General features: G+C 49.8%; 1 protein-coding gene across 1 annotated transcript; it reads left to right on the forward strand.

Moving 5' to 3' along the window:
- Positions 1-2,375: 2,375 nt before the first annotated feature.
- On the forward strand, positions 2,376-49,206 carry LOC122923008 (ribosome-binding protein 1-like; the record flags this gene model as incomplete). Its single annotated transcript, XM_044273797.1, has 2 exons — positions 2,376-2,696; positions 48,120-49,206. Coding segments are annotated over exons 1-2 (1,408 nt in total), but the record flags the coding sequence as incomplete, so codon positions are not given.
- Between the last annotated feature and the right edge of the window lie 22,883 nt (positions 49,207-72,089).

Raw genomic sequence — 72,089 nt, forward strand, 5'->3', positions numbered from 1 at the left:
TCTAAGCCACACCAGTACCAGGGCGTCCAGCTCTCCTATTAAGAGAAGCGTCCAGCCCTGTCTCAGCCACACCAGTACCAAGGCCTCCAGCTCTCCCATTATGAGAAGCGTCCAGCCATGTCTCAGCCACACCACAGTATCAAGGCGTCCAGCTCCCCCATCATGAGAAGTGTCCAGCCATGTCTCAGCCACACCAGTACCAAGGCCTCCAGCTCTCCCATTATGAGAAGCGTCCAGCCATGTCTCAGCCACACCACAGTACCAAGGCGTCCAGCTCTCCTATTATGAGAAGCGTCCAGCCGTGTCTAAGCCACACCAGTACCAAGGCCTCCAGCCCTCCCATCATGAGAAGTGTCCAGCCATGTCTCAGCCACACCACAGTACCAAGGCCTCCAGCTCTCCTATTATGAGAAGCATCCAGCCATGTCTCAGCCACATCACAGTACCAAGGCCTCCAGCTCTCCCATCATGAGAAGCGTCCAGCCATGTCTCAGCCACATCACAGTACCAAGGCCTCCAGCTCTCCCATTATGAGAAGCGTCCAGCCATGTCTCAGCCACACCACAGTACCAAGGCGTCCAGCTCTCCCATTATGAGAAGCGTCCAGCCATGTCTCAGCCACACCAGTACCAAGGCCTCCAGCTCCCCCATCATGAGAAGTGTCCAGCCATGTCTCAGCCACACCACAGTCCAAAGGCCTCCAGCTCCCCCATCATGAGAAGTGTCCAGCCATGTCTCAGCCACACCACAGTACCAAGGCCTCCAGCTCCCCCATCATGAGAAGTGTCCAGCCATGTCTCAGCCACACCAGTACCAAGGCGTCAAGCTCTCCCATCATGAGAAGCGTCCAGCCATGTCTCAGCCACACCAGTACCAAGGCCCCCAGCTCTCTCATTATGAGAAGTGTCCAGCCATGTCTCAGCCACACCAGTATCAAGGCGTCAAGCTCCCCCATCATGAGAAGCATCCAGCCATGTCTCAGCCACACCAGTACCAAGGCCTCCAGCTCTCCCATCATGAGAAGTGTCCAGCCATGTCTCAGCCACACCACAGTACCAAGGCCTCCAGCTCTCCCATCATGAGAAGTGTCCAGCCATGTCTCAGCCACACCAGTACCAAGGCGTCAAGCTCCCCCATCATGAGAAGCGTCCAGCCATGTCTCAGCCACACCAGTACCAAGGCCTCCAGCTCTCCCATCATGAGAAGTGTCCAGCCGTGTCTCAGCCCCACCACAGTACCAAGGCCTCCAGCTCTCCCATCATGAGAAGTGTCCAGCCATGTCTCAGCCACACCACAGTACCAAGGCCTCCAGCTCTCCCATCATGAGAAGTGTCCAGCCATGTCTCAGCCACACCAGTACCAAGGCGTCAAGCTCCCCCATCATGAGAAGCGTCCAGCCATGTCTCAGCCACACCAGTACCAAGGCCTCCAGCTCTCTCATCATGAGAAGCGTCCAGCCATGTCTCAGCCACATCACAGTACCAAGGCCTACAGCTCTCCCATTATGAGAAGCGTCCAGCCATGTCTCAGCCACACCACAGTACCAAGGCGTCCAGCTTTCCCATTATGAGAAGCGTCCAGCCATGTCTCAGCCACACCAGTACCAAGGCCTCCAGCTCCCCCATCATGAGAAGTGTCCAGCCATGTCTCAGCCACACCACAGTCCAAAGGCCTCCAGCTCCCCCATTATGAGAAGTGTCCAGCCATGTCTCAGCCACACCACAGTACCAAGGCCTCCAGCTCCCCCATTATGAGAAGTGTCCAGCCATGTCTCAGCCACACCAGTACCAAGGCGTCAAGCTCCCCCATCATGAGAAGCGTCCAGCCATGTCTCAGCCACACCAGTACCAAGGCCCCCAGCTCTCTCATTATGAGAAGTGTCCAGCCATGTCTCAGCCACACCAGTACCAAGGCGTCAAGCTCCCCCATCATGAGAAGCGTCCAGCCATGTCTCAGCCACACCAGTACCAAGGCCTCCAGCTCTCCCATCATGAGAAGTGTCCAGCCATGTCTCAGCCACACCACAGTACCAAGGCCTCCAGCTCTCCCATCATGAGAAGTGTCCAGCCATGTCTCAGCCACACCAGTACCAAGGCGTCAAGCTCCCCCATCATGAGAAGCGTCCAGCCATGTCTCAGCCACACCAGTACCAAGGCCTCCAGCTCGCCCATCATGAGAAGTGTCCAGCCATGTCTCAGCCACACCACAGTACCAAGGCCTCCAGCTCTCCCATCATGAGAAGTGTCCAGCCGTGTCTCAGCCACACCACAGTACCAAGGCCTCCAGCTCTCCCATCATGAGAAGTGTCCAGCCATGTCTCAGCCACACCACAGTACCAAGGCCTCCAGCTCTCCCATCATGAGAAGTGTCCAGCCATGTCTCAGCCACACCAGTACCAAGGCGTCAAGCTCCCCCATCATGAGAAGCATCCAGCCATGTCTCAGCCACACCAGTACCAAGGCCTCCAGCTCTCCCATCATGAGAAGTGTCCAGCCATGTCTCAGCCACACCACAGTATCAAGGCGTCCAGCTCTCCCATCATGAGAAGTGTCCAGCCATGTCTCAGCCACACCAGTACCAAGGCGTCAAGCTCCCCCATCATGAGAAGCATCCAGCCATGTCTCAGCCACACCAGTACCAAGGCCTCCAGCTCTCCCATCATAAGAAGTGTCCAGCCATGTCTCAGCCACACCACAGTATCCAGGCGTCCAGCTCTCCCATCATGAGAAGTGTCCAGCCATGTCTCAGCCACACCACAGTACCAAGGCCTCCAGCTCCCCCATCATGAGAAGTGTCCAGCCATGTCTCAGCCACACCAGTACCAAGGCCTCCAGCTCTCCCATTTTGCTTGCTAGACTTCTGGCATTTGCGAAAAGACATTTTAAGTTGTCATTAAATTTTACACTTTTAGGAAATGCTTTTTTAATTTTTTCCTCCTTCAGCGTTGGTTTGTAACTGACAGATCTCCTTATCCACTTTTTTAATCCTCCCCCATGAATATATTCTGACCCGCTCTATCCTGTCTACCTCCATATTTATAGCATTAGAAATCAGATATGACCATGGGTGTCCCTGCCGAACAATGAATAAACAATCTAGTTTTGTGGCTGTTTATAGGGACCAACCACTGCTGATAGAACGAGCAAAATCTCACTACATGTGAAACAAGAAAGACAAAGAAGGACTAGAGCCGCTGAACAACTGATTATAAAACATGCTTTATTGCTGTAAGAAAGGGGGGGAAGGGACATAAAAAACACCATCCCGGCATAGAGAAAACAAATAAACATTAATAAGATACATATATAGTCGGAACTTCATCAATCCGATGTATACCCTCTGTATAGATTCTGGAGTGAGACCTAAGCACCAATGGCATGAAAGGAGGAACAGGGGTGGACCAACAAAGGTCCTCATGTAAAGTACAGAGAATACTGTTAGATGAAATGTGTACCGACCTAGTCACAGATAAAACATAGCCTAGTACCGTAACAGACTCCACATTACCAATTCAGTTAACCTCATTTAAATAAATGCGACACTCAAAATAGCATTAATCTTCTTTATTGATTGGTTGGATAAAGTTGGCCACGGTGCTACGTATGTTGCCTAAATATACAGTATATAATTGATTTAATATTAAACAGTCAATTTAATAACCTCCAATATATAAAACTCCACTCAGTCCACTCGAAGAGTGACTATTTCCCCTCACCACCAAATAGCGAAGCTAGATGGCTATCCAACCCCGCAGCCGTTTTGCAAGCCGAGGTTTAATATGTCTAGGCCCAGAGCAGATGATGAGTTTTTTCCGGCATTGTATAAGCCCTCAGTGAACCCTTCTAATTCAGCATGCCTGGAAGACTGCTTATTATGCTGACCCATAAACTCTTCTATATTCTTATTGGCTCGTTTTCTTATTTTCTCCAGAAATGACAATTGTGAGGCCTTCCATTCCCATTTAGGGATCATTTCAGAGAATGCAAGTTACGTCGATGGAAATAGTACTTGAATTTTACAAAGGGTGTCCTTCATATCTTTTAATAATAAATGGGTACTTATTCTGCCCAAATTATCTGAACCTACCGGAAGGATGATCAAATCAGGTTTAGGCCAGACTACCGAGAAAGAACAACACTGGGGATAAATGTCTTTAAGTCTGATACCCGGAATACCTCTCCAGAACATAACCGCTTTATTACCGAAACCCGAATTATCAGATTTAAACCTCATAGATGAACGATCAGATGCTGAAGATATGAGTTGGTTTCCCAGGATCCATACGATCTTTTCATCTGAAAAAGATTAAGATAATAATTCAGGTCTAATATATAAGCGAAACCTATTGGATTTCCACCTGCCAATTATTTTTATCACATTGTCCCTAAGTCCTAATGAGTACACATAAGTGGCCGCCCCTATAAGGAACAAATGAGCGGAGATTTTTTCCTGCTCCAAGTTTTGACAAGACTAAATTAAATAGAAATTTCCTCAGGGGAGTGTTGTCAGCATGTAGGAATAAGGGGCCGTGTATTACCCCTCTAGTTACTAACCATGCCTTCGTAGCTAGGACAGGGCATATTTCAGAAGAGGGATATTTATTTAAGGTGCACCAAGTACCTTTACCAAACTGATCCATTTTCGATCTTTTGATGAATATTTTTATACTATCCTCATGTAGGAGTAAATCCTTAAGCAGCAACGGGGCCTCCGACGCTCTATTCACAGCCGCTATCTCGCTAATACGGAAAGCATCGACGAATGCAAGCAAGAAGGCAGCTTTGAATAAAGAAGTTTCACAGGAGGAGGAACAAATGGCTGGTAAATATAATATAACATTTTTCAAATTAATCAAAGATAGTGGTTTAGTTCTAACGGTATAACTTTTTACTCTTTTTGATCCTTTTATAACTTGCTTAGCTAAGAAGCTATCAGAAAAGGGGGTAATATCGAGGGCTTTTTGGAAAAAGGAAATACCATAAATCATTTTTTGGATATAATCCCCTTTCTTTCCTTCCCTAAGTAAGTGTTGAAGAAAAAGCATCAAGTGTAGAGAATTATTATCAGTCTCCTCAAAACGGTTGGCCAAGCAAAATTGCCGCCAATTAATCCACGCGGCTGAATATGCAGCCCATGTAGTTCTAGCTAAAGAGTTTTGTAGGAGCCTGCTTATAAATCCGATATCGAGTCCCATAGGCGAGCCGGGCACGCTATTCCTTCCTTGTCCGCGCCTCGGATGAGGTCTCTGAATACTGTCATGTTCTGCCGGGACAAAGCATCAGCTTTAGATTATTCCTCCCTTCAATATACCGGGCCTTTAGCCAAATATTGTTTTGTAGACATGTTAAAACAATGAATCTCGGTAACCCAATAACAGAAGTAGACTGGGAGGATAAGCAGTTGATAGCAAATACTACATCTTTGTTATCAGAAAATAGTAAAATGTTTTTGTTTCTAAAGTATTCCTGCCATATGGTCAATGAAACCGAACCGGGAAAAGCTCAAAAACATTGATATTCCTCATGAATGGCTTCTCACGCCCTTCGATAGGCCAAGTTTATGGCCGTGACTCCTTGGGAGCCGCATACAGTTGCCCGCGGTTTGGGTTGTTGTGTCAACCGCAGCTGGAGGCATAATGTTGTTAGCCTCAAGTGCGGTTGCCACGGACAACAGGTATGTGTGCGGTCCCCTTGGAGTTGTGTGCATGTTTGTATGCACTTTTGTATGTCTGTGTGCACTCTGTTATATGTTTGGTGTGCACTGACATCTTCCCTTCACTGTGGCTGTCCCTGGCAACGTTTGGTTGTTTTGTGTACATGTGGTGGCAGTGTCCCGGCCTTTGGGCTGACTCCCAGGACATGGTTGCCACCCATGTCGTTGCCTGCGGCAACAGCCACAGTGTGGTCTTGGGTTTGACACTTCCCCTTTAAGTTGTGTTTTCCCTTCTGTGGTATTGGAAGGGTTAACTTCCTTTCTGTGTGTGTGAGGCACGGGGTGTGTCTGACTGTTGGGTGTGGCCTCTTGGCCCTATATAGCCTCAGTTGTAGGCAGTAGTCAGAGAGGGTGCTTCAGCCATGCTTGCTGGAGACATCCTCCTGGTTACTCACCAACTGCCAGTGGGGGCCATCCTTCTGGTCATAGCAAAAATATAATGTTGTTTGGTGTTTGGAAGATGTGTTTGTCTTTATGCTCTTTTATTGCACCTATGGTCCTGGGTTCCCGTGTGATGTGTGTTGTGTGCTGAGTACAGTTGAGCGGACACCTGGATGTTCGGGTTCGAGAAGTTCGGCCGAACTTCCCGGAAATGTTCGGGTTCGGGATCCGAACCCGATCCGAACTTCGTCCCGAACCCGAACCCCATTGAAGTCAATGGGGACCCAAACTTTTCGGCACTAAAAAGGCTGTAAAACAGCCCAGGAAAGAGCTAGAGGGCTGCAAAAGGCAGCAACATGTAGGTAAATCCCCTGCAAACAAATGTGGATAGGGAAATGAATAAAAATAAAAATAAATAAATAAAAATTAACCAATATCAATTGGAGAGAGGTCCCATAGCAGAGAATCAGGCTTCACGTCAGCCACCAGTGCAACAGTCCATTGTCAGATATTTAGGCCCAGCATCCAGGCAGAGGAGAGAGGTCCCGTAACAGAGAATCTGTCTTCATGTCAGCAGAGAATCAGTCTGCATGTCATAGCAGAGAATCAGGCTTCACTTCAGCCACCACTGCAACAGTCCATTGGCATATATTTAGGCCCAGCACCCAGGCAGAGGAGAGAGGTCCCGTAACACAGAATCTGTCTTCATGTCAGCAGAGAATCAGTGTGCATGTCATAGCAGAGAATGAGGCTTCACGTCACCCACCACTGCAACAGTCCATTGTCATATATTTAGGCCCAGCACCCAGGCAGAGGAGAGAGGTCTCGTAACAGAGAATCTGGCTTCATGTCAGCAGAGAATCAGTCTTCATGTCATAGCAGAGAATCAGGCTTCACGTCAGCCACCACTGCAACAGTCCATTGTCAGATATTTAGGCCCCGGCACCCAGGCAGAGGAGAGAGGTCCCGTAACAGACAATCTGGCTTCATGTCAGCAGAGAATCAGTCTTCATGTCATAGCAGAGAATCAGGCTTCACGTCAGCCACCACTGCAACAGTCCATTGTCAGATATTTAGGCCCAGCACCCAGGCAGAGGAGAGAGGTCCCGTAACAGAGAATCTGGCTTCATGTCAGCAGAGAATCAGTCTGCATGTCATAGCAGAGAATCAGGCTTCATGTCAGCCACCACTGTAACAGTCCATTGTCATATATTTAGGCCCCGGCACCCAGACAGAGGAGAGAGGTCCCGTAACAGAGGATCTGTCTTCATGTCAGCACAGAATCAGTCTGCATGTCATAGCAGAGAATCAGGCTTCATGTCAGCCACCACTGCAACAGTCCATTGTCATATATTTAGGCCCCGGCACCCAGGCAGAGGAGAGATGTCCCGTAACAGAGGATCTGGCTTCATGTCAGCAGAGAATCAGTCTGCATGTCATAGCAGAGAATCAGGCTTCACGTCACCCAACATTGGAACAGTCCATTGTCATATATTTAGGCCCCAGCACGCAGGCAGAGGAGAGAGGTCCCGTAACAGAGAATCTGGCTTCATGTCAGCAGAGAATTAGTCTGCATGTCATAGCAGAGAATCAGGCTTCATGTCAGCCACCACTGCAACAGTCCATTGTCATATATTTAGGCCCCGGCACCCAGGCAGAGGAGAGAGGTCCCGTAACAGAGAATCTGGCTTCATGTCAGCAGAGAATCAGTCTGCATGTCATAGCAGAGAATCAGGCTTCACGTCAGCCACCACTGTAACAGTCCATTGTCATATATTTAGGCCCAGCACCCAGGCAGAGGAGAGAGGTCCCGTAACAGACAATCTGGCTTCATGTCAGCAGAGAATCAGTCTGCATGTCATAGCAGAGAATCTGGCTTCACGTCAGCCACCACTGTAGCAGTCCATTGTCATATATTTAGGCCCCGGCACCCAGACAGAGGCGAGAGGTCCCGTAACAGAGAATCTGGCTTCATGTCAGCAGAGAATCAGTCTGCATGTCATAGCAGAGAATCAGGCTTCACGTCACCCACCAGTGCAACAGTCCATTGTCATATATTTAGGCCCAGCACCCAGGCAGAGGAGAGAGGTCCCGTAACAGACAATCTGGCTTCATGTCAGCAGAGAATCAGTCTGCATGTCATAGCAGAGAATCAGGCTTCACGTCACCCAACATTGGAACAGTCCATTGGCATATATTTAGGCCCCGGCACCCAGACAGAGGAGAGGTTCATTCAACTTTGGGTAGCCTCGCAATATAATGGTAAAATGAAAATAAAAATAGGATTGAATGAGGAAGTGCCCTGGAGTCCAATAATATATGGTTAAGGGGAGGTAGTTAATGTCTAATCTGCACAAGGGACGGACAGGTCCTGTGGGATCCATGCCTGGTTCATTTTTATGAACGTCAGCTTGTCCACATTGGCTGTAGACAGGCGGCTGCGTTTGTCTGTAATGACGCCCCCTTCCGTGCTGAATACACGTTCAGACAAAACGCTGGCCGCCGGGCAGGCCAGCACCTCCAAGGCATAAAAGGCTAGCTCTGGCCACGTGGACAATTTAGAGACCCAGAAGTTGAATGGGGCCGAACCATCAGTCAGTACGTGGAGGGGTGTCCACACGTTGCGTATCAGGTGGTGGTGCAGTTAGCTGTGGCGTGTTGACAAAACTTTTCCACATCTCTGCCATGCTAACCCTGCCCTCAGAGGAGCTGGCCGTGACACAGCTGCGTTGGCGACCTCTTGCTCCTCCTCTGCCTTGGCCTTGGGCTTCCACTTGTTCCCCTGTGACATTTGGGAATGCTCTCAGTAGCGCGTCTACCAACGTGCGCTTGTACTCGCGCATCTTCCTATCACGCTCCAGTGCAGGAAGTAAGGTGGGCACATTGTCTTTGTAGCGTGGATCCAGCAGGGTGGCAACCCAGTAGTCCGCACACGTTAAAATGTGGGCAACTCTGCTGTCGTTGCGCAGGCACTGCAGCATGTAGTCGCTCATGTGTGCCAGGCTGCCCAGGGGTAAGGACAAGCTGTCCTCTGTGGGAGGCGTATCGTCATCGTCCTGCCTTTCCCCCCAGCCACGCACCAGTGATGGGCCCGAGCTGCGTTGGGTGCCACCCCGCTGTGACCATGCTTCATCCTCATCCTCCTCCACCTCCTCCTCATCCTCGTCCTCCTCGTCCTCCAGTAGTGGGCCCTGGCTGGCCACATTTGTACCTGGCCTCTGCTGTTGCAAAAAAACTCCCTCTGAGTCACTTCGAAGACACTGGCCTGAAAGTGCTAAAAATGACCCCTCTTCCTCCTCCTCCTCCTCCTCCTCCTGGGCCACCTCCTCTTCGATCATCGCCCTAAGTGTTTTCTCAAGGAGACATAGAAGTGGTATTGTAACGCTGATAACGGCGTCATCGCCACTGGTCATGTTGGTGGAGTACTCGAAACAGCGCAACGGGCACACAGGTCTCGCATGGAGGCCCAGTCATTGGTGGTGAAGTGGTGCTGTTCTGTAGTGCGACTGACCCGTGCGCGCTGCAGCTGAAACTCCACTATGGCCTGCTGCTGCTCGCACAGTCTGTCCAGCATGTGCAAGGTGGAGTTCCACTTGGTGGGCACGTCGCATATGAGGCGGTGAGCGGGAAGGCCGAAGTTACGCTGTAGCGCAGACAGGCGAGCAGCAGCAGGATGTGAACGCCGGAAGCGCGAACAGACGGCCCGCACTTTATGCAGCAGCTCTGACATCTCGGGGTAGTTGTGAATGAACTTCTGCACCACCAAATTCAGCACATGCGCCAAGCAAGGGATGTGCGTCAAACCGGCTAGTCCCAGAGCTGCAACGAGATTTCGCCCATTATCGCACACCACCAGGCCGGGCTTGAGGCTCACCGGCAGCAACCACTCGTCGGTCTGTTGTTCTATACCCCGCCACAACTCCTGTGCGGTGTGGGGCCTGTCCCCCAAACATATGAGTTTCAGAATGGCCTGCTGACGTTTACCCCGGGCTGTGCTGAAGTTGGTGGTGAAGGTGTGTGGCTGACTGGATAAGCAGGTGGAAGAAGAGGAGGAGGAAGCCGAGAAGGAGGAGGTGGCAACAGGAGGCAAAGAATGTTGCCCTGCGATCCTTGGCGGCGGAAGGACGTGCGCCAAACAGCTCTCCACCTGGGGCCCAGCTGCCACTACATTTACCCAGTGTGCAGTTAGGGAGATATAGCGTCCCTGGCCGTGCTTACTGGTCCACGTATCTGTGGTTAGGTGGACCTTGCCACAGATGGCGTTGCGCAGTGCACACTTGATTTTATCGGATACTTGGTTGTGCAGGGAAGGCTCGGCTCTCTTGGAGAAGTAGTGGCGGCTGGGAACAACATACTGTGGGACAGTGAGCTGTTTGAAGCTGTCTGTGTCCACCAGCCTAAATGACAGCATTTCATAGGCCAGTAGTTTAGAAATGCTGGCATTCAGGGCCAGGGATCGAGGGTGGCTAGGTGGGAATTTACGCTTTCTCTCAAATGTTTGTGAGATGGAGAGCTGAACGCTGCCGTGTGACATGGTTGAGATGCTTGGTGACGGAGGTGGTGGTGTTGGTGGTACATCCTCTGTTTGCTGGGCGGCAGGTGCCAACGTTCCTCCAGAGGCGGAGGAAGAGGCCGAGGCGGCAGCAGCAGAAGAGGCCGAGGCGGCAGCAGCAGAAGAGGCCGAGGCGGCTGCAGCAGAAGAGGCCGAGGCGGCAGCAGCAGAAGAGGCCGAGGCGGCAGCAGCAGAAGAGGCCGAGGCAGCAGCAGCAGAAGAGGCCGAGGCGGCAGCAGCAGAAGAGGCCGAGGCGGCAGCAGCAGAAGAGGCCGAGGCGGCGGCAGCAGCAGAAGAGGCCGAGGCGGCAGCAGCAGAAGAGGCCGAGGCGGCAGCAGCAGAAGAGGCCGAGGCGGCAGCAGCAGAAGAGGCCGAGGCGGCAGCAGCAGAAGAGGCCGAGGCGGCAGCAGCAGAAGAGGCCGAGGCGGCAGCAGCAGAAGAGACCGAGGCGGCAGCAGCAGAAGAGGCCGAGGCGGCAGCAGCAGAAGAGGCCGAGGCGGCAGCAGCAGAAGAGGCCGAGGCGGCAGCAGCAGAAGAGGCCGAGGCGGCAGCAGCAGAAGAGGCCGAGGCGGCAGCAGCAGAAGAGGCCGAGGCGGCAGCAGCAGGAGAGGCCGAGGCGGCAGCAGCAGAAGAGGTAGCAGGGGGAGCCTGAGTGACTTCCTTGGTTTTAAGGTGTTTACTCCACTGCAGTTCATGCTTTGCATGCAGGTGCCTGGTCATGCAGGTTGTGCTCAGGTTCAGAACGTTAATGCCTCGCTTCAGGCTCTGATGGCACAGCGTGCAAACCACTCGGGTCTTGTCGTCAGCACATTGTTTGAAGAAGTGCCATGCCAGGGAACTCCTTGAAGCTGCCTTTGGGGTGCTCGGTCCCAGATGGTGGCGGTCAGTAGCAGGCGGAGTCTCTTGGCGGCGGGTGTTCTGCTTTTGCCCACTGCTCCCTCTTTTGCTACGCTGTTGGCTCGGTCTCACCACTGCCTCTTCCTCCGAACTGTGAAAGTCAGTGGCACGACCTTCATTCCATGTGGGGTCTAGGACCTCATCGTCCCCTGCATCGTCTTCCACCCAGTCTTGATCCCTGACCTCCTGTTCAGTCTGCACACTGCAGAAAGACGCAGCAGTTGGCACCTGTGTTTCGTCATCATCAGAGACATGCTGAGGTAGTATTCCCATGTCCTCATCATCAGGAAACATAAGTGGTTGTGCGTCAGTGCATTCTATGTCTTTCACCGCTGGGGAAGGGCTAGGTGGATGCCCTTGGGAAACCCTGCCAGCGGAGTCTTCAAACAGCATAAGAGACTGCTGCATGACTTGAGGCTGAGACAGTTTCCCTGGTATGCATGGGGGTGATGTGACAGACTGATGGGGTTGGTTTTCAGGCGCCATCTGTGCGCTTTCTGCAGAAGACTGGGTGGGAGATAATGTGAACGTGCTGGATCCACTGTCGGCCACCCAATTGACTAATGCCTGTACCTGCTCAGGCCTTACCATCCTTAGAACGGCATTGGGCCCCACCATATATCGCTGTAAATTCTGGCGGCTACTGGGACCTGAGGTAGTTGGTTCACTAGGACGTGTGGATGTGGCAGAACGGCCACGTCCTCTCCCAGCACCAGAGGGTCCACTAACACCACCACGACCATGTCCACGTCCACGTCCCTTACTAGATGTTTTCCTCATTGTTATCGTTCACCACAACAACAAAAATATTATTTGGCCCAATGTATTGCATTCAAATTCAGCGGGATATAAATTTGAGGCCTAGTATTTAGGCGCTGGGTGACAGGTATGGATTTACTGACAGAATTAGACTTGGAAATGCACAGTAGCGGGTGTGTGAAGTTATTCTGAATGACCCTATGTGCACCTTGAATATTATATACCCTTTTAGGGATAGATTTCAAATAGCTCTGATACAGCAGAAACCACTAAATTAGGAAATTGCTAAATTGGGAATTGTATTTCAACCCAGAACAAAAAATGTGCTTTGACGGACACTAAATAACTTGCCCAGCCAGAACAGTACAGCGGTAACGACAGATTTAGCTGGATATAAACTTGAGGCCTAGTATTTAGGCGCTGGGTGACAGGTATAGGTTTACTGACAGAATTAGACTGGGATATGGCCAAAAAATAACCACACTATTGCTGGTTAAATGCACTTGGTGTGACAGCTTGACCAACCACACTACTGAGGGTTAAATGCACTTGGTGACGGGCGCAGCTTGCCCCTGATGTAGTATATGGCCAAAAAATAAACTGATTATTGCTGGTTAAATGCACTTGGTGTGACAGCTTCACCCTGATGTAGGGTTTAGCCAAAAAACAACCACACCATTGAGGGTTAAATGCACTTGGTGGCAGCTTGTGCTGGCGCACCACAAGACACAAAATGGCCGCCGATCACCCCAGAAAAAAGTGACTGACAAACGGTCTGGGCAGCCTAAAAACAGTGAGCAATTGAGTATCAGCAGCTCAATGATCCACAGCTGCAGATCGATCAATAATCAAGTCCTTTGGAGGAGTTAATCTGCCTAATCTCGCCCTACTGTCGCAGCCGCAACCTCTCCCTACGCTAATCAGAGCAGAGTGACGGGCGGCGCTATGTGACTCCAGCTTAAATAGAGGCTGGGTCACATGGTGCTCTGGCCAATCACAGCCATGCCAATAGTAGGCATGGCTGTGACGGCCTCTTGGGGCAAGTAGTATGACGCTTGTTGATTGGCTGCTTTGCAGCCTTTCAAAAAGCGCCAAGAAAGCGACGAACACCGAACCCGAACCCGGACTTTTACGAAAATGTCCGGGTTCGGGTCCGTGTCACGGATACCCCAAAATTCGGTACGAACCCGAACTATACAGTTCGGGTTCGCTCATCCCTAGTGCTGAGTCCTTTTGTTTGTGGATAGCAGTACTTCCACATGGGTTTTAGGCTTTGTTGTCTGTGGCAGGTGAGTGTTGTGTTTGTGGCAAGTACCTGCCATTGCCATAGGTTGTATTTGTTCTCCCTTCCTTGCAGCTTGGCCAGTGAGACTCCTGTTCCTCCGTATCCAGAAGGAACAGGTTGTCTTACCCTGACTCCTAGTCCAGGGACCGGTCGGAGGGTGAGTTAGGGCTCCGAGGTTCCTGAGCATGGGTCCTCCTACCTTAAAGGTCGGCCCATGCAGCTAGGAGTTAGGGTCAGGTTAGGGACGCGATAGGAGGTGACCTGCTCCCTAATCCTGCTCCCTAATTCCGTCATCGCACGGCTGAGGGTTTTCCCCATCCTCAGCCGTGACAGCCATTCGATATGCCAAGTTTCAGCAAACCAGTGCGTACCAAAACTAGCCCCATAACCCACTAATGCCGCTGCGTCAGTGAACAAACGGAGGGAATCAGAGTCAACAAACTCCTCCTGCCAAACTGTTCGACCATTAATATTTGCTAGAAAGCACAGCCAGGTGCGAATATCCTCTTTCAGTTCAGAGGATAATCGGATGTGATCATTCGCATTTCTTAGTCCAGCCGTGGCGGCATATAATCTTTTCGAAGAAATTCTGCTCATAGGTATCACTCTGGATATAAAATTCAAAGAACCCAAAACAGATTGCAAACATTTTAGGGATGTTTTCTTACATAGTAACAAATTAAATAGCTGAATCCTCGTAGCGGTTAATTTTTCCTCTGGAATTTTGAATTCCATATTTGCGGAATCGATAAAAATTCCAAGGAATTTAATATTTAGAATTGGGTATACCGTTTTTTCTTCGGCTAATGGGATATTAAAATACTTAGATATACCTTTAAATGTGTGGAGAAACCAACCTCGCCACTGGGTGCTGGAGAAGCCTGGTTGCCAGCCTCTTGCCCCAGGATTATGGGCCCTCTTATCAGCCCATGCTAAACTTAAACCCCATGGCGATTTGACTGTGTTTGTGGCATCTGAGCGCGGTCCGGATATATTGAGCGCTCAGATCCAAGCCACCTGGGGATATGTTAAATGTCTATGTTTACTGTAATGGATGGGACATTGTATATTTGAGTAGTGATGTCTGTCCTATTATCCCCACGTGTGTATTGGCGATTTCCATTTGTCCTGAGAGATAATTGAATTACTACTTGGTTGTCTCCAGGACAGAAGACATTGTTTATTCTCCTGCCTGTGATAATTACATCAACTACAGCATTCCCTTGTATGACGTTACAAAATGTATTCAGTAAATTAATACAATCTTCTGTACCTTCCTTGCCTATGAATGAGAAACCATCGAGATAATGAATCGTGTACCCTGAGTTATAATGTGTCTCTACCATCCATTGCAGGAAAGTAGAAAACGCCTCAAAGTAATGACAGGAAAGGGAAAACCCCATCGGGGGGGCTTTATCCTAATCAAATTTACCCTCAAAATGGAAACCTATCGAATTGTAACCATCGGGGTTAATAAGGAGTAACCTGAAGGCGGACTTAATATCCGTTTTGGACATTAGTACGTTTCTGCCTGCCTTACGTAAAAGAGATAATGCCATATCGAAAGAAGCCTAGTGCACTGTAGACATATCTTTGTCTATCATGTCAGACAGACAGATTGTGAATCAAACGATAGGAGTTATTCTCTTTTTCTGTCACTAGGCCAGTTTTTGAAGGATCCGTCGTAAAAGTGGATCCGTCTATTCCGTTTTCTTCCGTTTTTAAATGGAAAGACGGATCCGGTATTCAAATTTAAGAGATAAAAGATGCAATCTGTTAAAGCAAATACTACAACTGGCTATAAAAGAAAACCGAAGTTCCTTCTGCAGATTGCAAAGATGATGCCGGACCATATTCGTTTTGGATTTCAGGCTCTAATTCTGGTTTCACGCTGGAGAAGACGTCTTCGAGCCAGGCGGCGTAGAAAGCGTCGCTATTGGGTGCATCCAATAACCTCTGCAAGAGTAAGAAGGGGAGTTTTATAAACTCTGTTTCCTGAATTGAGGAATTATCCTGAAAAATTCTTTAACTACTTACGGATGACGGTAGAAAGTTTTGATGATCTTTTACAACGTGTGTCACCTCACATTCAAAGACAAGACGCCACTTTCCGTCGCTGTGTTTCCCCAGCAGAACGCCTATTGTTGACCATAAGCTAAAGTACATACTTATTACATATAGTACCAATATTCGGCCTAAATTTTTTAAAGCTGCTGTTTGGTAATGTGAAGCCATCATTTTTTTAACCTAAATTTGCTACGTTTTTCTGGGATCACTGTACAAAGTGCCTAATTTTGGCCCCAATTGATGCTCATCATTATTATTTTTAATTGTACATCTTGTATGTAAAAGTTTTAATCAATATACTCGTCATTAAAGATGTAGAATGAACTGTGATGAATATTATTCACCATGGAGAACAAACATTTATCGTTGAATTTTACTAAAAATTATATCGGCCACAGAAAAAATCTTGACCAAACTAATATATGTAGGGGTGCCATACAATTGCGTCAGATTGATATACCTTGTATATTATGTTGTTTGAAAATCTTTTTTATATCCTATTTTATTTTTATTTTTTAGGTTTCTGGCAAGTGGAGAAAGTTTCAACTCACTCCATTTTCAATTTCGCCTTGGCATATCGACTGTCTCTATAATTGTGAAGGAGACATGCCGTGTATTGTGGGAACAACTGCAGGATGCAGAATTTATACCACATCCAACTCGACAGCATTGGACAGAAATAGCTGAAAGATTTTTGGACGTTTGTCAGTTTCCCAACTGCATCGGTGCGGTAGACGGGAAACATATTCGGATTATCGAGCCCCAAGGAACCGGATCAGAGTTTTTTCAATTACAAAAAATATTTTTCGATAAACCTATCGGCTATCGCAGATGCCCAATATCGTTTTGTTGCCGTCGATGTAGGGGCCTATGGATGCGCCAACGATTCTATGGTATTTAAAAATTCTAATATGGGCCGTAGTCTATATAACAGACAATTCGATTTTCCTCTCCCTCAACCACTGCCAGTTACTAATGGGCCACCAATGCCGTTTGTATTGGTTGGTGATGAGGCGTTCCAAATGTGTGGAAATCTGATTAAACCGTATTCAAGCCGCGGATTAGATTTTAAAAAACGCACATACAACTACCGCTTGACCAGGGTTTGAAGAAGGGTTGAATGCACATTTGGAATTTTGGTCGCAAAATGGAGGATTTTCACTAAGCCAATTCAGATGAAGGTTGAATCGGTGGACGAGGTTGTAAAGTCTGCTGTGGTATTACACAACTCCCTCCTTAAAAAAGAACCACTCAGTTTGGAACAGGTACCGGAGCACAGCGAGATCGCAAGCATTCAAAGATTTCGACATCGATCAACTGTAGCGGTTGCACGGATGAGAGACTCTTTTGCGGATTATTTCTGCTCTGAAGCAGGAAGGGTGGACTGGCAGGACCGATTTGTATAAACATTTTGTGATTCATTTGTTGGCCCGTTTGTTGGTGGTTACAGTGTGTTGTATTTGATTTCAATTGCATTTTGGGTTCAATAAATATTGTTTTTACGTAATTGAGATTTTATTTTAATATATTGATGTGCCCACCCTAGAGGAGCGACACATACTTGTGTCGCTCCACTGGTGCCGGTAGATTTAATCAGGCCTGTTATGGAGACTGGGGAGACATTTGGCAAGGCACAGAATCCTTCAGGGAAGTCTCCTTTATACAATAATATACAGTCTATACAACAATTGTAAATTATCTGCGGAAAACTGTTTTTACCCCTGTGAAAAGTCAGCCCAGTGGTCTAGGAAACCAAACCCTTCTGCTCTACACCAAGACTTAAGCCATGCATTTAACGCCCCAAGCTCCCGCTGACGGCCCTGTGTAGCGCATGGCAAAGGCAGTATTCCAGAGAACACTACCTTGGAGGTCCTTCCCTTCCGCTTGGAGCCTAGTTCTTTAAAATTATTCTTAAGGCCTTACCATTTATTTTGTGATTGGTACTAACATGGACCACAACAGCTGGTCAACCCGTTCCACCACATGCCGAACCCTGGCACCAGGGAGACAGCAAACCATTCGGTTGAGGCGGTCTAGGTGACAAATTATTCTATCCATCTTCCTGATTATAGAATCCCCTATAACCACTAACTGTCAAGGCCTATCCGCACCACCATAACCCCCCCCCCCCCCCCAACTACTAGCTGGGCTGTTCTCCCAGCTGTTATGGACAACAGTATCCACTAGGGCTGCCATTTCTGAAACACCCTTGAATCATTGCCCAACTTGGCAATTTTGCTTGGAAGCACAGAAACAGGATTGGCGTTCAGAAGTGCAGACGTCGCATGCGCCAGGACAGACATCCTCAGGAGCAGCAATACACAGCCTCAGGAGGACACAGATTACAGAGTCATATAGCCACGCGGATCCAGCGTTCAGAAGTGCAGACGTCGCATGCACCAGGACAGACATCCTCAGGAGCAGCAATACACAGCCTCGGGAGGACACAGATTACAGAGTCATATAGCCACGCGGATCCAGCATTCAGAAGTGCAGACGTCGCATGCGCCAGGACAGACATCCTCAGGAGCAGCAATACACAGCCTCAGGAGGACACAGATTACAGTCATATAGCCATGCGGATCCAGCGTTCAGAAGTGCAGACGTTGCATGCGCCAGGACAGACATCCTCAGGAGCAGTAATACACAGCCTCAGGAGGACACAGATTACACAGTCATATAGCCACGCGGATCCAGCGTTCAGAAGTGCAGACGTCGCATACACCAGGACAGACATCCTCAGGAGCAGCAATACACAGCCTCAGGAGGACACAGATTACAGAGTCATATAGCCACGCGGATCCAGCATTCAGAAGTGCAGACGTCGCATACACCAGGACAGACATCCTCAGGAGCAGCAATACACAGCCTCAGGAGGACACAGATTACAGAGTCATATAGCCACGCGGATCCAGCGTTCAGAAGTGCAGACGTCGCATACACCAGGACAGACATCCTCAGGAGCAGCAATACACAGCCTCAGGAGGAAGGAGACAGATTACAGTCATATAGCCACGAGGATCCAGCGTTCAGAAGTGCAGACGTTGCATGCGCCAGGACAAACATCCTCAGGAGCAGCAATACACAGCCTCAGGAGGACACAGATTACAGTCATATAGCCACGCGGATCCAGCGTTCAGAAGTGCAGACGTCGCATGCGCCAGGACAGACATCCTCAGGAGCAGCAATACACAGCCTCGGGAGGACACAGATTACAGAGTCATATAGCCACGCGGATCCAGCGTTCAGAAGTGCAGACGTCGCATGCGCCAGGACAGACATCCTCAGGAGCAGCAATACACAGCCTCAGGAGGACACAGATTACAGAGTCATATAGCCACGCGGATCCAGCGTTCAGAAGTGCAGACGTTGCATGCGCCAGGACAGACATCCTCAGGAGCAGCAATACACAGCCTCGGGAGGACACAGATTACAGTCATATAGCCATGCGGATCCAGCGTTCAGAAGTGCAGACGTTGCATGCGCCAGGACAGACATCCTCAGGAGCAGTAATACACAGCCTCAGGAGGACACAGATTACAGAGTCATATAGCCACGCGGATCCAGCGTTCAGAAGTGCAGACGTCGCATGCGCCAGGACAGACATCCTCAGGAGCAGCAATACACAGCCTCAGGAGGACACAGATTACAGAGTCATATAGCCACGAGGATCCAGTGTTCAGAAGTGCAGACGTTGCATGCGCCAGGACAGACATCCTCAGGAGCAGCAATACACAGCCTCGGGAGGACACAGATTACAGTCATATAGCCATGCGGATCCAGCGTTCAGAAGTGCAGACGTTGCATGCGCCAGGACAGACATCCTCAGGAGCAGTAATACACAGCCTCAGGAGGACACAGATTACAGTCATATAGCCACGCGGATCCAGCGTTCAGAAGTAGACGGCGCATGCACCAGGACAGACATCCTCAGGAGCAGCAATACACAGCCTCCAGAGGACACAGATTACAGAGTCATATAGCCACGCGGATCCAGCGTTCAGAAGTGCAGACGTCGCATGCGCCAGGACAGACATCCTCAGGAGCAGCAATACACAGCCTCGGGAGGACACAGATTACAGAGTCATATAGCCACGCGGATCCAGCGTTCAGAAGTGCAGACGTCGCATGCGCCAGGACAGACATCCTCAGGAGCAGCAATACACAGCCTCAGGAGGACACAGATTACAGAGTCATATAGCCATGAGGATCCAGTGTTCAGAAGTGCAGACGTTGCATGCGCCAGGACAGACATCCTCAGGAGCAGCAATACACAGCCTCGGGAGGACACAGATTACAGTCATATAGCCATGCGGATCCAGCGTTCAGAAGTGCAGACGTCGCATACACCAGGACAGACATCCTCAGGAGCAGCAATACACAGCCTCAGGAGGACACAGATTACAGAGTCATATAGCCACGCGGATCCAGCGTTCAGAAGTGCAGACGTCGCATGCGCCAGGACAGACATCCTCAGGAGCAGCAATACACAGCCTCAGGAGGACACAGATTACAGAGTCATATAGCCACGAGGATCCAGTGTTCAGAAGTGCAGACGTTGCATGCGCCAGGACAGACATCCTCAGGAGCAGCAATACACAGCCTCGGGAGGACACAGATTACAGTCATATAGCCATGCGGATCCAGCGTTCAGAAGTGCAGACGTTGCATGCGCCAGGACAGACATCCTCAGGAGCAGTAATACACAGCCTCAGGAGGACACAGATTACAGAGTCATATAGCCACGCGGATCCAGCGTTCAGAAGTGCAGACGTCGCATACACCAGGACAGACATCCTCAGGAGCAGCAATACACAGCCTCGGGAGGACACAGATTACAGAGTCATATAGCCACGCGGATCCAGCGTTCAGAAGTGCAGACGTCGCATGCGCCAGGACAGACATCCTCAGGAGCAGCAATACACAGCCTCCAGAGGACACAGATTACAGAGTCATTTAGCCACGCGGATCCAGCGTTCAGAAGTGCAGACGTCGCAAACACCAGGACAGACATCCTCAGGAGCAGCAATACACAGCCTCAGGAGGACACAGATTACAGAGTCATATAGCCACGCGGATCCAGTGTTCAGAAGTGCAGACGGCGCATGCACCAGGACAAACATCCTCAGGATCAGCAATACACAGCCTCAGGAGGACACAGATTACAGAGTCATATAGCCACGAGGAACCAGCATTCAGAAGTAGACGGCGCATGCACCAGGACAGACATCCTCAGGAGCAGCAATACACAGCCTCGGTAGGAAGGAGACAACAGAGTCATACAGTGACGAGGATCCAGCATTCAGAAGTACAGACGGCGCATGCACCAGGACAGACATCCTCAGGAGCAGCAATACACAGCCTCAGGAGGAAGGAGACAGATTACAGAGTCATATATCCACGAGGATCCAGTGTTCAGAAGTACAGACGGTGCATGCACCAGGAAAGACATCCTCAGGAGCAGTAATACACAGCCTCGGGAGGACACAGATTACAGAGTCATATAGCCACGTGGATCCAGCGTTCAGAAGTGCAGACGTTGCATGCGCCAGGACAAACATCCTCAGGAGCAGCAATACACAGCCTCAGGAGGACACAGATTACAGAGTCATATAGCCACGCGGATCCAGCGTTCAGAAGTACAGACGTCGCATGCACCAGGACAGACATCCTCAGGAGCAGCAATACACAGCCTCGGGAGGACACAGATTACAGAGTCATATAGCCACGCGGATCCAGCGTTCAGAAGTGCAGACGTCGCATACACCAGGACAGACATCCTCAGGAGCAGCAATACACAGCCTCGGGAGGACACAGATTACAGAGTCATATAGCCACGCGGATCCAGCGTTCAGAAGTGCAGACGTCGCATACACCAGGACAGACATCCTCAGGAGCAGCAATACACAGCCTCGGGAGGACACAGATTACAGAGTCATATAGCCACGCGGATCCAGCGTTCAGAAGTGCAGACGTCGCATGCGCCAGGACAAACATCCTCAGGAGCAGCAATACACAGCCTCGGGATGACACAGATTACAGAGTCATATAGCCACGCGGATCCAGCATTCAGAAGTACAGACGGCACATTCACCAGGACAGACATCCTCAGGAGCAGCAATACACAGCCTTGGGAGGACACAGATTACAGAGTCATATAGCCACGCGGATCCAGCATTCAGAAGTACAGACGGCGCATGCACCAGGACAGACATCCTCAGGAGCAGCAATACACAGCCTCAGGAGGACACAGATTACAGAGTCATATAGCCACGAGGATCCAGTGTTCAGAAGTACAGACAGCACATGCACCAGGACAGACATCCTCAGGAGCAGCAATACACAGCCTCGGTAGGAAGGAGACAACAGAGTCATACAGTGACGAGGATCCAGCATTCAGAAGTACAGACGGCGCATGCACCAGGACAGACATCCTCAGGAGCAGCAATACACAGCCTCAGGAGGAAGGAGACAGATTACAGAGTCATATAGCCACGAGGATCCAGTGTTCAGAAGTACAGACAGCACATGCACCAGGACAGACATCCTCAGGAGCAGCAATACACAGCCTCAGGAGGGCACAGATAAATGAGTCATACAGCAACCAAGATCTGGCGCTGAGTACACACAAGGTGCATCCGTCAGAACAGCGGTCTCGTGGGTGATATACAGCCTTGGGAATGCCACATTATGGAACTAGATGCAGCACCACCTGAAGAACGTACAGTAGGGTGAGATGTGCCTTCCAGCGCTGAAGTGACAGTAACAGTACTAAGCCACCATCAATCCAGAAGCTTCATAACGACCGGGAGACATGTAATATTTTGCTGTGCAGATACCATCATGACTGGTCCTACGCGGCAGTGACATTATGTGGATGTGATATATAAACCAAATAATCATATATATTGGAAGAACACTAATAATCATTTATGATCCATAGAAACAATGGACTCAAATTGTAAAGTGTCCAACTGAGGATCCGAAATATATTTTGCATACAGTGACACTTTAAGAGCACCATACATACCACTATCACTGTAGTCACTGTGAGACAGAGCTTTTTTGGTTCAGGATTTGTTTGTCACCACCAGACATCTGAGAAGCTCTGACAGACGTCCTTCAGAACCTCCTCCTTGAGGTTCCTTTTGTTTTGCTTTCATTTTCTCATCTCGTTAGCCTCTCTCAGCTGTCATGTAGTTGCACTGATTGCATCCCTTTAAATCCCTTCCCAGACTGCTTCACTTTGCGGTTTATATTACTTCCTGGAGTGTGTGCATGCTACTGCTACTACTGAGTCTTCTACAGATAAGTTTTTGTTCATTCATTTGTGTTTTCCTGTTTGCTGGATCCCAGGTGACCCTGACTCCCTCCGTATTAAGTGTAGGGAGCCGGTGGCCGTGTCCCCTCACTATTATAGGGTGTTCAGGTGTTATACAGTCGAGGTACGAGGATATGCGATCATCTACCATTGGGATTTTCGCATAGGCTGAGAGGTTAGGGAGAGTGCCAGGTCTGATGCAGGGCTCTCCGTTTTGTTCCTTAGTTTTGGATCCAGTCAGTCGGATCTTCATTTTGTGTCTTCTAGTTTTCTGTACACCTTCCGTGACAGTATAAACCGCCAAAACCGTCTCAAGCATGAATCCGGTTTCAACCTTGATTGACCGCATGCAGGGTCTTTCACTGGAGGTAGAAGATCTCCGGAAAACTGTCTCTCAGTTTGAGGTGACCGTTTCTGCTTGCGTTCATGGAATTTGTTCTGAGCCTAAAATCTCGCTTCCGGATACGTTCTCCGGGGGTAGTGAGAATTTTATGCGTTTTAGAGAGGCTTGCAAACTCCATTTTCGCCTACTTCCCCATTCCTCTGGTGATGAGGAGCGGCGGGTGGGGATCATTATATCGCTGCTCAGGGGTAACGCTCAGTCCTGGGCCTTTTTGCTGCCGGTGGGGGCACGGCCCCTCCGTTCAGTGGATGAATTTTTTTTAGCCCTGGGTCAGATATATGATGATCCGGATCGTATTGCTCTGGCTGAGTCTAAACTACATCTATTATGCCAGGGTAAACAATCCGCAGAAATATACTGCTCAGAATTTCGGAGATGGGCAGCTGATACTGGTTGGAATGATGCTGCACTCCGAAGCCAATTTTGCCATGGTCTTTCAGAGGGATTGAAAGATGCATTTGCCTTTCATGAGAGACCTACCTCCTTGGACTCTGCCATGTCTCGGGCCGTTCGTATTGACAGGCGTCTTAGAGAGAGAGGAGAGATCACTCCTTCCTGTCATACTCAGTCCCAGGACAGTGCGGCGGTCTCATTCAGTGCACAGGGGTCTCAGTCGCTCTCAATCCCTTCCGAGCAGGAGCCCATGCAGCTGGGTTTGCTTGCCTCTGACAATAGAAGATTCAGCCCTCATGGGAAGGTTTGTTTCTGTTGTGGGGGTATAAATCATTTAGCAAATGTTTGTCCCTCTAGGAGATTCAGGCAGTTTTTTGAAAGTAATAAAGTAACAAAAAGAAAAAAATCCTCTAAAAACGTTCCATCTGTTACTATTGGCAAGGTTGATGCGGAAATTGAAGGTTTTCCGTTTGCTTGTAGTTCCCGTTTTGTCCTACCTGCCAGGGTGGCGCTAGAGAGCAAGAACATTTTTTGTGAGATTTTTGTAGATAGTGGAGCAGCTGTCAATCTTATTGATAATCAATTTGCGATAACTCATGGTTTCCAGGTATGCACTTTGGAAAAGGATATTCCTGTTTTTGCTATTGATTCCGCTCCACTTTCTCAGAAATCATTAAAGGGCATAGTTCACAATATCCGTTTGATTGTGAGTGATGCTCATGTTGAGGATGTGTCATGTTTCGTCCTTAGCGGATTGCCTACTCCTCTAGTGTTGGGGCTACCCTGGCTCACTAAACATAACCCCACCATTGATTGGCAAGCGAGGCAAATAAATGGTTGGAGTGACTTTTGCAGAGAGAATTGCCTCATGACATCTGTTTCTGAGGTTGCTACTAAGACTGTGCCATCTTTTCTCTCTGAATTTTCGGATGTCTTCTCTGAGAGTGGTGTTCAGGACTTGCCCCGCACAGGGAGTACGATTGCCCTATTAATCTCACCCCAGGCGCCAAGCTGCCTAAATCTCATTTATACAATCTCTCCCAACCTGAAAGGGTCGCTATGCGTGCTTATATCTCTGAGAGTCTGAGAAAGGGACACATACGACCCTCGAAGTCACCTGTTGCCGCTGTTTTTTTCTTTGTTAAGAAAAAAGATGGTTCTTTAAGACCGTGTCTGGATTTCAGGGAGCTGAACAGTATCACAATTCGTGACCCTTATCCGCTTCCTCTGATCCCGGACCTGTTTAACCAGATTGTTGGGGCTAAAGTTATTTCCAAGTTGGATCTAAGAGGGGCATACAACCTGGTCAGGGTCAGAGGAGGAGACGAATGGAAGACGGCCTTCAATACCCCTGAGGGCCATTTTGAGAATTTGGTTATGCCTTTTGGTTTGATGAATGCTCCGGCCGTTTTCCAGCATTTCGTGAACAGCATTTTTTATCATTTAATGAGGAAATTTGTATTAGTGTATCTAGATGACATTTAGATTTTTTCTCCTGATTTCAAAACTCATAAGGAACACTTACGTCAGGTCTTGCTCATCCTACGGGAGAATAAATTATACGCTAAACTGGAGAAATGTGTGTTTGCGGTTCCAGAAATTCAATTTCTGGGGTTTCTTCTCTCCGCTTCTGGTTTTCGCATGGACCCCGAGAAGGTCCGCGCTGTGCTTGAGTGGGAGCTTTCTGAGAATCAGAAGGCGCTGATGCGTTTTTTGGGCTTTGCCAATTATTACAGGAAGTTTATTTTGAATTATTCTTCTGTTGTTAAACCACTCACTGATATGACTAGAAAGGGGGTAGATTTTTCCTCCTGGTCGGTAGAGGCGCGTAAGGCCTTTTCTAATATCAAGGAGAGTTTTGCTTCCGCTCCCATCTTGGTACAACCTGATATTTCTCTACCCTTCATAGTTGAGGTTGATGCTTCTGAGGTGGGTGTGGGTGCGGTCTTGTCTCAGGGTCCCTCTCCTGCCAAATGGCGACCGTGTGCCTTTTTTTTTGGCTTTTGAGGAGTGGCGCCATTGGCTAGAGGGAGCCAGACACCCTATTACCGCGTTTACCGACCATAAAAATCTGGCCTACTTGGAGTCAGCCAAGCGTCTGAACCCGAGACAGATGGTCTTTGTTCTTTTCAAGGTTTAATTTTGTTGTCACGTTCCGCCCTGGGGTTAAGAATGTTGTAACGGACCGTTTCAGCAGACAAGGGGTTAAGATCCGTTCAGGCGATATGCCCCTTTTCTGAGAGACAGGCACAGCTACTGCAGAACACCAACCTCCCGAACTGGATACAAAATAGCACTCCAAACTGGAACCTCGCAAATAGCTGCCGGCAGACGAACAGGAAAAGCGTACAGTCAGCTTACACTCCTGGCAATCAGTCTCCAACAGCATACAGGGAATCCCCCCAATAACGAGACAAGGCTCCGTCTTGAGGGTCAGCAGTGGTCTCATGTGCTGGCACACCCAGCCTGGTTTTTATTACAGTTTTGCAAATACAGAACAGATACAACACATCCCCACAATGCATCATGGTTTCCTCCTCTCTGTCCCAGAGACAACCGAAGGCAATCCAATTATCTCTCAGGACAAAGGGAGATCGCCAATACACATGTGGAGACAACAGGACAGACATCACCATTTAAACACACAATGGCACACCCCCACAGCAAACACAGACATTTAACATATCCCCAGATAGCTCAAGTCTGAGTGCATATCATTAGGTGAATGGCACTCAGAATACACGAATACAATAATATTAGCTATCTGGGTGCCCTCACATAACATACAATTTAACCGAACGCATAATAACATAAAATACAATTCTACAGACAGATTTAAGCTGTGCGGCCGGTCTTTTTTCTCCTTTAAAGTTACTATGGGCCATAATCCTGAGGCAAGAGGCCTTCAAACAGCCCCCTCCAAAACACAGTGGCGAGGTTGGTTTCGCAACAAATGTGAAGGCGGATGCCCTGTCACGTTGTTTTCCGGGAGGTGGGAATTTTGAAGACCCGGGTCCCATTTTGGATGAAGGTATGGTGGTCTCTGCTCTTTATCCTGAATTGGAGGCAGAGGTTCAGGTAGCCCAGTCAGAGGCTCCTGGGAGGTTGTTTGTGCCTCTCGCTTTAAGACACAAGATTTTTAAGGAGCACCACGATACTGTCCTTGCTGGGCACCCGGGGGCAAGAGCCACAGTGGATCTCATCGCTCGGAGATTCTGGTGGCCGGCGCTTCGTAAGTCGGTTGAGGGTTTTGTGGCAGCCTGCGAGACCTGCGCTCGTGCCAAAGTCCCTCATTCACGGCCATCAGGTCCTCTCCTTCCGTTACCCATTCCTTCCCGTCCTTGGACACATCTGTCCATGGACTTCATAACGGACCTGCCTCGTTCCTCGGGGAAGACTGTGATTCTGGTGGTGGTGGACCGTTTTAGCAAAATGGTGCATTTCATCCCTTTTCCTGGCTTGCCCAATGCTAAGACGCTGGCGCAGGCATTTATTGATCACATTGTCAAATTGCATGGTATTCCTTCAGACATAGTCTCTGATAGGGGCACGCAGTTTGTTTCCAGATTCTGGAAGGCTTTCTGTTCTCGCTTGGGGGTTCGGTTGTCATTCTCTTCTGCTTTCCACCCGCAGTCGAATGGCCAGACAGAGCGCGTCAATCAGAATCTGGAGACATATCTGCGCTGTTTTGTGGCGGAGAATCAAGAGGATTGGTGTTCTTTTTTGTCCCTTGCTGAGTTTGCTTTAAATAACCGTCGTCAGGAGTCCTCTGATAAGTCACCATTTTTTGGTGCATATGGGTTTCATCCGCAGTTTGGGACATTCTCTGGAGAGGGGTCTTCTGGTTTACCTGATGAGGACAGATTCTCCTCGTCTTTTTCATCTATTTGGCAAAAGATTCAGGATAATCTAAAGAGCATGAGTGAGAGATATAAGCGTGTGGCGGATAAGAGACGTGTGCCTGGTCCGGACCTGAATGTTGGTTATCTGGTGTGGTTGTTGTGGCGAAACCAACCTCGCCACAGTGTTTTGGAGGGGGCTGTTTACCAGCCTCCTGCCCTGGGATTATGGTCCCTTAAGTTATTGGGTCTTAAGGCACTTGGGACGGAGCCCTCTGTCCCTGGATTGCATCCTCTGCCTTACTTGCTTGGATGAAGCACATGGTGAGAACAATAGATAGCGGCCATTGTAGCTCACAGACACTGTTCTGACTTTCCCACACGGTGCTATCTTGCCTGTATTTGGTGCACAGAGACATCATTCAGGAGTTTGAAACTGTATAACTTGATCAATTTTGTAAACTGGATTCTTTAAAACATAACCTTTACTAGGTCGCTTAAAATATATTTCACACTGGGTGAGAGACAAAAAATAACAGCTAACAAGACAACCTCCACTATATCCCATACACCATTGAATATATGAAATTATGAAAAAATGGGTGGATCTCACCTCGTCCGAGCAGGATCCGTGATCGTAGAGGGTGGTCCTGGCAGTTGGTGGTGCCTGAGACCGGTGTGACCTGGGTGCTGCGTAGGTGATGGCGGTGTTAACCTCCTATTACACCCTATTCTGGCTTTCCTGCCTACCTAGGGGTGGGGGGCTGTTATTCTCACCTGCCTACCACAATGGAGCACCCGCCCCGACAGGGGCGACCCCACACCGAACCTTACCCTCGGTATGGGTCTGGTATTCTATGTAACCCTATTACATTGCCCTACATGCCATGTTTCCATCTTTTATCACAGACATCATCAGGGGACTTCACATGTATTCAAGGGTATTCAAAGATCAGGGTGGTTTAAGCCTCCAATCAACTAAAAATAAAATTACAAACATACACTCAGTATGGGTCACTTATATTATTGAGCAATGCGGTCAAATCAATTCAATGCACTTACTCAGAGATCAGGGTGGTTTTTGCCTCCAATCAGTAGGACAGTTGGTGACTCTTATCCTCACTGGAACATGGGAAGTGTCCCATGTCAGTATTTGTCTCACCCAAACTAACAATGGTCGGGGTGAGCAATAGGTAGTGTTACTTGCCTCCTCTTATCCCTCTCTTCCGTTCAGTATCCGCCCTCCTTGATTAGTTAACTCACCTGTCCGAGTCTGTTGGGACGCATGTTGCTCCACGTGGAACGCACGCCGCTCGCGTGCGTTCCACCGGACCAGAAGTTCAAGTCACATGGTGCGGACTGGCCGGAAGTGAGGTAAGGACCTGCGCCTGAGCATTGCTCATTACATAGCAACACCTAAGCTCAGAGCGCACGGCCCAAATACAAAGCAATTGATGACTTGCCTCTATTTTGTTTATGCACAATCGCATCATACGGATTTTAAATTAGCAGGACCGCCCAGCTCACGCCACTATACCCTCAATATCTGACGTCTGTTAGGTCAAGAGCATTAATATGTTTTACTTTTAGAGTACATTTACTTGATTTAGAGTTCTTACAGATTCCATGTGATTTAGCCTCAATGCTTCTTATAGCGAGGTTCTATATTGGATCCCGCGCGCTCATTTTTAAGGGCACGCAGGATCCGAAGGGAAACCCGCCTCATTTTTATATATGACTAACCCCATTGATTATTCCTGCAGGGTTTGCCGTCAGATCCTGCCCGTCCTTGTGTAAGGGCATACTAGGTGCATGAGGGAAAAGGGGGGGACCCCCCGGACTACAATATCGCCATTTCCGCCTTGTCTCCGTCCTTCGTTATGAACACTTCCCATGTTCCAGTGAGGATAAGAGTCACCAACTGTCCTACTGATTGGAGGCAAAAACCACCCTGATCTCGGAGTAAGTGCATTGAATTGATTTGACTGCATTGCTCAATAATATAAGTGACCCATACTGAGTGTATGTTTGTAATTTTATTTGTAGTTGATTGGAGGCTTAAACCACCCTGATCTTTGAATACCCTTGAATACATGTGAAGTCCCCTGATGATGTCTGTGATAAAAGATGGAAACATGGCATGTAGGGCAATGTAATAGGGTTACATAGAATACCAGACCCATACTGAGGGTAAGGTTCGGTGTGGGGTCGCCCCTGTCGGGGCGGGTGCTCCATTGTGGTAGGCAGGTGAGAATAACAGCCCCCCACCCCTAGGTAGGCAGGAAAGCCAGAATAGGGTGTAATAGGAGGTTAACACCGCCATCACCTACGCAGCACCCAGGTCACACCGGTCTCAGGCACCACCAACTGCCAGGACCACCCTCTACGACTGTGGATCCTGCTCGGACGAGGTGAGATCCACCCATTTTTTCATAATTTCATATATTCAATGGTGTATGGTATATAGTGGAGGTTGTCTTGTTAGCTGTTATTTTTTGTCTCTCACCCAGTGTGAAATATATTTTAAGCGACCTAGTAAAGGTTATGTTTTAAAGAATCCAGTTTACAAAATTGATCAGTATATCTTGGGTGTAAACCGATACCACCACATATATTGGAAGTGGCGGTACAATATAATTTTCGTTACAAACTGTATAACTTGTATATTTTCAGTGTAACTGGCATAAAACTGTATCTTCCAAACTACTGAACGGATGTGGGTGAATTTCGGATATGTGGTTCACCCAGATCCCCCGGTTCCGAGGATATATTGGTTATGGGGTTATTGCATGTTTTGGGGTTCCTGTGATATGTTTTATAAAACTGTATTTCTCTGCCTTTGATAATTATATTCGTCATTGTGTTCAATGGTCATCACCGGCAGAGGGGAGGATTTGGTGTGGGTGTGTTTGTCCTGAGAGATAATTGGATTGTCTTCGGTCATCTCCGGGACAGAGGGGAGGAAACCATGATGCATTGTGGGGATGTGTTGTATCTGTCCTGTATCTGCAACAAACTGTAATAAAAACCAGGCTGGGTGTGCCAGCACGTCAGACCACTGCTGACCCTCAAGACGGAGCCTTGTCTTGTTATTGGGGGGATTCCCTGTATGCTGTTGGAGACTGATTGCCAGGAGTGTAAGCTGATTGGATCCTTTTCCTGTTCGCCTGCTGGCAGCTATTTGCGAGGTTCCAGTTTGGAGTGCTATTTTGTATCCAGTTCGGGAGGTTGGTGTTCTGCAGTAGCTGTGCCTGTCTCTCGGAAAGGGGCATATCGCCTAAACGGATTTTAACCCCTTGTCTGCTGAAACGGTCCGTTACAGTTGTCTACTAAGAATATCAAATTGAAGGTTCCCTCCTGGAAGTTGGGTCCTAAGATTATTGGGCCTTACAAAATCTTGTCCGTCATCAATCCTGTTGCCTACCGTCTTGATCTTCCTCAGACTTGGAAGATCCATAATGTTTTTCATAAGTCCTTATTAAAACCTTATGTCCAACCCATTGTACCCTCGTCTTTGCCTCCTCCTCCGATTGTGGTTGATGGTAATCTTGAATTTCAGGTCTCTAGGATTGTGGATTCTCGTGTTGTCCGCGGTTCTCTCCAGTACCTCGTTCATTGGGAGGGTTATGGTCCTGAGGAGAGGATGTGGGTCCAGTGACGGACATTAAGGCCACTCGTTTCATCAGGGCTTTCCATAGGTCCCATCCGGAGAAGGTGGGCTCTGAGTGTCCGGAGTCCACTCGTAGAAGGAGGGGTACTGTCACCACCAGACATCTGAGAAGCTCTGACAGACGTCCTTTTGTTTTGCTTTCATTTTCTCATCTCGTTAGCCTCTCTCAGCTGTCATGTAGTTGCACTGATTGCATCCCTTTAAATCCCTCCCCATACTGCATCACTTTGCGGTTTATATTACTTCCTGGAGTGTGTGTGCATGCTGATCCTACTTCCCAGTCTTCTACAAGATAAGTGTTGTGCATTCCTTTGTGTTTTTCTGTTTGCTGGATCCCAGGTGACCCTGACTCCCTCCGTATCTAGTGTAGGGAGCCGGTGGTCGTGTCCCCTCACTATTATAGGGTGTTCAGGTGTTATACAGTCGAGGAACGAGGATATGCGATCATCTACCATTGGGATTTTCGCATAGGCTGAGCAGTTAGGGAGAGAGACAGGTCTGATGCAGGGCTCTCCCTTTTGTTCCTTAGTTTTGGATGCAGTGAGTCGGATCTTCATTTTGTGTCTTCTAGTTTTCTGTACATCTTCCGTGACATTGTTTGTGTGTTGCTCTTGTGTAGCTGGCTGAGCTTGTGACTGGTGTCTGGTGAGCATTTCTATATAAATCAGATCAGGCAGAGGTCAGGGCAGGCAGCTCAGGGTCAGTACAGAGATCAGACAGAAGTCAGGTCAGGCAGCTCAGGGTCAGTATAGAGATCAGGCAGGGGTCAGATTTGACAGCTCAGGGTTAGTACAAAGATTAGACAGGGGTCAGGGAAGGCAGCTCAGGGTCAGTACAGAGATCAGGTAGAGGTCATAAAGCTCAGAGTAAGCACGCAGATCAAGCAGAGGTCAGGGCAGGCAGCTCAGGGGAAGTAAGGAGATCAGGCAGCTCAGAGTCAGTCAAGTGATCAGGCAGAGGTCAGACAGGCAGCTCAGGGTCAGTACAGAGATCAGGAAGAGGTCAGGGCAGGCAGTTCAGGGTCAATAAGGAGATCAGACAGAGGCCAGGTAGCTAAGATTCATCATGGAGATCAGGCAGGGGTCAGGTCCAGCAGCTCAAGGACAGTACAGAGATCAGGTAGAGGTCATGGTAGGCAGTTCAGGGTCAGTATGGAAATCAGGCAGGGGTCAGGTCCGGCAGCTCAAGGACAGTACAGAGATCAGGCAGAGGTCATGGTAGGCAGTTCAGGGTCATTATGGAAATCAGGCAGGGGTCAGTTTTGACAGCTCAGGGTCAGCACAGAGATCAGGCAGAGGTCAGGGAAGGCAGCTCAGGGTCAGTAAAGAGATTAGGCAGAGGTCAGGTCAGACAGCTCAGGGTCAGTACAGAGATCAGGCAGAGGTTAGGAGGGCAGGCAGGTCAGGGTCAGCACAGAGATCAGGCAAAGGTCAGGGCAGGCAGCTCAGGGTCAATACAGAAATCAGGCAGAGGCTAGGCAGCTACCTGGGCTAGCTGTACTAAGTCGGCTTGTGAATAAGCGGAGTTTAAAGAACCGGAGTTTAAGACAAGGAGCAAGAAACTAAGGTTTGATAGATTTTCGTTGTGTGTTGTTGGCTTGCTTCCAGCTCGTCCTCCAACTACTGCAGACAGGGTCTAAGTCTAACTCGTATTTACTGTTTTCCTTCTTTACTGTTCATCCCCATTAAACATGTGCTCCATGGACAATGCCACTAAGTGTGTGTCCTCTGCAGTGTCCGTGCCTTGAAGAGCCAGGGTGAATACATTTGCACTAGATGCCATCATGTGTCATATTTTAAAGCCCAGATCTTGGATCTAAATAAGCTTAGGGGCATTGCTGACCTGGAGAGAGGCTTAGACTTCACTGCGCAGGCGCTGACTGGGGTCAGTGAAATGGAGGAGGGCAAGATCAGGACTATCAGGTCAGCAGTTGGGTTAATGTAGGAACAAGGGGTAGAGGAAAAAATGTCCCCGGGAGGCGAGTCCTGAGCTGGAACGCCCTAGTAAATATGCCTGTTTGACTGATATTAGGGATGAAAGCCCAGGGCCAGCAACACTGTAGCAGGGTGTTTCTCCTAGCACCCAGGAGGATGCCCCCTGTAGGAAGGATGGGAGTAGTAGTGCAGCAAAGGTCAGACAGATGCTGGTGGTAGGGGACTCTATTATTAGGCGGACAGACAGGGTCATCTGTCGCAGAGACTGTAAATGCAGAACAGTGTGTTGTCTGCCGGGTGCTCGGGTTCGGCATATTGCGGATCGGATTGACAGATTGCTGGGTGGGGCTGGGGAAGACCAATTTAATGAACTGGCAACTGAAATTTAATGTGGATAAGTGCAAGATAATGCACCTGGGGCGTAAAAACCCAAGGGCAGAATATAGAATATTTGACACAGTCCTGACCTCAGTATCTGAGGAAAGGGATTTAGGAGTAATTATTTCAGAAGACTTAAAGGTAGGCAGACCATGTCACAGAGCAGCAGGAGATGCTAGAAGAATGCTGGGGTGTATAGGGAGAGGCATTACCAGTAGACAGAGGGGGGCGCTCATGCCGCTCTACAGAGCACTAGTGAGACCTCATCTGGAGTATTGTGCTCAGTACTGGAGACCATATCTCCAGAAGGATACTGATACTCTGGAGAGAGTTCAGAGAAGAGCTACTAAACTGGTACATGGATTGCAGGATAAAACTTACCAGGAAAGATTAAAGGACCTTAACATGTAGAGCTTGGAAGAAAGACGAGACAGAGGGGAGATGAGAGAGACTGCTAAATACATAAAGGGGATCAACAAGGGAAAAGAGGAGAGCATATTTAAAAGAAGAAAGACTACCACAAGAGGACACAGTTTTAAATTAGAGGGGCAAAGGTTTAAAAGTAATATAAGGAAGTATTACTTTACTGAGAGAGTAGTGGATGCATGGAGTAGCCTTCCTGCAGAAGTGGCAGCTGCAAATACAGTGGAGGAGGTTAAGCATGCATGGGATAGGCATAAGGCCATCCTCCATATAAGATAGGGCCGGGGCTATCCATAGGATTCAGTATATTGGGCAGACTAGATGGGCCAAATGGTTCTTATCTGCCGACACATTCTAGGTTTCTATGTTTCATGGTACACATTGGCACCAATGACCTAGTCAGTGGGAGATGGAAGGTCTTTAAAAATTATTTTAGGGAACTAGGAGAGAAGCTCAAGTCCAGGACCTCCAAGGTAATGTTTTCAGAAATACTACCAGTGCCACGAGTGTCACCAGAGATACAACAGGAGCTTAGGGGTTAAATAAGTGGCTCAGAAGCTGGTGCAGGAAGGAAGGGTTTGGGTTCATGGAGAACTGGGCCGACTTCTCTGTCGGTTACAGGCTCTACAGTAGGGACGGGCTGCACCTCAATGGGGAGGGAGCAACTGCCCTGGGGGAAAGAATGGTTAGCCGGCTGGAGGAGCTTTTAAACTAGGATGTGGGGGGTCATACTAATAAGGGGGTAGATGGTGTAGATAGAGAGTGGGATATAGAAGGGGACAGTGGGGATTTAGTGGGGGGTCGGGGTTAGGGAGGAAAACAGGGAGAAGACTGGGCAGAACTGTACAATGATGAAAAATAAAGCTGCTGGTAAAAAGTACCTATTACATACAAACATCAACCGAGGTAACCAAAAATCCCGGATATTCACTTTACAGGCAATAGTAATTTATAATGTATTTTCACAAATGCCAGAAGTCTAGCTATAAAAACGGTGGAGCTGGAGGCTGTGGTACTAGAGGAACACATGGATGTAGTGGTGGCTGAGACGTGGTTGACTCCTCACATGACTGGACTGTGAATATTGAGGGTTTTACACTATTTAGGAAAGACCGGGTCAATATAAAAGGTGGTGGAGTCTGTGCCTGTATGTGAGGAGTGAAGACAAGTGTGAAAGAGGCAATTGTGGGGGCCGATGTGGACACCTTATGGGTGGAAGTTCAAAGTGATATAAACACTGAAAAAATAATACTTGGTGTAATCTATAGACCCCAAAAAATCTGGTCAAACAGGTGAGGCAATCAGAGCCTCCCTGATGTACTGCTCAATTACGATTTATTAATATACAGGAGATAAAATAAGACCCCTACTGACATACAACGAGTAAGACGTGCCCTCTCAGACAATAAAGGTGAGAGGGCCAGCACAGTGACAATACGAACAAAAAATATCGCTGGGTAGATGGACAAGTAATACGGCGGGGGAACTATGGTGTATACTACCCAATAGCCCTAATGCCATCCTGGGTCTTGCCATACAGTGTGCCAACGGCCACTTCCTGACCGCAGCCATCACTGAGCTTAGTCACACACTGACTCCAAAAAACATATAGGCCATACCATAGCTGCCCACTGGACTATCTAGTCACCAGGGTCAACCACCGTGTAGCCCCGTGTCCCCTGAAGAATCCTGGGGCTTCAATCGATGAAACGCGTCGGGGCACTTGAGTATTTCCTCATTTTTTTCCTTGTGGGTTTCTGTGGGGGAGTGTCTCTATTTTTTGTATTTTTTAACTACCAATATATTGTTCCAAAGTGCGAATATTTGTTTCCTGGGCCATATCAAATCGGCTAGGGCCTTACTAGGGCTTCTTTGCCAGGATCGGTGTTCCTGTCTTGGCCACCCCTTGCGGGGTTTTTTGGACCCCGTCCTTTGGATACACGCTTTAGGGCGTAATAGGACAAGTAGGGAGGCATTAGGGCTATTGGGTAGTATACACCATACTTCCCCCGCCGTACCTTCCGCGTATTACTTGTCCATCTACCCAGCGATATTTTTTGTTCGTATTGTCACTGTGCTGGCCCTCTTACCTTTATTGTCTGAGAGGGCACGTCTTACTCGTTGTATGTCAGTAGGGGTCTTTTTTATCTCCTGTATATTAATAAATCGTAATTTTACTTAGTCTACTGCCCCTTTTAGTAACCTATAGACCCCCCAACATCACAGAGGAGATAGAAGCTCAACTGTATAACCAGATAGAGCGGCTGCACAGGCGGGTACAGTGGTCATAATGGGAGATTTTACCTTCCCAGACCTTGACTGGGGTCCTGGTTCTGCCTCAACCGCAAAGGGGAGAAGATTCCTGAACTTGCTGCAGGACCACTTTATGGCCAGTCTGTAGAAGCTCCCGCTGGGGGCGATGCTCTGCGGGATCTGGTAATCTCTAATGATGCAGAGCTTGTTGCAGAAGTTACTGTTCGAGAAACACTGGGTAATAGTGACCACAATATAATTATATTCCCCCGAAACTATAAGAAGCAAACTCTGTCGGGCCGAGCAAAGACACTGAACTTCAAAAAGGTCCATTTCCCCGGGTTGAGGGCAGCATTTCAGGGCATAGACCGGGAGCAGCTCCTGTCACATAATAATACTGAGGAGAAATGGGAGAGCTTCACATCCACATTGAGGAATTGTACTAAAAAATGTATTCCTTTAGGTAACAAGTTTAAACAACTAAAATTAAACCCCCCATGGCTTACAGCTACTGTAAAAAGGCAATAAAAGACAAAAAAAGGGCATTTAAAAAATACATATCTGAGAGGTCAGCTGTAGCGTTTGAAGATAACAAAGGGCTTAATAAAAAATGAAAAAAAAAGATAAATTTAGCAAAAATACAAAACGAACAGCAGGTGGCAAAAGAAAGCAAAACAAATCCCCCAAAAATCTTTAAAAATATAAATGCTAAAAAACCAATGTCTGAGCAGGTAGGGCCCCTAAATAATGGTAAAAGGGGGTTAGTCACTGAAGATAAGGAAAAGGCAGAGTTACTAAATGTTTTTTTTAGCTCTGTATGTACAAAAGAAGAAAAAGGAGCTGATATCTGTGGTGCTGGGGCTGTTAGTGCATCCAGTGATATACTCATATGGTCCAAGAGAAGTTAAATAGGGTAAATGTGAACAAGGCTCCGGGTCCAGATGGATTACACCCAAGAGTCTTAAAGAGCTCTGTTCAGTCATTGCTGTGCCCCCGTTTATAATTTTAAAGATTCTCTAGGGACTGGTACAGGGCCAAGTGATTGGCACAAGGCAAATGTGGTCCCCATATTCAAAAAAGGATCAAGGTCCTCCACAGGTAATTATAGACCAGTTAGTTTAGCTTCTGTTGTGGGATTTTTTTTTAAAAGACTCTTAATTGACTATATACAGGAGTATGTGACTGTAAATAATATTATAAGTGATAACCAGCATGGGTTTACCAAGGACGGAAGTTGTCAGACTAACCTGTTTTTTTTATGAGGAGGTGAGTAGTAGCCTGGACAGAGAGGTGGCTGTGGATTTAGTGAGGTGAGTAGAAGCCTGGACAGAGGGGTGGCTGTGGATGTAGTGAGGTGAGTAGAAGCCTGGACAGAGTGGCAGCTGTGGATGTAGTCAGGTGAGTAGTAGCCTGGACAGAGGGGCGGCTGTGGATGTAGTCAGGTGAGTAGAAGCCTGGACAGAGTGGCAGCTGTGGATGTAGTCAGGTGAGTAGTAGCCTGGACAGAGGGGCGGCTGTGGATGTAGTGAGGTGAGTAGAAGCCTGGACCGAGGGGCGGCTGTGGATGTAGTGAGGTGAGTAGAAGCCTGGACATAGGTGCGGCTGTGGATGTAGTGAGGTGAGTAGAAGCCAGGACAGAGGGGCGGCTGTGGATGTAGTGAGGTGAGTAGAAGCCTGGACAGAGGGGCAGCTGTGGATGTAGTGAGGTGAGTAGAAGCCTGGACAGAGAGATGGCTGTGGATATAGTGAGGTGAGTAGTAGCCTGGACAGAGGGGCAGCTGTGGATGTAGTGAGGTGAGTAGAAGCCTGAACAGAGGGGCGGCTGTGGATGTAGTGAGGTGAGTAGTAGCCTGGACAGAGTGGCGGCTGTGGATATAGTGAGGTGAGTAGAAGCCTGAACAGAGGGGCGGCTGTGGATGTAGTGAGGTGAGTAGAAGCCTGGACAGAGGGGTGGCTGTGGATGTAGTGAGGTGAGTAGTATCCTGGACAGAAGGGCCGGCTGTAGATATAGTGAGGTGAGTAGAAGCCTGGACAGAGGGGCGGCTGTGGATGTAGTGAGGTGAGTAGAAGCCTGGACAGAGGGGCGGCTTAGATGTAGTCAGGTGAGTAGAAGCCTGGACAGAGTGGCAGCTGTGGATGTAGTCAGGTGAGTAGAAGCCTGGACAGAGGGGTGGCTGTGGATGTAGTGAGGTGAGTAGAAGCCTGGACCGAGGGGCGGCTGTGGATGTAGTGAGGTGAGTAGAAGCCTGTACATAGGTGCGGCTGTGGATGTAGTGAGGTGAGTAGAAGCCAGGACAGAGGGGCGGCTGTGGATGTAGTGAGGTGAGTAGAAGCCTGGACAGAGGGGCGGCTGTGGATGTAGTGAGGTGAGTAGAAGCCTGGACAGAGGGGCGGCTGTGGATGTAGTGAGGTGGGTAGTAGCCTGGACAGAGAGATGGCTGTGGATATAGTGAGGTGAGTAGTAGCCTGGACAGAGGGGCAGCTGTGGATGTAGTGAGGTGAGTAGTAGCCTGGACAGAGTGGCGGCTGTGGATATAGTGAGGTGAGTAGAAGCCTGGACAGAGGGGCGGCTGTGGATGTAGTGAGGTAAGTAGAAGCCTGGACAGAGGGGCGGCTGTGGATGTAGTGAGGTGAGTAGAAGCCTGGACATAGGTGCGGCTGTGGATGTAGTGAGGTGAGTAGAAGCCAGGACAGAGGGGCGGCTGTGGATGTAGTGAGGTGAGTAGAAGCCTGGACAGAGGGGCGGCTGTGGATGTAGTGAGGTGAGTAGAAGCCTGGACAGAGGGGCGGCTGTGGATGTAGTGAGGTGAGTAGTAGCCTGGACAGAGAGATGGCTGTGGATATAGTGAGGTGAGTAGTAGCCTGGACAGAGGGGCAGCTGTGGATGTAGTGAGGTGAGTAGAAGCCTGAACAGAGGGGCGGCTGTGGATGTAGTGAGGTGAGTAGTAGCCTGGACAGAATGGCGGCTGTGGATATAGTGAGGTGAGTAGAAGCCAGGACAGAGGGGCGGCTGTGGATGTAGTGAGGTGAGTAGAAGCCTGGACAGAGGGGCGGCTGTGGATGTAGTGAGGTGAGTAGAAGCCTGGACAGAGGGGCGGCTGTGGATGTAGTGAGGTGAGTAGTAGCCTGGACAGAGAGATGGCTGTGGATATAGTGAGGTGAGTAGTAGCCTGGACAGAGGGGCAGCTGTGGATGTAGTGAGGTGAGTAGAAGCCTGGACATAGGTGCGGCTGTGGATGTAGTGAGGTGAGTAGAAGCCAGGACAGAGGGGCGGCTGTGGATGTAGTGAGGTGAGTAGAAGCCTGGACAGAGGGGCGGCTGTGGATGTAGTCAGGTGAGTAGAAGCCTGGACAGAGTGGCAGCTGTGGATGTAGTCAGGTGAGTAGAAGCCTGGACAGAGGGGTGGCTGTGGATGTAGTGAGGTGAGTAGAAGCCTGGACCGAGGGGCGGCTGTGGATGTAGTGAGGTGAGTAGAAGCCTGGACATAGGTGCGGCTGTGGATGTAGTGAGGTGAGTAGAAGCCAGGACAGAGGGGCGGCTGTGGATGTAGTGAGGTGAGTAGAAGCCTGGACAGAGGGGCGGCTGTGGATGTAGTGAGGTGAGTAGAAGCCTGGACAGAGGGGCGGCTGTGGATGTAGTGAGGTGGGTAGTAGCCTGGACAGAGAGATGGCTGTGGATATAGTGAGGTGAGTAGTAGCCTGGACAGAGGGGCAGCTGTGGATGTAGTGAGGTGAGTAGTAGCCTGGACAGAGTGGCGGCTGTGGATATAGTGAGGTGAGTAGAAGCCTGGACAGAGGGGCGGCTGTGGATGTAGTGAGGTAAGTAGAAGCCTGGACAGAGGGGCGGCTGTGGATGTAGTGAGGTGAGTAGAAGCCTGGACATAGGTGCGGCTGTGGATGTAGTGAGGTGAGTAGAAGCCAGGACAGAGGGGCGGCTGTGGATGTAGTGAGGTGAGTAGAAGCCTGGACAGAGGGGCGGCTGTGGATCTAGTGAGGTAAGTAGAAGCCTGGACAGAGGGGCGGCTGTGGATGTAGTGAGGTGAGTAGTAGCCTGGACAGAGAGATGGCTGTGGATATAGTGAGGTGAGTAGTAGCCTGGACAGAGGGGCAGCTGTGGATGTAGTGAGGTGAGTAGAAGCCTGAACAGAGGGGCGGCTGTGGATGTAGTGAGGTGAGTAGTAGCCTGGACAGAATGGCGGCTGTGGATATAGTGAGGTGAGTAGAAGCCTGGACAGAGGGGCGGCTGTGGATGTAGTGAGGTAAGTAGAAGCCTGGACAGAGGGACGGCTGTAGATGTAGTGAGTTGAGTAGTAGCCTGGACAGAAGGGCGGCTGTGGATATAGTAAGGTGAGTATTAGCCTGGACAGAGGGGTGGCTGTGGATGTAGTGAGGTAAGTAGTAGCCTGGACAGAGGGGCGGCTGTGGATGTAGTGTGGTGAGTAGTAGCCTGGACAGAGGGGCGGCTGTGGATATAGTGAGGTGAGTAGTAGCCTGGACAGAGGGGCTGCTGTGGATGTAGTGAGGTGAGTAGAAGCCTGGACAGAGGGGCGGCTGTGGATGTAGTGAGGTGAGTAGTAGCCTGGACAGAGGGGCGGCTGTGGATGTAGTGAAGTGAGTAGTAGCCTGGACAGAGGGGTGGCTGTGGATGTAGTGAGGTGAGTGGTAGCCTGGAAAGAGGGGAGGCTGTGGATGTAGTGAGGTGAGTAGTAGCCTGGACAGAGGGTCAGCTGTGGATGTAGTGAGGTGAGTAGTAGCCTGGACGTAAGGGCAGCTGTGGATGTAGTGAGGTGAGTAGTAGTCTGGACAGAGGGGCGGCTGTGGATGTAGTGAGGTGAGTAGTAGCCTGGACAGAGGGGCGGCTGTGGATGTAGTGAGGTGAGTAGTAGCCTGGAAAGAGGGGCGGGTGTGGATGTAGTGAGGTAAGTAGTAGCCTGGACAGAGGGACGGCTGTGGATGTAGTGAGGTGTGTAGTAGCCTGGACAGAGGGGCGGCTGTGGATGTAGTGAGGTGAGTAGTAGCCTGGACAGAGGGGCGGCTTTGGATACAGTGAGGTGAGTAGTGAGGGGAGTAGTAGCCTGGACAGAGGGGCGGCTGTGGATGTAGTGAGGGGAGTAGTAGCCTGGACAGAGGGGCGACTGTGGATGTAGTGAGGTGAGTAGTAGCCTGGACAGAAGGGCGGCTGTGGATGTAGTGAGGTAAGTAGTAGCCGGGAAATAGGGGCGGCTGTGGATGTAGTAAGGTGAGTAGTAGCCTGGACAGAGGGTCAGCTGTGGATGTAGTGAGGTGAGTAGTAGCCTGGACAGAGGGGCGGCTGTGGATGTAGTGAGGTGAGTAGTAGACCGGACAGAGGGGAGGCTGTGGATGTAGTGAGTTGAGTAGTAGCCTGGAAAGAGGGGCGGCTGTGGATGTAGTGAGGTGAGTAGTAGCCTGGACAGAGGGGTGGCTGTGGATGTAGTCAGGTGAGTAGTAGCCTGGACAGAGGGGTGGCTGTAGATATAGTGAGGTGAGTAGTAGCCTGGACAGAGGGGTGGCTCTGGATGTAGTGAGGTAAGTAGTAGCCTGGACAGAGGGGCGGCTGTGGATGTAGTGTGGTGAGTAGTAGCCTGGACAGAGGGGCGGCTGTGGATATAGTGAGGTGAGTAGTAGCCTGGACAGAGGGGCCGCTGTGGATGTAGTGAGGTGAGTAGTAGCCCGGAAAGAGGGGTGGCTGTGGATGTAGTGAGGTGAGTGGTAGCCTGGAAAGAGGGGCGGCTGTGGATGTAGTGAGGTGAGTAGTAGCCTGGACAGAGGGTCAATTGTGGATATAGTGAGGTGAGTAGTAGCCTGGACAGAGGGGCGGCTGTGGATGTATTGAGGTGAGTAGTAGCCTGGACAGAGGGGAGGCTGTGGATGTAGTGAGGTGAGTAGTAGCCTGGAAAGAGGGGCGGCTGTGGATGTAGTGAGGTGAGTAGTAGCCTGGACAGAGGGGAGGCTGTGTATGTAGGGCGGTGAGTAGTAGCCTGAGCAGAGGGGCGGCTGTGTATGTAGTGAGGTAAGTAGAAGCCTGGACAGAGGGGCGGCTGTGGATGTAATGAGGTAAGTAGAAGCCTGGACAGAGGGGTGGCTGTGGATGTAGTGAGGTAAGTAGTAGCCCGGACAGAGGGGCAGCTGTGGATGTAGTGAGGTGAGTAGAAGCCTGGACATAGGGGCAGCTGTGGATGTAGTGAGGTGAGTAGAAGCCTGGACAGAGGGGTGGCTGTGGATGTACTAAGGTAAGTAGAAGCCTGGACAGAGGGGCGGCTGTGGATGTAGTGAGGTGAGTAGAAGCCTGGACAGAGGGACTGCTGTGGATATAGTGAGGTGAGTAGTAGCCTGGACAGAGGGGCCGCTGTGGATGTAGTGAGGTGAGTAGTAGCCCGGAAAGAGGGGTGGCTGTGGATGTAGTGAGGTGAGTGGTAGCCTGGAAAGAGGGGCGGCTGTGGATGTAGTGAGGTGAGTAGTAGCCTGGACAGAGGGTCAGTTGTAGATATAGTGAGGTGAGTAGTAGCCTGGACAGAGGGGCGGCTGTGGATGTATTGAGGTGAGTAGTAGCCTGGACAGAGGGGAGGCTGTGGATGTAGTGAGGTGAGTAGTAGCCTGGAAAGAGGGGCGGCTGTGGATGTAGTGAGGTGAGTAGTAGCCTGGACAGAGGGGAGGCTGTGTATGTAGGGAGGTGAGTAGTAGCCTGAGCAGAGGGGCGGCTGTGTATGTAGTGAGGTAAGTAGAAACCTGGACAGAGGGGCGGCTGTGGATGTAGTGAGGTGAGTAGTATCCTGGACAGAGGGGCGGCTGTGGATGTAATGAGGTAAGTAGAAGCCTGGACAGAGGGGTGGCTGTGGATGTAGTGAGGTAAGTAGTAGCCCGGACAGAGGGGCAGCTGTGGATGTAGTGAGGTGAGTAGAAGCCTGGACATAGGGGCAGCTGTGGATGTAGTGAGATGAGTAGTAACCTGGACAGAGGGACGGCTGTGGATGTAGTGAGGTGAGTAGTAGCCTGGAAAGAGGGGCGGGTGTGGATATAGTGAGGTGAGTAGTAGCCTGGACAGAGGGGCGGCTGTGGATGTAGTGAGGTGAGTAGTAGCCTGGACAGAGGGGCGGCTGTGGATGCAGTGAGTTGAGTAGTAGCCTGGACAAAGGGACGGCTGTGGATGTAGTGAGGTGAGTAGAAGCCTGGACAGAGGGGTGGCTGTGGATGTAATGAGGTGAGTAGTAGCCTGGACAGAGGGGCGGCTGTGGATGTAGTGAGGTGAGTAGAAGCCTGGACAGAGGGGTGGCTGTGGATGTACTGAGGTAAGTAGAAGCCTGGACAGAGGGGCGGCTGTGGATGTAGTGAGGTGAGTAGAAGCCTGGACAAAGGGGCGGCTGTGAATGTAGTGAGGGGAGTAGTAGCCTGGACAGAGGGGCGACTGTGGATGTAGTGAGGTGAGTAGTAGCCTGGACAGAAGGGCGGCTGTGGATGTAGTGAGGTGAGTATAAGCCTGGACAGAAGGGCGGCTGTGGATGTAGTAAGGTGAGTAGTAGCCTGGACAGAGGGGCGGCTGTGGATGTAGTGAGGTGAGTAGTAGCCTGGACAGAGGGCCGGCTGTGGATGTAGTGAGGTGAGTAGAAGCCTGGACAGAGGGGCGGCTGTGGATGTAGTGAGGTGAAGGTAAAGTAAGGTCTATTGGCTTGGAAAGTATAGTTTGTAATTGGATTGGAAACTGGCTGAAGGACCATGTCCAGAGAGTTGTGGTCCCAGGTTATAAGTGGTGACCCCGAGGTTCAGTGCTGGGCCCTCTATTATTTATTTATTTATTAATGATATCAAGGATGGGATTAATAACACCATTTCTATTTCTGCAGATGACACTAAGCTGTGTAGAACTGTACGGTCTATGGAAGATGTCCACAAACTACAGGCTGACGTGGACACTCTGAGTGATTGGGCATCAACTTGGCAAATGAGGTTCAATGTGGACAAATGTAAAATTCTGCATATTGGTAGTAATAATCTCTGTGCTACATATGTCCTAGGGGGAGTAACACTGGAGAGTCACTTAGAGAGAAGGATTTGGGGGTCCTTATAGATGGTAGATTAAATTACAGCACAATGTTAATCAGCTGCTTCTAAGGCCACCAGGATATTGTCATGCATTAAACGAGGCCTGGACTCGCGGGGCAGGGATATAATATTACCACAAAGCGTTGGTGCTTCCTCATCTGGAATATGCAGTTCAGTTCTGGTCACCAGTCCATAGAAAGGACGCCCTGGAGCTGGAGAGAGTACAGAGGAGAGCGACTAAACTGATGAGGGGCCTGGAGGGTCTGAGGTATGAGGAGAGTAAAAGAATTGAATTTATTTAGTCTTGAGAAGAGACGTCTAAGGGGGGACACGATTAACCTGTACAATATAAATGGGCCATACAAAAAATATGGTAAAAAACTGTTCCATGTGAAATGCCCTCAAAAGACAGAGGGCGCTGCCTCCGACTGGAGAAGGAAAAGCTCATTGAATCTGTGGGATAGACTCCTCAGGACGTGGTCACAGGGTTTAAAATAGTTTAGATGATTTCTTAAAAGTAAATGACATTAATGCTTATGAAAATGTGTAGAAATCTGAGTCTCACTTCCTTCTGGAATTCGTGTCCTCACCTATACCTTGGTTGAACTTGATGGACTTATGTCTTTTTTCAACCGTATCAACTATGTATGTAACTATTGTAGGAAGGCGCAAGGGTCCGTCATTGACGGAAGGTATGTGTCACCGAGATTCCTGGCTTCGGTGAGGTAAGAGCCGGTAATTTTAAGTGTCAGCGGCAGTTAGTGCTGACTGACACTGTTAGTTAGTATGGCTGTAAAGCTGATCCGGGCCGGCTATTACTGGGAGCAGCCAAAGTGCAGGGTGGGTGGCTTATCCCCACGTTCCAGGCCGGATTTTGCTTTGGGATATAAAAACCCAGCCAGCAGTCTCAGCTGTGTGGATCATCCTCCACTTCACAGTGAATCTGTGGAGACGCTGTGGTTTTGGATGCTCTATGCGCTGAGGTCTGAAGGCTGTGTGTCTGGTGAGAAGGCCGCCTTACAGCCTTCAAGTGGACTTTCTGAGGCTGAGCATTCAGCCGGGTGTGAACTGACACCCAGGATACCAGGTGAATGTTATTTAATTTTTTCTGTGTGCGAACAAGCACCAAGCCTAAAAAAGGAACTGTTCTGTTATGTTATGCGTGTGAATAAACACTGAAGATTGATTTAAAACCTGGTCCATTGCCTCTATATTGCGTCCTCTAACCTGCCTACCAGAGCGAATGCCCACACTATGTAAGATTCAGTATGGAGATCAGGTGCAGCAGCTAAAGGAGGGTACAAAGATCAGGCAGATGTTAGGTCAGGCAGCTCAGGGTCAGTACAAAGATCAGGCAGATGTTAGGTCAGGCAGCTCAGGGTCAGTAAGGAGATCAGGCAGAGGTCAGGGCAGGCAGCTCAGGGTCAGTAAGGAGATCAGGCAGGGGTCAGGGCAGGCAGCTCAGGGTCAGTAAGGAGATCAGGCAGAGGTCAGGGCAGGCAGCTCAGGGTCAGTAAAGAGATCGGGCAGAGGTCAGGGCAGGCAGCTCAGGGTCAGTATGGAAATCAGGCAGGGGTCAGGGCAGGCAGCTCAGGGTCAGTAAGGAGATCAGGCAGATGTTAGGTCAGGCAGCTCAGGGTCAGTAAGGACATCGGGCAGAGGTCAGGACAGGCAGCTCAGGGTCAGTACAAAGATCAGGCAGAGGTCAGGGCAGGCAGCTCAGGTTAGTACAAAGATCAGGCAGATGTTAGGTCAGGCAGCTCAGGGTCAGTAAGGAGATCAGGCAGAGGTCAGGGCAGGCAGATCAGGGTCAGTATGGAAATCAGGCAGGGGTCAGGGCAGGCAGCTCAGGGTCAGTAAGGAGATCGGGCAGAGGTCAGGGCAGGCAGCTCAGGGTCAGTAAGGAGATCAGGCAGAGGTCAGGGCAGGCAGCTCAGGGTCAGTATGGAGATCAGGCAGGGGTCAGGGCAGGCAGCTCAGGGTCAGTAAGGAGATCAGGCAGATGTTAGGTCAGGCAGCTCAGGGTCAGTAAGGAGATCAGGCAGAGGTCAGGACAGGCAGCTCAGGGTCAGTACAAAGATCAGGCAGATGTTAGGTCAGGCAGCTCAGGGTCAGTAAGGAGATCAGGCAGAGGTCAGGGCAGGCAGCTCAGGGTCAGTATGGAAATCAGGCAGGGGTCAGGGCAGGCAGCTTAGGGTCAGTAAGGAGATCGGGCAGAGGTCAGGGCAGGCAGCTCAGGGTCAGTAAGGAGATCAGGCAGAGGTCAGGACAGGCAGCTCAGGGTCAGTATGGAAATCAGGCAGGGGTCAGGGCAGGCAGCTCAGGGTCAGTAAGGAGATCAGGCAGATGTTAGGTCAGGAAGCTCAGGGTCAGTAAGGAGATCAGGCAGAGGTCAGGGCAGGCAGCTCAGGGTCAGTATGGAAATCAGGCAGGGGTCAGGGCAGGCAGCTCAGGGTAAGTACAGAGATAAGGTAGAGACCAAGGCAGGCAGCTCAGGGTCAGTAAAGAGATCAGGCAGAGGCCAGGGCAGGCAGCTCAGGGTCAGTATGGAAATGAGGCAGATGTTAGGACAGGCAGCTCAGGGTCAGTAAGGAGATCAGGAAGAGGTCAGGGCAGGCAGCTCAGGGTCAGTATGGAAATCAGACAGGCAGCTCAGGGTCAGTAAAGAGATCGGGCAGAGGTCAGGGCAGGCAGCTTAGGAATAGTACAGAGATAAGGTAGAGACCAAGGCAGGCAGCTCAGGGTCAGTAAAGAGATCAGGCAGAGGCCAGGGCAGGCAGCTCAGGGTCAGTATGGAAATCAGGCAGGGGTCAGGGCAGGCAGCTCAGGGTCAGTATGGAAATCAGGCAGGGGTCAGGTTGACAGCTCAGGGTTAGTACAGATATAAGGTAGAGACCAAGGTAGGCAGCTCAGGGTCAGTAAAGAGATCAGGCAGAGGCCAGGGCAGGCAGCTCAGGGTCAGTACAGAGATCAGGCAGAGGCCAGGGCAGGCAGCTCAGGGTCAGTACAGAGATCAGGCAGAGGTCAGGGCAGGCAGCTCAGGGTCAGTAAGTAGATCAGGCAGATTTAAGGGCATGCAGCTCAGGTTCAATATAGACTGACTCCTAAAGTCACTCACCAGCACAAAAGCTGAGCCTGTGCCCTGCTGCCCCAGGGCCTCGTGTACCCTACCTTTAATCCAGCCATGACTACATGCTGGCAGTTTAGGATGGCCACACTGACCCTTTAAGAGGCTGCAGAAAAGTGTATGTGTGGCCTATGAGCAGAGGGAGGCACTGTGGGCGATGAGCTAGCCACAGCTTGTGTGGTAGGATGGAGCAGCACAGTGACCGCTCCAGCAGCCATACCACCTGGAAATGATGGTGGACATGGACCACCGGAGTTACAAGACTTAGCAAGTCATGCAGGCTCTTTTAATATTATCTGTCACCCAGGTCCAAGAATAAAAAAGCTGATGTTTCACAGATATCTGCCTTCAGTCACCTTCTGTCTTTTGAGTCCTCTGTATGAAAAGGTGACATCATCTGTCTAATCATCATAACATTAGAGGCAGCCTCTGAATGGCTAAGATGGTGCAAGGACCGTAAATCACACACGTGTTCTTCTTGTCTGGTGCTGCCTGTAATGAGACTTCCATGATGCAGGTCCTCGGTTCCTACAGAGTTGGCATGTTGCTAAACCGTTAGCATAAGTGAAGAGATTGCGAGTTCTTCAGACTAGAATCCCTGTGTGGAGGTGGGCACTCGCCAACTAGTAATATCCAGGTTGATACCACTGGAAAAATTTTGTTTACAGTCAGAAGGTCAGGAAAGGCAGAGTATACAGGCAGAAGGTCAGGGAAGGCAGAGTATACAGGCAGAAGGTCAGGGAAAGGACAGTATACAGGCAGAAGGTCAAGGAAGGCAGAGTATACAGGCAGAAGGTCAGGGAAGGCAGAGTATACAGGCAGAAGGTCAGGGAAAGGACAGTATACAGGCAGAAGGTCAAGGAAGGCAGAGTATACAGGCAGAAGGTCAGGGAAGGCAGAGTATACAGGCAGAAGGTCAGGGAAAGGACAGTATACAGGCAGAAGGTCAAGGAAGGCAGAGTATACAGGCAGAAGGTCAGGAAAGGCAGAGTATACAGGCAGAAGGTCAGGGAAGGCAGAGTATACAGGCAGAAGGTCAGGGAAAGGACAGTATACAGGCAGAAGGTCAAGGAAGGCAGAGTATACAGGCAGAAGGTCAGGGAAGGCAGAGTATACAGGCAGAAGGTCAGGGAAAAGACAGTATACAGGCAGAAGGTCAAGGAAGGCAGAGTATACAGGCAGAAGGTCAGGGAAGGCAGAGTATACAGGCAGAAGGTCAGGGAAAGGACAGTATACAGGCAGAAGGTCAAGGAAGGCAGAGTATACAGGCAGAAGGTCAGGGAAGGCAGAGTATACAGGCAGAAGGTCAGGGAAAGGACAGTATACAGGCAGAAGGTCAGGGAAAGGACAGTATACAGGCAGAAGGTCAGGGGAGGCAGAGTATACAGGCAGAAGGTCAGGGAAAGGACAGTATACAGGCAGATAGTCAGGGAAAGGACAGTATACAGGACGAAGGTCAAGGAAGGCAGAGTATACAGGCAGAAGGTCAGGGAAGGCAGAGTATACAGGCAGATAGTCAGGGAAAGGACAGTATACAGGCAGAAGGTCAAGGAAGGCAGAGTATACAGGCAGAAGGTCAGGGAAGGCAGAGTATACAGGCAGAAGGTCAGGGAAAGGGCAGTATACAGGCAGAAGGTCAAGGAAGGCAGAGTATACAGGCAGAAGGTCAGGGAAGGCAGAGTATACAGGCAGAAGGTCAGGGAAAGGACAGTATACAGGCAGAAGGTCAAGGAAGGCAGAGTATACAGGCAGAAGGTCAGGGGAGGCAGAGTATACAGGCAGAAGGTCAGGGAAAGGACAGTATACAGGCAGATAGTCAGGGAAAGGACAGTATACAGGACGAAGGTCAAGGAAGGCAGAGTATACAGGCAGAAGGTCAGGGAAGGCAGAGTATACAGGCAGATAGTCAGGGAAAGGACAGTATACAGGACGAAGGTCAAGGAAGGCAGAGTATACAGGCAGAAGGTCAGGGAAGGCAGAGTATACAGGCAGATAGTCAGGGAAAGGACAGTATACAGGCAGAAGGTCAAGGAAGGCAGAGTATACAGGCAGAAGGCCAGGGAAGGGACAGTATACAGGCAGAAGGTCAAGGGAGGCAGAGTATACAGGCAGAAGGTCAGGGAAAGGACAGTATACAGGCAGATAGTCAGGGAAAGGACAGTATACAGGCAGAAGGTCAGGGAAGGCAGAGTATACAGGCAGATAGTCAGGGAAAGGACAGTATACAGGCAGAAGGTCAAGGAAGGCAGAGTATACAGGCAGAAGGCAAGGGAAGGGAGAGTCTACTGGCAGAAGGTCAGAGAAGGCAGAGTATATGGGCAGAAGGCCATGGAAGGGAGAGTCTGCTGGCAGAAGGTCAGGGAAGGGAGAGTATACAGGCAGAAGGTCAGGGAAAGGACAGTATACAGGCAGATAGTCAGGGAAAGGACAGTATACAGGCAGAAGGTCAAGGAAGGCAGAGTATACAGGCAGAAGGCCAGGGAAGGGAGAGTATACAGGCAGAAGGTCAGAGAAGGCAGAGTATACTGGCAGAAGGTCAGAGAAGGCAGAGTATATGGGCAGACCACCATGGAAGGGAGAGTGTACAGGCAGAAGGTCAGGGAAAGGACAGTATACAGGCAGAAGGCCAGAGAAGGCAGAGTATATGGGCAGAAGGCCATCGAAGGGAGAGTGTACAGGCAGAAGGTCAGGGAAAGGACAGTATACAGGCAGAAGGCCAGAGAAGGCAGAGTATATGGGCAGAAGGCCATCGAAGGGAGAGTGTACAGGCAGAAGGTCAGGGAAAGGACAGTATACAGGCAGAAGGCCAGAGAAGGCAGAGTATATGGGCAGAAGACCATGGAAGGGAGAGTCTGCTGGCAGAAGGTCAGGGAAGGGAGAGTATACAGGCAGAAGGTCAGGGAAGGGAGAGTATACAGGCAGAAGGTCAGGGAAGGGAGAGTCTACAGGCAGAATCTCAGGGAAGGCAGAGTTTACAGGCAGAAAGAAAGTCAGGGAAGGATGAGTATATGCAGTGGCCAGGTTTGGGGTGGCCCCAATTCTACGCTAGTTCACCCAGATACCACCAAGGTGTCACCACATGTTGCTGCTTTCCGGAAGGGATGGTAAGTAGTGTTGGGCGAGCATGCTTGGCCGAACACTTTTTTACTCGAGCATTGCGATGCCAGGCACATTGCGATGTTCGGCCGAACACTGCGTGTGCTCAAACGCGATGCTCGAGTCTCCTCCCCGCACGTTTGTTTGCTGCTATGCAGCCAATAAACATACAGGTGAGTACTTCCATCCACTGCAATGCCGAAGCCATGTTGGTTACTGGCATTACAGTGATTGGCTGTCCGTAACGCGTCATCGAGTGCTATATTACGGGTTGGGCTCATTGCGAGTCAGGGAGAGCTGAGCATAGGAAGGGACAGATAGTGTAGGGACAGGAAATGGTTTGTTTGTTAGGCAGGGTTTACTGGTGAAAGGTGTTAGAGACCCAAAAGTCCTTTTAAGGACTATTGTTTTATCTGCCTGCCATATATATTATTAGTGCAACCTGCACTAAATTGCTTGCAATTGTTTGACCGCTGCTGACAGTGACACAACCTTTGCTACATCTGTTGTGTTACATTTGCGCTGTGAAATTCGGCGCAATTGTTTGGTCACTGGTGACAGTGACATTACCTGCACTACATCTCCTGTATAACGTTTGCCCATCCTAAATATCAGTGACATTCAGTGTAATTTCTTTGCGCATACACTTACAAATCCTGCGCTACTGTACGTGTGACAGACTTATACTTGCAAGCATATATACCATTTAATATGCTGAAGGTGAGCAGTAAGGGACGGGGAAGTGGCCGTGATGCTGATGGTGCTCGCAGAGGCCGTGGCCCTGTGCGCGGTGAAACTGTGCCTGCTGCCAGAGAACAAGAAACACACTCATCCATGATACCGAGCTTCATGGCCCAGTTTGCAGGGCGGCGCAGGACACCACTCTCGAAGTCAGACCAGTGCGACCAGGTGGTTGGTTGGATTGCAGCAGATAATGCTTCCAGTCAGTTAAGCACCACCCTGTCTTCCACAAAGTCCAGTCTTAGTAGCCAAGAGTCTGGTCAACAGAATCCTCACCCTGACCCTCCTTCCTCCCACCATAGAGAGTCTGGGCAAACAAGTGATCCCACACTCGGATATTCCGAGGAGCTCTTTTCATCGCCATTCCTTTATTTGGGCCTCTCACTAAGCCTGCTTGAAGAGGGACATGAGGAGATCTTGTACACTGATTCACAAACTCTTGAGCATCCACAGTCAGAAGAAGATGACGGTGGGGAACGGCAATTAGTGTTTCACGAGGTGGATGATGATGATGAGACACAGTTGCCAATAAGTCAACGGCAATTAGTGTCTCAAGAGGTTGATGATGAGGATGAGACACAGTTGTCAATAAGTGAGGTTGTTGTTAGGTCAACAAGTCAGATGGATGATCAGAGTGAGAAAGTGGAAGAGGAGGTGATGGACGATGAAATCACTGACCCAACCTGGGAAGGTGGAAAGCCGAGCGAGGACAGCAGTACAGAGAGGGAGGGATCTGCAGCACCACAACAGGCTGGAAGAGGCAGTGGGGTGGCAAAAGGGAAAAGGCAGGCCACACCAAACAAGCACACAACTGTTCCCCGGAGCACCCCCTTGCGGCAATCTCCCTTGCCAAGGGGTGAGTGTTCCGCAGTCTGGCGCTTTTTTGAGGAAAGTGCGGACGATAAAAGAATTGTCATTTGCAACCTGTGCCGGACCAAAATGAGCAGGGGCGTGAACACTAGCAACTAGGGATGAGCGAACTCGAACTGTATAGTTCGGGTTCGTACCGAATTTTGGGGTGTCCGTGACACGGACCCGAACCCGGACATTTTCGTAAAAGTCCGGGTTCGGGTTCGGTGTTCGTCGCTTTCTTCGCGCTTTTGTGACGCTTTCTTGGCGCTTTTTGAAAGGCTGCAAAGCAGCCAATCAACAAGCGTCATACTACTTGCCCCAAGAGGCCATCACAGCCATGCCTACTATTGGCATGGCTGTGATTGGCCAGAGCACCATGTGACCCAGCCTCTATTTAAGCTGGAGTCACATAGCGCCGCCCGTCACTCTGCTCTGATTAGCGTAGGGAGAGGTTGCGGCTGCGACAGTAGGGCGAGATTAGGCAGATTAACTCCTCCAAAGGACTTGATTAACTGATCGATCTGCAGCTGTGGATCATTGAGCTGCTGATCCTCAATTGCTCACTGTTTTTAGGCTGCACAGACCGTTTGTCAGTCTCATTTTTCTGGGGTGATCGGCGGCCATTTTGTGTCTTGTGGTGCGCCAGCACAAGCTGCGACCAAGTGCATTTAACCCTCAATGGTGTGGTTGTTTTTTGGCTAAAGCCTACATCAGGGTGAAGCTGTGACACCAAGTGCATTTAACCAGCAATAGTCTGTTCATTTTTTGGCCATATACAAAATCAGGGGCAAGCTGCGCCTGTCACCAAGTGCATTTAACCCTCAATGGTGTGGTTGTTTTTTGGCTAAAGCCTACATCAGGGTGAAGCTGTCACACCAAGTGCATTTAACCAGCAATAGTCTGTTCATTTTTGGCCATATACAAAATCAGGGGCAAGCTGCGCCTGTCACCAAGTGCATTTAACCCTCAATGGTGTGGTTGTTTTTTGGCTAAAGCCTACATCAGGGTGAAGCTGTCACACCAAGTGCATTTAACCAGCAATAGTCTGTTCATTTTTTGGCCATATACAAAATCAGGGGCAAGCTGCGCCTGTCACCAAGTGCATTTAACCCTCAATGGTGTGGTTGTTTTTTGGCTAAAGCCTACATCAGGGTGAAGCTGTCACACCAAGTGCATTTAACCAGCAATAGTCTGTTCATTTTTTGGCCATATCCCAGTCTAATTCTGTCACTAAATCCATACCGGTCACCCAGCGCCTAAATACTAGGCCTCAAATTTATATCCAGCTAAATCTGTCCCTAGTGCTGTAGCTGGGCGAGTTATTTAGTGTCCGTTCAAGCACATTTCTTGTTCTGGGTTGAAATACAATTCCCAATTTAGCAATTTCATAATTTAGTGGTTCCTGCTATATCAGAGCTCTTTGAAATCTATCCCAAAAAGGGTATATAATATTGAAGGTGCACATAGGGTCATTCAGAATAACTTCACACACACCCGCTACTGTGTATTTCCAAGTCTAATTCTGTCACTAAATCCATACCGGTGACCCAGCGCCTAAATACTAGGCCTCAAATTTAATTCCCTCTAAATCTCTCGTTACCCACCGCTGTACTGTTGTTGCTGGGCAAGATATTTAGTGTCCGTCAAAGCACATTTTTTGTTCTGGGTTGAAGTACAATTCCCAATTTAGCAATTTCATAATTTAGTGGTTTCTGCTATATCAGAGCTATTTGAAATCTATCCCAAAAAGGGTATATAATATTGAAGGTGCACATAGGGTCATTCAGAATAACTTCACACACACCCGCTACTGTGTATTTCCAAGTCTAATTCTGTCACTAAATCCATACCGGTGACCCAGCGCCTAAATACTAGGCCTCAAATTTAATTCCCTCTAAATCTCTCGTTACCCACCGGTGTACTGTTGTTGCTGGGCAAGATATTTAGTGTCCGTCAAAGCACATTTTTTGTTCTGGGTTGAAGTACAATTCCCAATTTAGCAATTTCATAATTTAGTGGTTTCTGCTATATCAGAGCTATTTGAAATCTATCCCAAAAAGGGTATATAATATTCAAGGTGCACATTGGGTCATTCAGAATAACTTCACACACACCCGCTACTGTGTATTTCCAAGTCTAATTCTGTCACTAAATCCATACCGGTGACCCAGCGCCTAAATACTAGGCCTCAAATTTATATCCTGCTAAATCTCTCGTTACCGCTGTACTGTTGTAGCTGGGAAAGTTATTTAGTGCCCGTCAAAGCACATTTTTTGTTCTGGGTTGAAGTACAATTCCCAATTTAGCAATTTCATAATTTAGTGGTTCCTGCTATATCAGAGCTATTTGAAATCTATCCCAAAAAGGGTATATAATATTGAAGGTGCACATTGGGTCATTCAGAATAACTTCACACACACGCTTCTGTGCATTTCCAAGTCTAATTCTGTCACTAAATCCATACCGGTCACCCAGCGCCTAAATACTAGGCCTCAAATTTAATTCCCTCTAAATCTCTCGTTACCCACCGCTGTACTGTTGTTGCTGGGCAAGATATTTAGTGTCCGTCAAAGCACATTTTTTGTTCTGGGTTGAAGTACAATTCCCAATTTAGCAATTTCATAATTTAGTGGTTTCTGCTATATCAGAGCTATTTGAAATCTATCCCTAAAAGGGTATATAATATTCAAGGTGCACATTGGGTCATTCAGAATAACTTCACACACACACGCTTCTGTGCATTTCCAAGTCTAATTCTGTCACTAAATCCATACCGGTCACCCAGCGCCTAAATACTAGGCCTCAAATTTATATCCCGCTGAATTTGAATACAATACATTGGGCCAAATAATATATTTGTTGTTGTGGTGAACCATAACAATGAGAAAAACATCTAGTAAGGGACGCGGACGTGGACATGGTCGTGGTGGTGTTAGTGGACCCTCTGGTGCTGGGAGAGGACGTGGCCGTTCTGCCACATCCACACGTCCTAGTGTACCAACTACTTCAGGTCCCAGTAGCCGCCAGAATTTACAGCGATATATGGTGGGGCCCAATGCCGTTCTAAGGATGGTAAGGCCTGAGCAGGTACAGGCATTAGTCAATTGGGTGGCCGACAGTGGATCCAGCACGTTCACATTATCTCCCACCCAGTCTTCTGCAGAAAGCGCACAGATGGCGCCTGAAAACCAACCCCATCAGTCTGTCACATCACCCCCATGCATACCAGGGAAACTGTCTCAGCCTCAAGTTATGCAGCAGTCTCTTATGCTGTTTGAAGACTCCGCTGGCAGGGTTTCCCAAGGGCATCCACCTAGCCCTTCCCCAGCGGTGAAAGACATAGAATGCACTGACGCACAACCACTTATGTTTCCTGATGATGAGGACATGGGAATACCACCTCAGCATGTCTCTGATGATGACGAAACACAGGTGCCAACTGCTGCGTCTTTCTGCAGTGTGCAGACTGAACAGGAGGTCAGGGATCAAGACTGGGTGGAAGACGATGCAGGGGACGATGAGGTCCTAGACCCCACATGGAATGAAGGTCGTGCCACTGACTTTCACAGTTCGGAGGAAGAGGCAGTGGTGAGACCGAGCCAACAGCGTAGCAAAAGAGGGAGCAGTGGGCAAAAGCAGAACACCCGCCGCCAAGAGACTCCGCCTGCTACTGACCGCCGCCATCTGGGACCGAGCACCCCAAAGGCAGCTTCAAGGAGTTCCCTGGCATGGCACTTCTTCAAACAATGTGCTGACGACAAGACCCGAGTGGTTTGCACGCTGTGCCATCAGAGCCTGAAGCGAGGCATTAACGTTCTGAACCTGAGCACAACCTGCATGACCAGGCACCTGCATGCAAAGCATGAACTGCAGTGGAGTAAACACCTTAAAACCAAGGAAGTCACTCAGGCTCCCCCTGCTACCTCTTCTGCTGCTGCCGCCTCGGCCTATTCTGCTGCTGCCGCCTCGGCCTCTTCCTCCGCCTCTGGAGGAACGTTGGCACCTGCCGCCCAGCAAACAGGGGATGTACCACCAACACCACCACCACCACCTCCGTCACCAAGCGTCTCAACCATGTCACACGCCAGCGTTCAGCTCTCCATCTCACAAACATTTGATAGAAAGCGTAAATTCCCACCTAGCCACCCTCGATCCCTGGCCCTGAATGCCAGCATTTCTAAACTACTGGCCTATGAAATGCTGTCATTTAGGCTGGTGGACACAGACAGCTTCAAACAGCTCATGTCGCTTGCTGTCCCACAGTATGTTGTTCCCAGCCGGCACTACTTCTCCAAGAGAGCCGTGCCTTCCCTGCACAACCAAGTATCCGATAAAATCAAGTGTGCACTGCGCAACGCCATCTGTAGCAAGGTCCACCTAACCACAGATACGTGGACCAGTAAGCACGGCCAGGGACGCTATATCTCCCTAACTGCACACTGGGTAAATGTAGTGGCAGCTGGGCCCCAGGCGGAGAGCTGTTTGGCGCACGTCCTTCCGCCGCCAAGGATCGCAGGGCAACATTCTTTGCCTCCTGTTGCCACCTCCTCCTTCTCGGCTTCCTCCTCCTCTTCTTCCACCTGCTCATCCAGTCAGCCACACACCTTCACCACCAACTTCAGCACAGCCCGGGGTAAACGTCAGCAGGCCATTCTGAAACTCATATGTTTGGGGGACAGGCCCCACACCGCACAGGAGTTGTGGCGGGGTATAGAACAACAGACCGACGAGTGGTTGCTGCCGGTGAGCCTCAAGCCCGGCCTGGTGGTGTGTGATAATGGGCGAAATCTCGTTGCAGCTCTGGGACTAGCCAATTTGACGCACATCCCTTGCTTGGCGCATGTGCTGAATTTGGTGGTGCAGAAGTTCATTCACAACTACCCCGACATGTCAGAGCTGCTGCATAAAGTGCGGGCCGTCTGTTCGCGCTTCCGGCGTTCACATCCTGCTGCTGCTCGCCTGTCTGCGCTACAGCGTAACTTCGGCCTTCCCGCTCACCGCCTCATATGCGACGTGCCCACCAGGTGGAACTCCACCTTGCACATGCTGGACAGACTGTGCGAGCAGCAGCAGGCCATAGTGGAGTTTCAGCTGCAGCACGCACGGGTCAGTCGCACTACAGAACAGCACCACTTCACCACCAATGACTGGGCCTCCATGCGAGACCTGTGTGCCCTGTTGCGCTGTTTCGAGTACTCCACCAACATGGCCAGTGGCGATGACACCGTTATCAGCGTTACAATACCACTTCTATGTCTCCTTGAGAAAACACTTAGGGCGATGATGGAACAGGAGGTGGCCCAGGAGGAGGAGGAGGAGGATGAGGAAGAGGGGTCATTTTTAGCACTTTCAGGCCAGTCTCTTCGAAGTGACTCAGAGGGAGGTTTTTTGCAACAGCAGAGGCCAGGTACAAATGTGGCCAGCCAGGGCCCACTACTGGAGGACGAGGAGGACGAGGATGAGGAGGAGGTGGAGGAGGATGAGGATGAAGCATGGTCACAGCGGGGTGGCACCCAACGCAGCTCGGGTCCATCACTGGTGCGTGGCTGGGGGGAAAGGCAGGACGATGACGATACGCCTCCCACAGAGGACAGCTTGTCCTTACCCCTGGGCAGCCTGGCACACATGAGCGACTACATGCTGCAGTGCCTGCGCAACGACAGCAGAGTTGCCCACATTTTAACCTGTGCGGACTACTGGGTTGCCACCCTGCTGGATCCACGCTACAAAGACAATGTGCCCACCTTACTTCCTGCACTGGAGCGTGATAGGAAGATGCGCGAGTACAAGCGCACGTTGGTAGACGCGCTACTGAGAGCATTCCCAAATGTCACAGGGGAACAAGTGGAAGCCCAAGGCCAAGGCAGAGGAGGAGCAAGAGGTCGCCAAGGCAGCTGTGTCACGGCCAGCTCCTCTGAGGGCAGGGTTAGCATGGCAGAGATGTGGAAAACTTTTGTCAACACGCCACAGCTAACTGCACCACCACCTGATACGCAACGTGTTAGCAGGAGGCAACATTTTACTAACATGGTGGAACAGTACGTGTGCACACCCCTCCACGTACTGACTGATGGTTCGGCCCCATTCAACTTCTGGGTCTCTAAATTGTCCACGTGGCCAGAGCTAGCCTTTTATGCCTTGGAGGTGCTGGCCTGCCCGGCAGCCAGCGTTTTGTCTGAACGTGTATTCAGCACGGCAGGGGGCGTCATTACAGACAAACGCAGCCGCCTGTCTACAGCCAATGTGGACAAGCTGACGTTCATAAAAATGAACCAGGCATGGATCCCACAGGACCTGTCCGTCCCTTGTCCAGATTAGACATTAACTACCTCCCCATAACCATATATTATTGGACTCCAGGGCACTTCCTCATTCAATCCTATTTTTATTTTCATTTTACCATTATATTGCGATGCTACCCAAAGTTGAATGAACCTCTCCTCTGCCTGTGTGCTAGGCCTAAATATATGCCAATGGACTGTTGCAGTGGTGGCTGACATGAAGCCTGATTCTCTGCTATGACATGCAGACTAATTCTCTGCTGACATGAAGCCAGATTGTCTGTTACGGGACCTCTCTCCTCTGCCTGGGTGCTGGGCCTAAATTTATGACAATGGACTGTTGCAGTGGTGGCTGACGTGAAGCCTGATTCTCTGCTATGACATGCAGACTGATTCTCTGCTGTCATGAAGCCAGATTGTCTGTTACGGGACCTTTCTCCTCTACCTGGGTTCTGGGCCTAAATTTATGAAAATTGACTCTTACAGTGGTGGGTGACGTGAAGCCTGATTCTCTGCTATGATATGAAGACTGATTCTCTGCTGACATGAAGCCAGATTGTCTGTTACGGGACCTTTCTCCTCTGCCTGGGTTCTGGGCCTAAATTTATGAAAATTGACTCTTACAGTGGTGGGTGACGTGAAGCCTGATTCTCTGCTATGATATGAAGACTGATTCTCTGCTGACATGAAGCCAGATTGTCTGTTACGGGACCTTTCTCCTCTGCCTGGGTTCTGGGCCTAAATTTATGAAAATTGACTCTTACAGTGGTGGGTGACGTGAAGCCTGATTCTCTGCTATGATATGAAGACTGATTCTCTGCTGACATGAAGCCAGATTGTCTGTTACGGGACCTTTCTCCTCTGCCTGGGTTCTGGGCCTAAATTTATGAAAATTGACTCTTACAGTGGTGGGTGACGTGAAGCCTGATTCTCTGCTATGATATGAAGACTGATTCTCTGCTGACATGAAGCCAGATTGTCTGTTACGGGACCTTTCTCCTCTGCCTGGGTTCTGGGCCTAAATTTATGAAAATTGACTCTTACAGTGGTGGGTGACGTGAAGCCTGATTCTCTGCTATGATATGAAGACTGATTCTCTGCTGACATGAAGCCAGATTGTCTGTTACGGGACCTTTCTCCTCTGCCTGGGTTCTGGGCCTAAATTTATGAAAATTGACTCTTACAGTGGTGGGTGACGTGAAGCCTGATTCTCTGCTATGATATGAAGACTGATTCTCTGCTGACATGAAGCCAGATTGTCTGTTACGGGACCTTTCTCCTCTGCCTGGGTTCTGGGCCTAAATTTATGAAAATTGACTCTTACAGTGGTGGGTGACGTGAAGCCTGATTCTCTGCTATGATATGAAGACTGATTCTCTGCTGACATGAAGCCAGATTGTCTGTTACGGGACCTCTCTCCTCTGCCTGGGTGCTGGGCCTAAATATATGCCAATGGACTGTTGCAGTGGTGGCTGACGTGAAGCCTCATTCTCTGCTATGACATGCAGACTAATTCTCTGCTGACATGAAGACAGATTCTCTGTTACGGGACCTCTCTCCTCTGCCTGGGTGCCGGGGCCTAAATATCTGAGAATGGACTGTTCCAGTGGTGGCTGACGTGAAGCCTCATTCTCTGCTATGACATGCAGACTAATTCTCTGCTGACATGAAGACAGATTCTCTGTTACGGGACCTCCCTCCTCTGCCTGGGTGCTGGGCCTAAATATATGCCAATGGACTGTTGCAGTGGTGGCTGACGTGAAGCCTCATTCTCTGCTATGACATGCAGACTAATTCTCTGCTGACATGAAGACAGATTCTCTGTTACGGGACCTCCCTCCTCTGCCTGGGTGCTGGGCCTAAATATATGCCAATGGACTGTTGCAGTGGTGGCTGACGTGAAGCCTGATTCTCTGCTATGACATGCAGACTGATTCTCTGCTGACATGAAGCCAGATTCTCTGTTACGGGACCTCTCTCCTCTGCCTGTGTGTGTGCTGGGCCTAAATATATGCCAATGGACTGTTGCAGTGGTGGCTGACGTGAAGCCTCATTCTCTGCTATGACATGCAGACTGATTCTCTGCTGACATGAAGCCAGATTCTCTGTTACGGGACCTCTCTCCTCTGCCTGTGTGTGTGCTGGGCCTAAATATATGCCAATGGACTGTTGCAGTGGTGGCTGACGTGAAGCCTCATTCTCTGCTATGACATGCAGACTAATTCTCTGCTGACATGAAGACAGATTCTCTGTTACGGGACCTCCCTCCTCTGCCTGGGTGCTGGGCCTAAATATATGCCAATGGACTGTTGCAGTGGTGGCTGACGTGAAGCCTCATTCTCTGCTATGACATGCAGACTGATTCTCTGCTGACATGAAGCCAGATTCTCTGTTACGGGACCTCTCTCCTCTGCCTGTGTGTGTGCTGGGCCTAAATATATGCCAATGGACTGTTGCAGTGGTGGCTGACGTGAAGCCTCATTCTCTGCTATGACATGCAGACTGATTCTCTGCTGACATGAAGCCAGATTCTCTGTTACGGGACCTCTCTCCTCTGCCTGTGTGTGTGCTGGGCCTAAATATATGCCAATGGACTGTTGCAGTGGTGGCTGACGTGAAGCCTCATTCTCTGCTATGACATGCAGACTAATTCTCTGCTGACATGAAGACAGATTCTCTGTTACGGGACCTCCCTCCTCTGCCTGGGTGCTGGGCCTAAATATATGCCAATGGACTGTTGCAGTGGTGGCTGACGTGAAGCCTCATTCTCTGCTATGACATGCAGACTAATTCTCTGCTGACATGAAGACAGATTCTCTGTTACGGGACCTCTCTCCTCTGCCTGGGTGCCGGGGCCTAAATATCTGAGAATGGACTGTTCCAGTGGTGGGTGACGGGAAGCCAGATTCTCTGCTATGGAACCTCTCTCCAATTGATTTTGGTTAATTTTTATTTATTTAATTTTTATTTTAATTCATTTCCCTATCCACATTTGTTTGCAGGGGATTTACCTACATGTTGCTGCCTTTTGCAGCCCTCTAGCTCTTTCCTGGGCTGTTTTACAGCCTTTTTAGTGCCGAAAAGTTCGGGTCCCCATTGACTTCAATGGGGTTCGGGTTCGGGACGAAGTTCGGATCGGGTTCGGATCCCGAACCCGAACATTTCCGGGATGTTCGGCCGAACTTCTCGAACCCGAACATCCAGGTGTTCGCTCAACTCTACTAGCAACCTCACCACCACCAGCTTCATCCGCCATATGGCATCAAAGCACCAAAATAGGTGGGCCGAACACCTGGGTCCACAATCAGTGTCTGCAGGTCACACCACTGCCTCCTCCTCCCCTGTTTTACGTGCTGGCCAATCCCCTGTCCAAGACGCAGGCCCGGATGCCTCCTGCCATGCACCTGGACCTTCGCAAGCACCATCAGCTAGCACATCCACTTCTGTGTCCCAGCGCAGAGTACAGATGTCCTTACACCTGGCATTTGAACATAAGTGCAAATACCCAGCCACCCACCCACAGGCCATAGCACTAAATGCGCACCTTTCCAAATTACTGGCCCCTCAAAATGTTGCCATTTAGGCTTGTGGACACTGAGACCTTCCGCAGCCTCATGTCGGCAGCCGTCCCGCGTTACTCAGTCCCCAGCCACCACTATTTTTCTTGGCATGCAGTCCCAGCCTTACACCAGCATGTGTCCCGTAACATCACCCGTGCCCTGACCAACGCAGTTATTGGGAAGGTCCCCTTAACGACTGACACATGGAGAAGTGCTTGTGGCCAGGGACCCTACATTTCCCTGATGGCACACTGGGTGAACGCTGTGGAGGCCGGGAGCGAGTTGTACCCTGGGATGGCACAGGTGCTACCGACGACAAGGATTGTGGGCCCTATTTGCATCAGGATTTCCACCACCACCTACATTAGTGGCTGCGACCCCCACTTCTCCTCCTCCGCCTCCTCCTCTGAATTCTCATCTTGCAGCACCAGTCAGCCATCAGTCGGTAGCTGGAAGCAGTGTAGCACTGCAGTGGGGAAGCGGCAACAGGCCATGCTGAAGCTGATCTGCTTAGGGGACAAACAGCACACCGCCGCAGAGCTGTGGCAGGGGACAAGAGACCAGACTGAGCTGTGGCTCTCGCCACTCAACCTAGAACCAGGCACGGTTGTGTCTGATAATGGCCGTAACTTGGTGGCGGCTTTTGAGCTCAGCAAGCTCACACACATCCCATGCCTAGCCCACGTGTTCAACTTAGTGATTCAGTGGTTTCTCAAAACCTACCCCAATTTGCCTGAGTTACTGGTAAAGGTGCGCCACGTCTGTGCCCATTTCCGCAATTCATCGACAGCTTCAGCCGGTCTGGCAACGCCGCAGCAGCGCTTGAAATTGCCAGCTCACCGACTGTTGTGCGACGTGAGCACGCGCTGGAACTCCACGTCCACATGTTGGCCAGGCTTTGTGAGCAGCAGAGGGCAGTAGTGGAATATCAGCTGCAACATGGTCGTCCCCTTTGCAGTCAGCTTCCGCTCTTCACAAGCGAGGAGTGGGCATGGATGTCTGACCTCTGTGAGGTTTTAGGAAACTTTGAGGAATCAACACAGATGGTGAGCGGCGATAACGCTATTATCAGCGTAACCATCCCACTGCTGTGTCCACTCAAACACTCGCTGCTCACAATGAAGGCCGACGATTTGCATGTGGAAGAGGTGGAAATGGGGGAAGACATTACACAGGGTGACAGCCAGACCACCCTCAGTTCGTCTACTCAGTGCGAATTGGATGATGATGAGGAGGAGGAGCAGGAGACGGTTGCCTCCGCTACAGAGGGTAGTACCCATGGAAGTTTTATCCATCTGTTCAGCGTGGATGGGCAGAAGAGTAGGAGGAGATGGAGAGTCACCCTGTTGGGACTCTGGCACACATGGCTGACTTCATGTTAGGCTGCCACCCCTGTGACCCAAGCGTTATACACATTTTAGACAACACCGATTACTGGTTGTTCACCCTTCTCCACCCCCCGCTACAAAGAGAACTTCTCATCTCTCATTCCTCTGGTGGAGACGACGGGCAAAATGGTGCAATACCAGAAGGTCATAGTTTTAAATGAGAGGGGCAAAGGGTTAACAGTAATATCAGGAAGTATTACTTTACTGAGAGAGTAGTGGATGCATGGAATAGCCTTCCTGCAGAAGTGGTAGCTGCAAATACAGTGGAGGAGATTAAGCATGCATGGGATAGGCATAAGGCCATCCTTCATATAAGATAGGGCCGGGGGCTATCCATAGGATTCAGTATATTGGGCAGACTAGATGGGCCACATGGTTCTTATCTGCCGACACATTCTAGGTTTCTAGGGTCCTTGTGGAAAAATTGCTCCAAAAATTTCCAGCTGACAACGCTGGCGGCAGAGGAGGAGAGACGAGGGGAACACACAGCAGTTCCTACAGAGGCAGGACAACACTCTCCAAGGCCTGGGACAGTTTCATGACACCCCGCCAGCACCCTCACCCTGATGCGCGGCCTAATGTCACAAGGAGGGAAACATTTTGGAAGATGGTGCAGGAGTACATAGCAGACCGTGTCAGCGTCCTCAGTGATCCCTCAGTGCCTTACAACTATTGGGTGCCCAAGCTGGACACGTGGCACAGACTTACGCTCTACGCCTTGGAGGTGCTGCCCTGCCCTGCCGCCAGCGTTTTGTCTGAGCGGGTATTTAGTGCTGCTGGTGGCATTATAACAGATAAGCGCATCCGCCTGTCAACTGAAAATGCTGACAGGTCGACTCTTATGAAATGAACGAGGCCTGGATGTCCCCTGGCTTCTCCACCAGAGGAAAGCGGCTGAACATAAAGGCTCTTTACATGTGGTGTTTATAATGTACTGAATACACTGTATTCCCTGCACCCCTTCCACCACAAACAGGGGATATGGTTCTCCATTTTCTCGTCCTCCTCCATCATATCAACCTGCTTATTAGGCTGCCCTCGCTCCTAATGTTTTAGAGGGTCAGGACCCATTCACTTCTATGGGGCTGTGCACATGAGCGGGGATTTTCAAGCATCACTTGTACGTTGCGTGAAAATCGCAGCATGCTCTATGTTGTGCGTTTTTCACACAACGCAGGCCCCATAGAAGTTAATTGGGCTGCGTGAAAATCGCAAGCATCCACAAGCAAGTGCGGATGCGGTGCGATTTTCACACACGGTTGCTACGAGACAATCAGGCTGGGGACCCGATCTTTATTATTTTCCCTTATAACATGGTTATAAGGTGATGGATCATGTGACGGACCATGTGATGAGCGCAGTGACGTCATCCAAGGTCCTATTCCTCACAGAAGAAGACAGAAGAGATGCCGGCTGCGCGAACAAGTGGATTAAGGTGAGTTAAATTATTATATATTTTTTTTAACCCCTCCAGCGCTATTGTACTATGCATTGTGTATTCAGAACGCTATTATTTCCCCTTGTAACCAGGTTATAAGGGAAAATAATTACATCTACACAACCTTGACCCCAAACCTGATCTTCTGTGAAGAAGTCCGTGTCTGGGTACCACATTCAGTTTTTTATCACTTGCGTGCAAAGCGCATCGCACCCGCGCGATAAAAACTGACCAACGGAACGCAATCGCAGTCAAAACTGACTGCAATTGGGTACCTACTCGCGCGGGTTTGCCGCAACCATCCGGACCTTATGCGGACACGCTCGTGTGAAAGAGGCCTTAACCCCTAATTTTTTTTAGTAGTCAGCTCAGCAGCAGGCCCTCACCCCTAATGTTTTTGAGGGTCACCAGCAGCCATCAATCATAATTTGTATATGACGCCCTCCTTTATGTGTAATAAAGGGTATAGCCGCTTCCTTGTAATGTTTGGCAGCCAGGGCCGTCTTTGATATTGATTGGACCCTGGGCAAAAATGTACTTGGGCCCCTGGATCCCGCCTTCCCACACCCTAGCAGGCAATCACGGCCTCCACCACAACACACACAAAATATCCACACCTCTGGTAGAGTCCAGTGAATGACTGTAAATACTTCCAGTTCTGAAGACTCCAGCGGCTCAGGATCAGTGCTCTGGGCAGCTGGGCTCAGGCTGGAAGTGGGCACCGCTCTGCAGGAAGGAGACCGGGGCTCGGCTCACCCTAGTGTTACAGTGCACCCCATCACCCCACAGTATGCAGTATAGCACCCTATAGTATACAGCACCACACAGTATGCAGTATAGCACCCTATAGTATACAGCAACCCACAGTATGCAGTATAGCACCCTATAGTATACAGCACCACACAGTATGCAGTATAGCACCCTATAGTATACAGCACCACACAGTATGCAGTATAGCACCCTATAGCATACAGCAACCCACAGTATGCAGTATAGCACCCTATAGTATACAGCACCCCACAGTATGCAGTATAGCACCCTATAGTATACAGCAACCCACAGTATGCAGTATAGCACCCTATAGTATACAGCACCACACAGTATGCAGTATAGCACCCTATAGCATACAGCACCCCACAGTATGCAGTATAGCACCCTATAGTATACAGCACCACACAGTATGCAGTATAGCACCCTATAGTATACAGCACCCCACAGTATGCAGTATAGCACCCTATAGCATACAGCACCACACAGTATGCAGTATAGCACCCTATAGTATACAGCACCACACAGTATGCAGTATAGCACCCTATAGTATACAGCACCACACAGTATGCAGTATAGCACCCTATAGCATACAGCACCCCACAGTATGCAGTATAGCACCCTATAGTATACAGCACCACACAGTATGCAGTATAGCACCCTATAGTATACAGCACCCCACAGTATGCAGTATAGCACCCTATAGCATACAGCACCACACAGTATGCAGTATAGCACCCTATAGTATACAGCACCCCACGGTATGCAGTATAGCACCCTATAGTATACAGCACCACACAGTATGCAGTATAGCACCCTATAGTATACAGCACCCCACAGTATGCAGTATAGCACCCTATAGTATACAGCACCCCACAGTATGCAGTATAGCACCCTATAGTATACAGCACCCCAACAGTATGCAGTATAGCACCCTATAGTATACAGCACCCCACAGTATGCAGTATAGCACCCTATAGTATAAGGCACCCCACAGTATGCAGTATAGCACCCTATAGTATACAGCACCACACAGTATGCAGTATAGCACCCTATAGTATACAGCACCCCACAGTATGCAGTATAGCACCCTATAGTATAAGGCACCCCACAGTATGCAGTATAGCACCCTATAGCATACAGCACCACACAGTATGCAGTATAGCACCCTATAGTATACAGCACCCCACGGTATGCAGTATAGCACCCTATAGTATACAGCACCACACAGTATGCAGTATAGCACCCTATAGTATACAGCACCCCACAGTATGCAGTATAGCACCCTATAGTATACAGCACCCCACAGTATGCAGTATAGCACCCTATAGTATACAGCACCCCAACAGTATGCAGTATAGCACCCTATAGTATACAGCACCCCACAGTATGCAGTATAGCACCCTATAGTATAAGGCACCCCACAGTATGCAGTATAGCACCCTATAGTATACAGCACCACACAGTATGCAGTTTAGCACCCTATAGTATACAGCACCCCACAGTATGCAGTATAGCACCCTATAGTATACAGCACCACACAGTATGCAGTATAGCACCCTATAGTATACAGCACCACACAGTATACAGTATAGCACCCTATAGTATACAGCACCCCGCAGTATATAGTAGAGCAGTATAGGACCCTATAGTATACAGCACCCCGCAGTATATAGTAGAGCAGTATAGCAGCCCACAGTATACAGCACCCCACAGTATACAACACCTAACTGTATACAGAACCCCAAACTATACACGATACAGCCCCCCACACTATACAGTGCAGCAGTATAGCACTCCACACTATACCGCACCCACAGTATACAGTATACAGACCCCCACAGTATACAGTACAGCAGTATAGCCCCCACACTATACAGGCCCCCCTACTATACAGGCCCCCCCACTATACAGGCCCCCCACACTATACAGGCCCTTTACACAGTATACAGGCCCCCAAACAGTATACAGGCCCCCACACCGTATACAGCCCCCACAGTATACAGCCCCCACAGTATACAGCCCCCCACACTATACAGCCCCCCCACACAGTATACAGTATAGCACCCTATAGTATACAGCACCCCACAGTACGCAGTATAGCACCCTATAGTATACAGCACACCACAGTATGCAGTATAGCACCCTATAGTATACAGCACCCCACAGTATATAGTAGAGCAGTATAGCAGCCCACAGTATACAGCACCCCACAGTATACAACACCTCACTGTATACAGCACCCCAAACTATACACGATATAGCCCCCCACACTATACAGTACAGCAGTATAGCACTCCACACTATACCGCACCCACAGTATACAGTATACAGACCCCCACAGTATACAGTACAGCAGTATAGCCCCCCACACTATACAGGCCCCCCTACTATACAGCCCCCCCCCCCACTATACAGGCCCCCCACACTATACAGGCCCTTCACACAGTATACAGGCCCCCACACAGTATACAGGCCCCCACACCGTATACAGCCCCCACAGTATACAGCCCCCACAGTATACAGCCCGCCACACTATACAGCCCCCCCCACAGTATACAGGCCCCCCACAGTATACAGCCCACCACACAGTATACAGCCCACCACACAGTATACAGCCCCCCACAGTATACAGGCCCCCACACAGTATACAGACCACCACACAGTATACAGCCCACCACACAGTATACAGGCCCCCACACAGTATACAGCCCACCACACAGTATACAGCCCCCACACAGTATACAGACCCCCACAGTATACAGTACCTCACAGTATACTGGCCCCCACACAATATACAGCACCCCACTATACAGTAGTTTACAGTATATTAACATAACAGCCCCTGTCACCTTTTGCTGATGTAATCTTCACACAAAAAAGCTCCACAGTTAACTTCTGCAACACTCCTGCTAGGACCTGTGATGACCTCATAGCCATGTGACCAGTAATTGCTAGGTTACTGGTCACATGGTGATGATGTCATTAAGGTCCTAGATCACAACTTTAACACAGTACGATCATGATGCCTGGACTCAGTGCCGGCAGGCATGGCATGGCAGCACCCGCTGTGTAGCTGACAGCTTCACACCGGGGCAGTAGCTAGCAGGGCTCAAGAGGCAGCTGCCTTGGGCCCCCCAGGAGCAACTGGGCCTGGGGCAGCTGCCCCTTTTGCCCCTTGGTAAAGACGGCCCTGTTGGCAGCCCTTTCACTTAGTGCAGAGGCTTTATGAGTGTAGGAGTCCCACTACCTGAACAATTGTACCACAATGTGAATGAGGCCCTCCTTTATGTGATATACAGGCTGTATCGGAGCCTCTTCCTTGTAATGTTTGGCAGCACTTGCACTTTATATACAAGTAAATATACAGGAAAGAATGTTTCCTAACAATATTTCCTCTAAAATCGATTTAATCTTGGGTTTTGTGCGTATTATTGTCAGTCTGTAAAAGTGGCATACTACTCAGACAACATGGTTCCCAGCAGCGACCTGGGAGTCCAAGATGCATCCAGACCTCCTCCCCATGCTATTCCTGAACCATTTTGTTGCTGTTTCCATCAATTTCTGACCTTTTCCTATGGACCAGTCACCCTCCCCTCTTCAGAGCAGGGGGCGCCTGGTTTAATACTCGGGTTCTTCCATTGATTCCATTGTGCTCAGGTGCTCGGTCGAGAACCCGAGCATCCCGATGTGTTTGACCCGAGCACCAGAGCACTATGGTGCTCGATCAACACTAATGGTAAGGCGTGGGGCATCCCAATGGGAAATATGTCCAGAGAGTCAGGGTCTGCAGTAAACCAGGGTGCTTCTTTACTGGAGGAATTCAGGTGCAAAACAATACAGACTAGGTATAGGGCTGGCTTCTCTGGTCTCCTCCCTGAGACGAGGCATAGGGCTGGCTTCTCTGGTCTCCTCCTTAGGACGAGGCATAGGGCTGGCTTCTCTGGTCTCCTCCCTAGGACGAGGCATAGGGCTGGCTTCTCTGGTCTCCTCCCTAGGACGAGGCATAGGGCTGGCTTCTCTGGTCTCCTCCCTAGGACGAGGCATAGGGCTGGCTTCTCCAGTCTCCTCCCTGAGACGAGGCATAGGGCTGGCTTCTCCAGTCTCCTCCCTGAGACGAGGCATAGGGCTGGCTTCTCTGGTCTCCTCCCTAGGACGAGGCATAGGGCTGGCTTCTCTGGTCTCCTCCCTAGGACGAGGCATAGGCCTGGCTTCTCCAGTCTCCTCCCTGAGACGAGGCATGGGGCTGGCTTCTCCAGTCTCCTCCCTAGGATGAGGCATAAGGCCGGCTTCTCCAGTCTCCTCCCTGACAGAAGAAGAGTTTGATGCTGAGGAAAGGCCTGAGCTAGCTGTCCCTCTCTCTTCAGAAGGCTGGTACCCTGGTCCAAGACTGGTGATCCAGGGTCTGTGGGAGCTTATCCCGGTCTCAGTGTCTTCTTCTGGTCACTCAGTAGTCTGGCAGAGTCTGCCTTCCAAGCACTGTTACCTAACTACAGCACACTAAGGGCTCTGGCTGCTCTTCTTATATACCATTTATAACTAGACTAGAACCTTGTGGGAGGGGTGGAGTGGAGAAGCTCAGCACAAACAGATACAATGTAACGGTTTCCGTCTCTCATAGACTTACATTACAGCTTCAATGATCCTTAATGGCAATGACACAGCAGTTTTTCCAGACAAAAACAAGTTTCTAGACATAACAACAGAGCTAAAGCAGACATTTAAAAGTTCAGTCTGTCTGGTTTTGGTGGTAAACAAGTCTGGGTTTTTCCCTCCAAAACATGCTCTTCTTTAAACCCTATGGCAGCTGTGGAAAATTACGAGCTTCTCATCAAAGTCCCAAAAGTCTCTCAGTATTTATTAACCCTTTCCACAGAGCCTCACAAATACAGTGATAATGAACAGGATACATATATCATAACATATAAAATGCAGTAACACAGTAATAAAAGGTAAAGGGTAATCCTTTCAAGAGAAATAAAGTAGGAAGTTTTAACTTAGCATAGGTGATGTAGGCAAATGTCCAAATGTCACAGTACTCCCTGCTCCAGGGCACTACATATACAAGGTCAGGGAAGGCAGTGTATACAGGCAGAAAGTCATGTAAGGGAGAGTATCCAGTCAGAAGGTCAGGGAAGGCAGAGTAAACACTCATAAGGTAGGGGAAGTCAGAGTATACAGTCAGAAGAGGAGGAGATGGGCAGATGCGTAGTCAGGCAGTGCAGATATCAGCAGTCTCATAAGCAGTGCAGGGTCTGGATCCAGGCAGACTTACAGGAGGAGATGGGCAGATGCGTAGTCAGGCAGTGCAGATATAAGCAGTCTCATAGGCAGTGCAGGGTCTGGGTCCAGGCAGTCTTACAGGCGGAGATGGGCAGATGCGTAGTCAGGCAGTACAGATATCAGCAGTCTCATAAGCAGTGCAGGGTCTGGATCCAGGCAGACTTACAGGAGAAGATGGGCAGATGCGTAGTCAGGCAGTGCAGATATAAGCAGTCTCATAGGCAGTGCAGGGTCTGGATCCAGGCAGACTTACAGGAGGAGATGGGCAGATGCGTAGTCAGGCAGTGCAGATATCAGCAGTCTCATAAGCAGTGCAGGGTCTGGATCCAGGCAGACTTACAGGAGGAGATGGGCAGATGCGTAGTCAGGCTGTGCAGATATAAGCAGTCTCATAGGCAGTGCAGGGTCTGGGTCCAGGCAGACTTACAGGAGGAGATGGGCAGATGCGTAGTCAGGCAGTGCAGATATAAGCAGTCTCATAGGCAGTGCAGGGTCTGGATCCAGGCAGACTTACAGGAGGAGATGGGCAGATGCGTAGTCAGGCAGTGCAGATATAAGCAGTCTCATAGGCAGTGCAGGGTCTGGGTCCAGGCAGACTTACAGGAGGAGATGGGAAGATGCGTAGTCAGGCAGTGCAGATATAAGCAGTCTCATAGGCAGCACAGGGTCTGGATCCAGGCAGACTTACAGGAGGAGATGGACAGATGCGTAGTCAGGCAGTGCAGATATAAGCGGTCTCATAGGCAGTGCAGGGTCTGGATCCAGGCAGACTTACAGGAGGAGATGGGCAGACGCGTAGTCAGGCAGTGCAGATATAAGCGGTCTCATAGGCAGTGCAGGGTCTGGGTCCAGGCAGACTTACAGGAGGAGATGGGCAGATGCGTAGTCAGGCAGTGCAGATATAAGCAGTCTCATAGGCAGTGCAGGGTCTGGGTCCAGGCAGACTTACAGGAGGAGATGGGAAGATGCGTAGTCAGGCAGTGCAGATATAAGCAGTCTCATAGGCAGTGCAGGGTCTGGATCCAGGCAGACTTACAGGAGGAGATGGGCAGATGCGTAGTCAGGCAGTGCAGATATAAGCAGTCTCATAGGCAGCACAGGGTCTGGATCCAGGCAGACTTACAGGAGGAGATGGACAGACGTGTAGTCAGGCAGTGCAGATATGAGCGGTCTCATAGGCAGCACAGGGTCTGGATCCAGGCAGACTTACAGGAGGAGATGGACAGATGCG

The sequence above is a fragment of the Bufo gargarizans genome, unplaced genomic scaffold (genome assembly GCF_014858855.1).
Source record: "Bufo gargarizans isolate SCDJY-AF-19 unplaced genomic scaffold, ASM1485885v1 original_scaffold_1150_pilon, whole genome shotgun sequence".
NCBI classification, from domain to species: domain Eukaryota; kingdom Metazoa; phylum Chordata; class Amphibia; order Anura; family Bufonidae; genus Bufo; species Bufo gargarizans.